Source organism: Lissotriton vulgaris, chromosome 2_2 (genome assembly GCF_964263255.1).
Source record: "Lissotriton vulgaris chromosome 2_2, aLisVul1.2, whole genome shotgun sequence".
In the NCBI taxonomy this organism is placed as follows: Eukaryota; Metazoa; Chordata; class Amphibia; order Caudata; family Salamandridae; genus Lissotriton; species Lissotriton vulgaris.
The window spans coordinates 130,802,368-130,874,456 of NC_141688.1; the positions used below are offsets into that span (position 1 = coordinate 130,802,368).

At 45.2% G+C, this 72,089-nt stretch overlaps 1 protein-coding gene and 2 pseudogenes across 16 annotated transcripts; 1 reads left to right on the forward strand and 2 right to left on the reverse strand.

Moving 5' to 3' along the window:
* The first annotated feature begins 7,973 nt into the window (after positions 1–7,973).
* Positions 7,974–8,678, forward strand: LOC147729148 (uncharacterized; annotated as a pseudogene).
* Positions 8,679–10,398: 1,720 nt separating this feature from the next.
* TPM1 (tropomyosin 1) lies at positions 10,399–54,390 on the reverse strand. 16 transcript variants are annotated; one of them, XM_086959463.1, is made up of 10 exons: positions 54,041–54,250; positions 49,247–49,372; positions 48,932–49,057; positions 37,453–37,586; positions 37,242–37,359; positions 36,746–36,816; positions 35,995–36,070; positions 35,417–35,479; positions 35,004–35,073; positions 10,408–11,310 (listed from the first exon to the last, which is right to left on the reverse strand). In XM_086959463.1, exons 1-10 carry the CDS (start codon positions 54,152–54,154, stop codon positions 11,228–11,230), a joined length of 981 nt encoding a protein of 326 aa, XP_086815589.1. In that variant the 5' UTR covers positions 54,155–54,250; the 3' UTR covers positions 10,408–11,227. The 16 variants fall into 16 exon arrangements, with proteins under 16 accessions (XP_086815580.1, XP_086815583.1, XP_086815581.1 ...); XM_086959449.1 differs by lacking the exons at positions 10,408–11,310; positions 49,247–49,372 and adding exons at positions 31,973–32,247; positions 33,618–33,696 and having other exon boundaries at positions 54,041–54,249; XM_086959465.1 differs by lacking the exon at positions 10,408–11,310 and adding an exon at positions 33,543–33,696.
* Positions 13,139–13,672, reverse strand: LOC147729150 (cytochrome c oxidase subunit 6B1 pseudogene; annotated as a pseudogene).
* Positions 54,391–72,089: the final 17,699 nt, after the last annotated feature.

Sequence of the window (72,089 nt, forward strand, 5' to 3'; positions counted from 1 at the left end):
GAAGCACAGCCCATTTTAAGACTGAAACTTCAAATCTCTCCAGGGAACCCGGACGAGTCATATTAAATAGTTAGGATGATTTTACCCAGCAAGAAATAGGTGACCTTTTAGCGAGGTTTAGACAGAAGCCTGGTAAGACGCTATTAGCTTGGATGGTGCGCCTTTATGATCACAGCGCTTCTGGGGTCATGTTAGATGAGGGGGATGCTGCTTAATTTTGTACTCTTAGTACTGATCACACTGTGCAGGGATACTTTCGGACTTTCCATGGTGATGATGAAACAACTGTTGGTTAGCTGCCCGGGGGTGTGGCCACAGGTACCCCACAGATTCAGATTGGCCTGGGAATAAAAAAACCATAGTTCACCCTAAGAGATGCACCCAAAAGAATTGAGGAGGGGATGAAGTTAGCTGTTCTGGAAGGTGAGGCATATAATTTGATGCGTCAGTTGATGACTGTCAATGTGGAACAAAATCATTTGTTTGGCGCCCCTTGCATACAAAGCAGTGATAACGACTTTAATTAATCAAACTGGCAATACCATAAGGGAAGTAGTCGAGGCAGTCCGTGAGCTGGGAGAGCTTGGGAATGGCCAAGCCAGACAGAGCTTCACGCTCAGAATCCCGTACTGATAACAACCGAGTGACCAGACGCGATGTGTTTTTGGCACTGTTAAAGGATGGGGTGTCAAGAAGTAAGATTGATGGCATTGTGAACAAAAGCATCTTTGAGATGTAATGTAAGCGAGGACTGGATAGGAAGGAGGGGAGTAGGCATGTGAATAGAAAAGATAAGAAAGTGAGTCACATGGAATCAGAGCCTGAGGAGAAGCCTGAAAAAGCAGGTCAGGAGAGAGAGAGGGAATCTCATGTGAGAGTGACAAAAGAGAAAGGTTTGAACAGAGATTGCACAGATTCAGATGGGACCGGGATGAGGAGGAGTTGTTCCCTGAGGGTTGCCCAACATTGTATTCAGATCTGCGCTGGGGAGATGCAGAGCGGCGCAGGAGAACATTAGATTAGGAAATTGGCCAAGCTCTGGTACAGGGATGGGCTCGCAAAGATAATAGACCACATGTGAGGGTTGAGATCTATTGGAAAAATAGAAATGTTCAGGAGGTGCGGGCCTTGGTAGACACCGGAGCGGAGGCCACATTGATAAATGGCAATCCACGGAAATTTCAAGGACAATTTTTTACTATCACAGGTTTGGGAGGACAGGAAACACCAGCAGTGCAAACAGTAATTCAAATGAAGAGCATACACTGTTTTGATTGTGCCTATTCCAGAGTACATTGACATTTTGAACGGTATGACCCTATACTTAGATGACTGATGCCATCAGTTTGGGTCAAAGCAGTACTTCTCAGTAGCTGCTGTGAGGGTGGGGCGCTTGATCCCCCCAGTGAAGGTGCCCCAAGCAACAAAAGTGGTTCACATAAAGCAGTACAGGATTCCAGGGGGGACATGAGATTACCGCAACCATTCGGGATTTGGTGGAGGCAGGGGTGGTGAGACCAATTACCACGATGTGGAATAATCCTGTGTGGCCCTTGCGCAAACCTGACGGAAGCTGGCGCATGACAGTTGATTACCGCAAGCTTAATAAGCATACACCCTCGTTGACAGCCGCGGTCCCAGACACCATCACCTTGATTGAGAAAATTCAGAAACACAATGGGACATGGTATGCGGCACTTGATATTGCCAATGCTTTTCACAATTCCACTTGCCCCGGAGTGCCAGAAACAATTCACGTTGGGGTGGTAGGCAGTACTCGTTTCAATCTCTTCCAATGGGGTATTTACATAGTCCCACGATCTGTCACCGGCTGGTGGCAGAGCATTTGGACGAGGTGTCAGTCATTTCTGGAGTCCAACTTTGTCATTACATTGATGTGTTGATTCAATGAGAGACCCAAGAACAGGTGCAGGCTCAACTAGACAGAGTGGTAGAGCACTTGCAAATGTTAAATGTTACAGGATTTCTAAAGCACATGGCTGCCCGTGAGCGTCCCAGCACTGGATAAGTACAGACAGTCATAATGGGAGGCTCACGGGAACAGCCAGGTTCAGGGATTTTCGGAAGGCCAGGAGATTAGACTGCACGAATATCAGGAGGGAGTTCCATAATTTGGAAGCATTATAGGAGAAACTCCGACCTCCTGATCGTGCTCTCTTGATCTTAGGTGGCAGAGTTAAGTGGGCATTAGTAGATCGAAGAGGTCTAGAGGTGGTGTATGGAGTCACCAGGTCTCTGAAGATAGGGGGGGGCTTTACCGTTAAGGATTTTGTGCGTTAGACAGAGCGCCTTAAATTGCACTCTTTCTACCACGGGCAGCCAATGAAGTGATTTAATGGCTGGCTTGGCCGAGCACTGGCTCTTGGTGTTGGTGAGGATCCGTGCAGCCGCGTTCTGCACCACCTGGAGTTTGGTAGTGACTTTCCGCGGGGCACCCAGAAACAGTGCGTTGCCATAATCCAGGCATGACAGGATGAGGCATTGGATAAGGAGTTTCCTTGATGGAAAAGGGAGCAGTGGTAGAATTTTCCGGGCGGATCGCAGAAGCCCATAGCAGACCCTGGCCGTTTTCCTAGCTTGAGTGTGCATGGTGAGATTTGGGTCTAGCCATAGTCCGAGGCTTTTTATCTCGGATTTAGGGGTTGGGGCTTGCCCATGCATGGGGGCCATAGAGAATCTGGACGGAAATTAGCCTGATTTCCCATTACCAGTATCTCCGTCTTGTCGCTGTTGAGCTTCAAGTGAGAGCTATCCATCCAACTGACTATGTCTCTCAGACAGGAATAAAGATTGGTGATAGGGTTTTCCTGCTGAGAGAGGGAGACAACCAGCTGGGTGTCGTCAGCGTACGTTAGGAGTTTAATCCCGTGAGGGGTGACAATTTTTTCCAGCGGGGATATATACGTTGAAGAGCGTGGGGCTCAAGGAAAAGCCCTGTGGCACTCCGCAAAGTATAGGGGGTCTCTTTAGATGTACAACTACCCTCGATCACCTGGAATGAACGGTCATGGAGAAAGTATTTTATCCAGGTCAGGGCAACATCTGTAATCCCAAGATCACTAAGTCGTTGGACCAGGATTTGGTGGTTGACTGTGTCGAAGGCCGCGCTCAGATCCAGGAGGATCACTGCCACTGATCCTCCTGCATCCATGATCTTCCTGGCCTCCTCGACCACTGTCACCATTGCTGTTTCCGTGCCCTGGCCAGGGCAGAAACCCGTCTGAGATGGTTTAAGTAGTTCATTCGATTCTAGGTAGTGTTAAAGCTGGGCATTTATACATTTTTTAGTCATTTTACTGATGCCTGGGAGGCGCGATATAGGCCTGAAATTGGCTAGGTTGAGGGGGTCTAGGTTAGGTTTTTTTAGTAAGGCTCTAACCTTCGCCTTTTTCCAGCTAGGGTGAACCACTCCGTGTGACAGAGGCATTGATCTGGTGTACCATAGGTGCGAGGATGGTGGGTGTTGCTTGTTGTAGGATTTTAACTGGGGCAGGGTCAGAGGGTGAGCCACTTTTAAGAGATTGGAAGATGGGGGCCAGGGTTTCCTTATTTATGGGAGTGAACGTCTCAAGACGCGTGTTGAGGTTCTGGGGTTCTGTTAGGAAAATGAGTGGTAGGTCCAGAGGGATAGGCGGGAGTTGCTGCAGGATATTTTGGATTTTTTGATCGAAATACGTGGCCAACTTGTCACAGTGGTTGTCTGCGAGGACAGACGGACAAGTGGGCTCTGGGGTTTTCAAGAGTAGTTTCACAATCCGAAAAGTCTCCCTCGACAAGCATGATGCAGCATTAATTTTCTCTTGAAAAAGGATGTTTGGGCAATTTAAGGCTTTTTTATAATTAAGGATGGCCAACCTCTATTCCTTCTTGCTATTAGGGTCAAAGTCTTTCAGCCCTTTTGCATATTTTCTTCAGACGGCGGGTTTCCTGGGTGAACCATGGGGAGGAGGTTTTTTCCCAGGCTGTCCGATATGGTTTGTTGGGAAGAATGGTATAGAGGGAGTTTTCGATCCAAGATGAAAACTCTGTGTCCGCTGTTACGGGGTCGGTAGCAAGACTGGGTTTGGAGAGGTCAAGGATCTGTTCCCATTTTTTGGGATCTAATTTTGCCCAGGGACGAGCCAATCTGCCGGGAGGTTGAGTAGGAGGGGCATTGGTAGGAATCTCCCAACTGAAGGGGATAAGCCTGTGGTCTCACCAGGGCAGAGAGATCGGGGCACTGGTTTTCAAGGTGTTGATGTTGCAACAAAAAAAATGGGATCAAGTAAGTGCCCAAGGCTATGCGTGGGTTGGTCGTTCTGAAGATGGAGGTGATGGGTGGCAAGATCCAGGAGCAGCTCTGATGCGGTGTTGTCCTCCCCATTACCGAAGTGGATATTAAGATCCCCTAGGATAAGTAGGTTAGATAAGGTACTTGTCATGGTCATGGAGAATTCAACAAGGGAGCTGCAGAATTGACCCACGGGTCCTGGAGGGCAATAGATGAGGGCTCCCGAGAGTGAACTACAGGGGGACAGTTGGATGCTAAAGTGAACATTTTCACAGGTCAGTAGAGGACTGTCCCGGAATCTACATGGGAGTTCCTTGTGGATGATAGCTATCCCTCCTCCCTTTCCCTTCACTCGATCCAAATGTTGTATGAGGTAACCCTGCGGTAACGCCTGCACCACATCGAAGTCTGAGTCTGGCGTAAGCCATGTCTCAGTGAGAAATAGGATCTCAAGTTGTTATTCTTCTATAAGCATGAAAATTTCATGGCTATGTTTGGGCAGGGATCTGCAATTTAGCAGGGCCATCCTGATGATGGTCCGGGGTGCTTGGTTTTTCATCGTAGGGGTGAGTTTGAATGAGCAGTGCGGGCAGTGGGTAAGAGAGCTCTCACTGTAATGAATAGTCGTGCAGGGAGGCTGGAGGGGCCGATCTAGTTGAAGCAAGGAATCTCTGGTGTAAGATGTCATAGGTTGGGAGGAAGAGTCCAGGGTGGCTGGCCCTAGGCCCGTCGCGGACGGGCGCAGACGTGCTTACCTTAGGCGTGCCTTCGGCACGCTGACGGCGCGTCCGGCCCTGGCACATTTTATGGGGGGGGAGGAGAGGGGGCGTGGCCTCTGGCCGGTGGGCGTGTCCTCACAGCCCTGCTGATGGCAGCAAGAATTAGTTCGTTTGAACCCCGCAGCAGCGTTTTGCTCGGCTGCGCGGAGGTATCGGCGAATTTGAAGGAAGGGAGAGTGCACAAGAAGAGTGGTGCCACAAGTAAAACACAAGGATCAACGGAGTACAATTTTTTAAAACGAGTGATTTCACTCCCGGCTTTCCGCCTCAGGAGCTTCGGTCTGCCTTACGAGCAAAGCAGAAGGGTGGGTGATTAACACCAAGAAGTTGCAGGGACCCTCTCAGAGTGTGAAGTTTAGGCATTCAGTGGCATCAGGGACACAGGGAAGTGCTGCCACAAGTGAGGCAAAAGATCAAAGGGTTTGCAGTGCCAAAAAACAGGAAGGAAGCGCAGTGTTTCATTGGACTGTTTGGTTTTTGGAGGCAGCACATTCCCCATTTGAGTCAGATTTTGGCCCCTCTGTACAAGGTAACGCGGAAGAAGCATGAGTTTGAGTGGGGGGAGGCACAGCAACAGGCATTTGAGTCAGCAAAGGAGGCTATACAGCATGCCTTGGATTTATGGCCCATACTAGAGGGAAGCTTTGATTTAAATGTAACTGTCCAGGATCAATATGCAACCTGGAGCCTGTGGCAAAAGCAGGGGAGACAGAAAGTGCCCCTAGGGTTTTGGACAAAGAAATTACCTGATGCTGGAGAGCGGTATATGCCTTTTGAGAAGCAGTTGTTGGCATGTTATTGGGCTCTGGTGGATACCGAGCAGTTGACCCTAGGGGACAATGTGTTTTTGAGACCTGAGATACCTAGCATGCAATGGGTGATGAGCTTACCCAAGACACACAGGATTGGGCATGCACAGGAGGCTAGCGTCATAAAATGGAAGTGGTACATACAAGACAGAGCACGAGTTGGTCCTAAGGGGACCGCAGTGCTGCATGAGCAAGTGGCGCAGACTCCCATAGCAGATGCAGAAATGTTGCAAGATGTACCTAAAGTGCGAGAGTCCCCGGTGATATGGGGTGGGCGTTTTTGCAGAGTTGTCCGGAGGACAAAAAGCATGTGTGGTTTACAGATGGCTCAGCCAGATATGTGGGGTCCAAGAGACATTGGAAGGCAGTGTCATAGAATCCAGTGACCAAAAAGTTGTCATCAACTACTGGAGAGGGAATAAGTAGTCAGTTTGCAGAGTTGTATGCCGTTTACCAGGCATTAAAGCAAAAGCTCCCTGGTACATGTCACATTTACACTGATTCATGGTCTACCGCCAATGGGTTAGCCACCTGGCTTCCCACATGGCATGCTCACAATTGGATGATTCACAATAGGGAGGTTTGGGGAAACTAGTTGTGGCAGGAAATTTGAGAATTGTGGTCCCAGATTAGTTACTGTTTATCATGTTGATGCTCATTGCCCGACTGACTCAGAGCGTTGGTGCAATTCCTTTGCAGACCAAAAAGCGAAGATTCATGACGCTGAGGTGGAGACGCAAGATTCTGACTTGGCGGGCATGGCTAAATGGGCGCACCAGAAAAGTGGACATTTGGGCGAGCGAGCCACTAGCAGGTGGGCTGAAAGTAGAGGGATGTACATTCCCCTAGATTTGATCAAGACTGCAATCATTCACTGTCCTTTTTGTTAGCATACTCAGCAGAGACCAGTTCCACAGGTAGTGAGGCCAGTTAGGCAGAGGGAAGTTACCAGGGCAGATATGGCAAATTGATTTCATCAGGCCGATGCCAATCAGTTGAGGATGTCAGTATGCATGCACGGTGGTGGATATTCTGGCTACCACTTCGCCTTTCCATGCAAGAGAGCAACCCAGTCTAACACTCTGAAAACGTTGAATTTGTCGATCTTGTATTACGGAATTCCATTGCAGGTCAAAAGTGACAATGGGTCTCATTTTAAAGGAAAGATGGTGCAAGATTTGTGTGCAGCATAACATTGAATGGATCTATTACATACCCTATTACCCACAGGCAGCAGGTTTGATTGGGAGAATGAATGGTTTGCTGAAAGCAGTTGAAAGTCATCTGATGGGTCATTGAAGGGGTGGAGGGATCACTTGTCTGATGCATTGCAGATTTTAAACAACCGACCCCTTGCTGATGCGGAGACTCCTTTGATGCGCATGTTGACCCCAGCTTTGCAGATTAAGCCCCATGTGGCCACAAACCAGATTCTGTATTGGGAGACGGCTCCATATCGTGCCACACCAGAAGCTGCTGGTCTTGATTTACATGCTATGAAACTATTGATTGCAACCACAAGAAATTACCTTGATTGAGACAGGAATTGGAGTTCAAATCCCCCCAGAGCATTTCGGGCTAATCGCCCCTCGATCTGGGCTGGCTCTTAAAGGCATTCAGGTTCTGGGAGGGGTGGTCGATGCAGATTACCAGGGGGAGATTTAAGTTATCCTATTGAACAGTGGAAACAATGATCTGATTGTGCAACCTGGTGACCGTGTTGCCCAAATGGTCATCATGCCGGTGTATGGAGGAAATGTCATAAAGGGGGTGGCCCCAGCCCTTCTAACTGTGCAAGGAAAGGGCGGGTTCGGATCTACTTACAAGAACCCAGGGGCAAAATTGTGGGTGGAGTCCCCAAACAAACCTACTGAACCTGCAGAATTGATCGCTAAGGGCGGGGATAACATCCTAGTCATCATGAAACCCGGACAGGAAAAGTGGGAAAATGTACCTGCTAAAAAATGTTCTTTGCGAAAGTGATTATACCAGTTTGTTTTCTGTTTCTAGATCATAGTATGGCTTGCCGCTGCGATTCTTGCGCTGTGTGGTTGGTGTTTGGGCATGTCCGGAGGGGTCCGAGAGGGCCCGGGGATGCCGAAGGGGATCAACCGCCCGAGTCGGATGACAGCATTGTTGCAGCAACCGGATAACATCTGGACCTACTTGGCCGGGAATGTGCTGAACATTTCCCACTTCTGTATGAGAAATCTTCAGAGTACAGCTGATATGATATCAACGTGTCTTGCTGCCGTACCTACCCCTGCACAGGTGCTTCTGCACATTTTCAACCAAACTAACTTTGATGAGGTAGTGGAGGAAAGTGATGTTCAAACACATATGAGTCCGAGTACTGTCGCTTTTGCCCGGAGGTTTCAGATAGCCTCTGGAGGAACATGACAAGTATTGTTACCTACAATATCTCTACTGGAGAAGTTTGCTATCAATTAACTTGTGACCCTACCAAGATTGGCAAGTGTGGCCAATTAAAACTATAGAAAAGCAAACAATTGACCCCTGATCAACAAACTATGTCAGTCCCGACATGACAGTTTTTGTAATAATGTTACCAATTATATGGTTTGTAATCACACAGTATTAGCCGCTAGCCATGTTAAACATGTGAAATTAACTAAAGGATGGTTGTTCTCGTGTGGTAATATTTCATACACTTCCATACCAGCCAACATAACTGGAGGACCTTGTGCCTTATCACGATTAAGTCTTATGCTTTTTCCCATGCATTCTGTTACACGTATTCGCTCTTCTAGAGCCGCTATTCAATTACCTGAAGATTGAGACTCCAATATTGATTTGCTTTCTAGAACAGAATATACTAGTTTGGCCCTTTCCATTGTGGGAGTGCCAGGACTGTCCATTTATAATTCCAGAACAATTGCCAAGCTTGCCTGTTTAATTGTAAAGAATCTCAATCACACTTCTGCCGCTTTAGCTGAATTATTATTAGATGTTCAAGGAACAAGAAAAGCGTTTTTGCAAAATAGGGCAGCTGTGGACTATTTGTAGCTAAAACATAACCACTGTTGCGAGGACTTTGATGGGCTATGTTGTTTTAATTTATCTGACCATTTTAAGTCTATCCATGCACATATTAATGCTTTGAAAGATTTAGTGAAAGGGGTTACCCAAGACGTTGACCAAGGTTGGTGGGATTGGTTTGGGTGGCTGCCTAATTTTGGACAGCTTTGGTATATCTTGGGTGTTATTATAGTCACTATTTGTGTTTTTCTCATTATGTTGTTGCATTCAATGCATTCCTAATCTTTTCTCCCTTTTTCGTCCCAGATCCATGGTATTTAGACCAATGGGGTATGATGGGTGAATCGAAGGTCAAGGGGTGGAATGTACTGCATTTGCCATTTTACACGTGCTAAATCACCTGTAAACCTAGATTCCATGCAATGCTCTGATCTTCCATTTTGTTGCATCGCACTTCCATTTTGTGCTGCCTTGACCTGGAGTTACACTTCAGCAGTAACATAAACATGTTATTCACGTAAACCAGAACAAGCAGGTGCAAGGCATCTCGTGAGGATGCCTCATGAGGTTATGTTGTACCTTCAGAGTGTTTTCATGCATTCCATACTTATTGCTAGGACAGAGGGAGGATGGCCGTGCAAGTCTCCAAGGCCGGAGATTGGGATGTGCCGAGGCAAAAGACATTCCTTTCCCCAAACAGAATCTGGCCAGGTCTGTCTGGGTGGGTCTGATGCAGAGATGAGGCCAGCACCTGCGAATAGATGGGCGAGAGCGCCTGCTAGAGGCTTCTCGAACATTGATTTAAACTATAAAAAGCGGTGTCTGTGGGGTGGAGCTTAGAAACTCAGTCTTGGAGTGGACGCACTCGCGGGACAACTTTGGTGCCCGAAGAGATTACTCCCTGAGCCCTGGTCTGCAGGTTCCTGACTTGGTTTTCAGTGCTTGGCCCAGGGATGTTGAAGCCTCCGGTGCTGCAAATGAAGCTGGTGAGGTGCTTTGTACATTAACTGTTTATATACCTGTATTCAGTTTCATATTTATGTATATAGTGTGGTGTATTCATTGTTTATTGCCTTTCACTCGGTGCCTAAGAAATTATTAGCTTTAGTGACTTATTGCCTTTGCCTACAATATTAATAAAGCTCATTTTTACCTCCAGATGAGTGTTGGAGTTTGTGTGAGTAAGTGGTGTGCGTAAATTCAGATTACGCAAGTGGGCAAAGCAATACAAGTAAAAGGTTGTCGTTCGGGGCAGTAACAAATGCTGACAAGGCGGTACCAAAGAGGGAACAAGCCTATTTACAAATCAGAAGCCAGCTTTCAGGAAGAACGATGACACAAGCCAATGACAAACATGGGTGGAGCTTGGGCAGGGCTTAGAGTGCATACTCTAAAACAGCATGTCTAGCAGAGTGAGTAGTCTATGCGCGCTGCCGCTAGGCTCGACCTAAATAAACTTGTTCCGACTATAGGCTCTACTCTTTGGTTACAATACAGGGAAAACAAATATCAGCCAGAATTTAGAAAATTGCATAAGTGTGCATATTTATTCCATATCATTGTACAATGTATACATGTTTCTTCTAAAACAAGTGTCAATTAAAGTGATGTCATACCAATTTACTATCCCAAACACCAATAAAATACACTTTAATGGTCTCTCCAAATTCTAGACCCTCCCAAAATGTAACGGAACACTTCTTTTCACTGGTTAAAACACAATGGAATGCAAATTCATGCTCGAACATGGTCCTACAAATTTTAATGAGGTGCAGGTACACTTTGCAGGAATTTAGACATTTAAATATTTGGTGGCAACAAATTCCTTTTTTTGTACCTATAGGCACAGATCAAGTTCACAGCTGAATAAAACCCATAAAAACACATTACTCTGCTGAAGAAAACTATTTTATGAAGCTCTTGTCATTGTACAATATCAAAAGGTTTTATGACAATCTTGTCTACCGTCTGAAGTAGCACCAATCCATGATCTGGTTTCCTAAATCAACGCCGCCCCACATTTATCTGGTGATAGGAAAACGCTGGAGCCGGGGATTACAACCGTTGCCTCTTGATTCCTGAACGCTGTCTGCAAGGATTCCGTTGCAACACTCTAAACAAGCATTAGGCAACATCTCTCAAAAGGGCACATTCAATCTGGAGCGGCTGAACTCCGACTGCTTGCCTTTCATAGCTCGCCCAGCATCCCGCAAACTGGACGATTGGCAGATGCTCGTGAGAACTAACTTGCTTTTCTTTAATAAAAAAAAAAACAAAAACGTACTGGGACTTTTGGCAAGCAGGTGTAACAAAAAAAACAAGTGTGGCGGTAGTAAGGGCAGTTTTTTTCACAAGTTATTTAACTCCAGTAAAGTCTGGTCCAGCATCTGGTGCATGCCAAGGTTCTCTTCTTTGGCATGCGCCACTTTCTCTGTGAAGGAATTAAAAAAAAAAAAATCCATCCATGAATATTGCATTCTTTTACTTTCAAGAACGCCTATTCTGACGACCAAAAGCATGCAATGGTTCTTTCAAGTGCGTGCTCATGACATTTCAGTTCCACAGTCATGCATCTACTAAACCCACCATCATTAGTATTGGAACTGCTGTCCCCCCCCAAAAAAAATCTCACGTCGGAAAGTACACCAACTAGCAACTGAGAACGCTTTTGGCGAGATCCAATTTCAGGAATAAGTCAAACCTCCAGATAGCAATTCCTATATGAGGACACATCTTACAGATTCTACTTCAAGCTTTGAAAACTTTAAACAAACTTTCTGAAAAGTGAGATCTTTTTGGGAGAGTGCAGCTGTACCAAACCAACCCCCCCCCCCCCCCACCCCACCCCAAAAAAAGGACACAAAACAAACTGCATGCACAATTAATTTCAACAGCAACATTGGATTTAGTAATTACAAGCCCAATTCAGGCCTTTGTACACAGTAGCAGAAACACCGCTCAGACGTGCAAGTTTGCCTTACACTTCCCAATAATTTTTTTTTTTTTTTTAAAAAGGACCCCCACATCATAAACCACTATCATTCATATTCAGGAAGCAAGTATTTGGGAACCTTAAAGTCATTGTAAAAAGTAACTTCTAGGACGATGAGAAATAAGTTACACATCCAAATAGGACAACCTGTAGAATTTGTTTACCAGGACATAGCGCGTCATTTGGACAGACCAAAAAAAAAAAAAAAAAAACCTACCCTTATGGCAACTGCACTCCATTAACCTCCCACCCCCTTCATCATAGGGCCTGCATCCCAAGGTTCCAGCAAAGCACCGCACATGCCTTAGTACATCTCGCTAAGATGAACTCTAGGCAAGTCGAGCAGGTTATGCATTACAGTCGCAACTCATTGACACTGCAGTTTAATCCTCATTCAAGGCCAGTTTTAGTTCATTAGTCAGACTCCTGTTTTGCTCAAGTTGCTGGTAGAGTTGGTCTGTACAGTCAGCAAGCAGGTTAAAAGGAAAAAAAGAAAGAAAGGCAGGAGCAATGATTAGATAGCAGAAACCAGACCAACAGGAAGTGTAATAAAGACAGGGAATTCAGATTACAGAAAGATGCAGAAGACCACACAGCAGGAAAAAAAGTTTTTACCGTGGTTCCAATTTGGCCACCAGACTTCCCTGTACAGATGGAAAAACGCCTACAGAGCAGCTAAGAGTTTGCACAGTTAGAAGTTGTCAAGATACAAGTGGGAAGAAAGCGAAAAGGGTTACAGGAAAGTGAATAAATGTAAACATAAATACTTACCGCTAGTGCTCATTCACTATGCAGATTGCAAACCAATGACACCAGGCTCATGGGTAAGATGACCTCCAGAATAAGCTATTAACTGGTTTTACATTTAGCCTTCTCTGCCCATTCCCCATTGATCATCATTGTCAAGAATTACAAAGTTTGTGACCAAAATAGCAAAGCCTCTGCTAAAAAAAATGAAAAAAAAATGGGGCCATAATAGGTCGAATGTATAGGCTGCATGGACGGGCTTTGATTAAACACTCATGGCAAAGCTATAAAGCAATCGAACTTCTAATCAGACATGGAGAATTTACAGGATCAGGAAATCACGGAGGAACGGCCAACTAAAAAAAACACCTTCCAATGCACCAAGTACGCAACAACACTTTGCACTATTTGGTCTTCTTGTGTAATAGGACAAGTTCCATTGACACCAGAATAAACATGGATCAAGCAGATGTCAAAGGGTCTGATGGGCTTCCATAAAAAGTAAGCAGAATTACATCACTTTTTTTTTTTTTAGAGCAACACTTTTATTGATTTCGTTCTTTAGCTTTGTGTAATCGAGGGGTTCACCTTGGCTCAAATGCTCTATTTGCACATTTACTCGCGTTACGAATTCTTACATTTGATCCACCAGACTATCACAACCAATAAAGAGAACCATTAAACCCAAGTGTTCAGCATTGTCAGACATTGCTTAATAATCTTCGTAGCAATCTTTTGCTTAAATCTTCCCTGGAAATGTGCCAGCTGCTCTCTTCTCATCCCATTTCGTCACCCACGAGACAGGACACAAGCATTTGTACACTTTAAAATACCATTCACAAGGCTTGGTATCCACTCCTTTGGCACTCAGTGCATTATTGCATCGGTAGTAGTCACGATAATTTTGATAGCAGTTCCTTGACTGGTTAATATTTAGAAATCGGGCGTCAAACGGTGCTGTTTTGAAGTTCTCAATCTTTAAAAGATGAACGCAGACCAAGCCAGGGGCAAGACTCCGCTTCGATAGGGTTACACAAACAGTAGAAATACTGCAGGTTATTCATGAAGCAAGACTCGTTAAAACTATTAAACAAAATGATTTAGAGACGGAAAGCGGTTGTTCGCTATATTGAGCAATAGTCCGTTATTCCACTTCAGCTGAGGTGCAGATGGATTTCTACAAAAAGTAATTGGGCAACTTGTGTCCCCTTGCGGTCTTACATAGGTAGCAAAATGATGCATTTTTTGCACTGGTTTAAGGCGACAGATTCAGATCTTCCAAAAGGAAAATATACAAAAATAAAACTGTACTGCAGCAGGTACGGAAGGCACTGTCAGTTTGAGTATGAAATCTCATTAGAGTTCCAGACCAAAGTATTTTGCTGCAAAGTCAGTCTTGTGAAATAATTGCTGGCCTGTTCTATGCATTAGTTAACCGAGGAAGAACCATTTAAAGATCAAACATAAGGACAGAATGAGCAGCAAAAATACTCAAATTGTACATGCAGAGTAACCTCCCGCACTGAATAAGTCCGTGAGGAAGGGGGGCAGGGCGAAGAAGAAAAAAAAACACGGATTCCACCATGGTGGTCTGGAAACAAGAGACATTCGACAAGTAGGCTATACTCGAGATTCTGCAGCAGCACCCATCCTACGCTTCCCATGCATATTTTCTTGGGCATTTTTGTCCATCATTTGCGAGGATCGACTAATTTTCTTCAGGTCTGCAGAATGCATACTATTCTGCACTCTCAACAATAGTGCCGAGTGTCAATAGAAATAATGCACAGAACAAAAGATTATAAATCCGTAGGTGGGTGGGGAAGACACCAGAAATAACAACCTAAACTATGACAAGTGTGGCGCAATGGTTAGAGCGGTGCCTATTCTAATCATGGGTCCCACTCTGCAACTCTGGGCAACAGCTTGCTTAATCTCCACAACGGCCCCAACAGTGCTAGGATGCCTGGCTTCACCTTGGGGTGCACAGGAGTGGGCACTTTACAGGGAAAGGCCAGGAAGGGTTCCACAGCAGTATGTGTATAGCGCCCTGAGACCCCTTCGGGGGAGAGCCGTGCGCTATATAAGGACTATATTTATTTACGTATTATGTTTATTTATAACGCGAGGGCTTTTGTAGTTTAATAAAAAAAATAAAAAAATTTAAACCTGCATGAAAGAGGTCCCATTACGGACACCGAAATCTAGCTTAAATAGCCCACCCGTAACACATGCCTAGACACAGCACAACCCATTTACTAATAAGCATTGACAACCGGTGTGTGTTCAGTGCCAAGAGATTGAGGGCGGGGGGAGAGAAATGTAAAACCTTAAAAACAGAACTGTACGTTAGGAAAGGGCATACATACCAAGACTCCTAAAGCTGGACGTGAGAATCCAGATTTTATAAAAAGCTGCTTCGGTTTACTTTTATCCCATCAAAACGCCCTTCACATATATATTAATAAGAAATTAAAATCCACCGATTTTGAAACCCGTTAACAAATGTTGCGATAATGGAAAGCAACAGTAAAGTGTGTAAAGAGCATGACAAACATCTGATATACCTCACAGGTGTTATGAAGAGATAGTGGCGGACACAGATAGGGAAGAGGATTGGGACAATATAGCGTTGGGAGTGAGAATACCAACCAAGCGTAGTTTGAGAGATAATGCGGCAGAAGTAGGCATTAAAGGAATGTTCAATTGTAAATAGAAGTGATTTCTGCAACTGGTCGTATCACACAGGCGTGGCTTCATAAAGTTCCCCAAAAATACACCACCTTTGATATAGGTCATACAGTCTCACTCGCACCGTACAAAGGAAAGAGGCTCCCCTAGTGTGCCTGCAGACCTAGGCTCATATGAGCTTCTATGAGAAGTTTCCAAAAAGGTTTGTCATATGACTTTAGGTCACATGGCAGCAAGCTCAACATCCAATTACAACTGAAGACTGTCAACGAAAATTGGTCGAAGGCTGGGTCTTTGTTACGCAACAAAGCCACCATCTTGAAGTGGTGGATTATTTAACACCATACAAGGCAAACAAGTAGGGAAACCAAATTAGAATGTTTACTATACCTGTAATACATTAATTACAACAGTTTCAAAAACACGCTCGAATTTTAAGTTATTGAAATAGCACAAAACATGTTTGGGGATCAGAATCCCTTAACACCATGACTGCGTCGAACGTTCAGCTCCAGTGCTGAACGTTCGAAAAACGGGTGGGGCAGCGTCGGCCAACGGACGTTCGCAGCACTACCAAGGTAGTGCACGCGACGACCGTTGCCTGACGGCAGCAGCCAAGGGGTTAACTATCTAAAAGTTATTTTTTACTGCAACAGTTATATAGTGGCAGAAGAGTATATGCTCCAGTTAGATGAGCTTATTGGCACCATGAGCTGGCCCCCCTTCTTAGATCAATCTTTCCAAGAGTAAATAATAAAAAAATAATAAAAGTACAAAAGACTTGCTCCACAAAGAAGCATCAATGTAACAGAGTATTTCTCAGATTTCAACTGCTGGAAATAAAGAAAAGCATGAACAAAAAGTGGAGACAACCCCCCCCCCCCCAAAAACAAACCCCTGGTTGGAGTAGGTGGTAAGGGGGTGGGGCAGAGGGGAAAAGACTGGCACAAGCTTATTCCCATCTAGCCCTTGACTGGCTGAAACGAGACAGGCTGTTGAATAGCGACCACCATTGATAGCTGCAAACCAGGACCATGTAGTGAGCAATTAGCGGAGGTAAGGTTAGTAGGTGGGTGAGCCGCACAAAAGCAAGGTATTCAGCCTCCTGAAGCAGCCGCTAGGATTAAAGATTAAGTGTGTGAGAAGTTGGCCTGGTATATGCTATTCACTATTCTAGTGATCACCTTGCCCCAGTCCAAACGACCCCTATGGTGATTGGTTGCAAGTCAACCTTATAGACCAGCTATCCTAATGCTAGCATGGACAAAAGCAGTCTTAGCCTAAACTCAAGAGGGCATGTGAAGCCAGCTGTTTTACCATATTCAATCCCATTAACATCAAATGAAAGGACACCACACAAATTATATATTATAAAATATATGTATTTATTACTAGAATAATCCACTGTACTCTTATGAGGACAGAAGTACAAGCGTTACACAAAGAACTTCATATAACCTACAAAAGTTGCACAAATATGGATAGGCCCTGGTGGCCACTCAAACCATATACTAAAATAGTGGTATAAGAACCATAAGTACCACGTCTCAAACAATGGTAAGGCCTAGGGCCTTGAGACTCGCTGGGGCTACACTGGACTAACGAAGGTTAGGTCGGGGGGGGGGGGGGGGGGGGGGGGGGGGGGGGGGGGAGGCCCACAGGATGCGGGTGCAGTGTCTATAAGCACATGCATTTACCAATAGAAGTCAATGGTGCGTAAAAGTTAGAAAGTAACAGTTTTGGGAGTCTTCCAACTGGACTAAAACGTAACCACTTAAAACTAGGACACAAGGTGTAAACCACTACAGGAGCATCAGAGTACTCTAGTTACCTCACCCACAGGAAGTGGGTGCATAGGTGTCAAAGTGCGTCGGGTTTAGTCGCGGAATTCTATGGAGCCTGGAGGAAAAGGTGCTGCAGGCAACCAGGAGAGAAGAGCCCGGTTGGATCGAAGATTTGAGTACCTGAAAGCAGAGGGGACAGAGTCTGGGTCACTAGCAAGTGACCAGGAAGGAACCAGGCGATGTCGGTTTGCGATCAGGTGATGTCGTGAAGCTGGTATCCGCTGCCACGTGGACCAGGAGGTATCGACAACGACCAGGAGGTGGACACGGACTGTCCCACGAAGGCTCTCGCTGTCGGCGGTGCCGGTTCTCGAATCTAAGTCAACAGGCCTTGGCAAATGCAACTCACACAGGAATCGAAGATGGCTTCTGTATCAGACCGGCAAGGTCTGATGGGCTGCTCCTTTTCAGGGGAGCAGGGGCCAGTCTGGAGCAACCAGACCAGCAGTGAAAATGTGAAGGTTCGTCGTCACAGAGGCCACTAGCCAACGTGCAAGTGACTGGACAATGCGTCAAGCAGGAAAATTGCAAAAGGGCCCCACGCAGCACTGAGTATGGAGAGGTGATCTTCAGTGCAAAGGCTGCTCTGGGCTGGGGCTTCTCAATCCCCAATGCACAGCTTCGAGGGTGCATCTGGAGCTGCACAGGAAGCACTTCGCTGGCTTTCCAAGATAGCCGGTCCCACGTCGCCTCCAAGGTTCTCCGCTTTGCTGGGATTGTGGATCAGGCTATTGGAAGTCTGGGAGTCCAGGTCTTGTCTGTCTCAGTCGTTCGAGCTCTGGTGGGAGCAACAACAACGAAAACCTTTGATGGTACCTGCTTGTGCAGGGTGGTCACTCCTTGACCACAAGGGAGATTCTTCAGTCTTCTACGTCGAGTAAGATGTCGAAGGGTCCAGAGTTTCGTATCAAAGTTTCAGTCAGGATGATCTAATGTCTATGGGCACAGCTCCTACCTTAATTCCAAATCAAGGGGCTGGATCACCTGCTTAATTCCAAATCAAGGGGCTGGATCACCTGCTAGGTCCCTCCTATGGGTGGGACCCAGGAAGGGGGTGGTTACACCCCTTTCCCTATGTCCAGTTTCGCGCCAGAGCTGGGGCTGGAGTGCCCCAGCACCGGTTTGAACTGGACTTAGCATGGGACACCTTGTGTGCCCCAGGCAGTGTGTAGTTTCATTCAGCCCTCCCTGCCCCAATCCACTATCTCCCGTCTGGGTGGTGTGGTGCTAGCACCTCCCTGTGACTGGAAACCTTTTGTCCAGGCCTCCCCTGCCAGAGTTTCGGTCAGCCTCAGGGGTTCAGACTTGTGTCTGTGGCAGCAGCATCCATTTTGTGATGCCGAGGCTCTGGCTAGATTTAACCGCGTTTAAGGAGAGTAACATGTTTTCTTCCTCTAGAAGGGTGGAATGCTACCCCCGTCGCCAGGACTGGCGAGAGGGTAGTATTACAAAGCGTATACACAACATGTTTTGATAAAGCCAAATTAAAGTTAAAATTGAACCGCAAGGTTCATAATGCACTTGAGTACATGGTATGGCAATATAGAACAGCTATAAGGACATGGCTCAGAAAGCTGTGGACAGGCTCAGCTCATGCTAGAGCACCATCTCACATAAAACCAAGCACTCTGCCTCCAGGATTGTTAAGGCCTGCCATAGGAGTGACTTATAGGTGCATAGGTGTCCAGATATAGGTTTAGACATAGGTATACTATATCTAAGCAATGGGTGATTACACCACCTTGCCTCAGCTGAGTGATCAGCCAATTGTGTCAGTTTGGATGGACAGCCAGGGGTGGCAAAAGATATGCTGCCGCCCCTTGTAGGCCTTGGATGCACCTATGCCCTGGATACCTATAGTACACTGTACAGGGGCTGATAAGGTGACCCAATCCCAATTGGAGATGTAACTAGGGTACATGGAATCCTTAAAGCGAGCAGATAGTTGGCCTGGGATCTTGCCAATCGGGGCCCCAGGCTAAGTCGAAAACCAGCCAAACACTAGGCAAAAAAATCTGGGGTAACCATAGTCCGGTATCCACCTTCCTACAGTGCGGCATGCGGAGCAACCGAAACGTGCCAACGCTTATGATGTGCTAGTTTAGAATTTTTTTTGTTTATTTTTTAAGTGAGTCAGAAACTAAGTGAGACAAGTAAAGGTTACAAATAATGGGTGGCCTGCTCCATGGGAGGAAACAACGAAAAGGAGGGACAAAACCCCTTGGAAGACAGAATTTTTAAAGGACAAACAAATTTAAAATCAGTGAGCGGTTTGTAAGCCCACAAAGTATGAACATGTCTCGAAGAGATATAGGGGAGGAGGAGACAGGCCTATCAGAGCATTATTGAAGCTGCTTTTGAAAAAACTAAATGAAACGTTGCTTCTGCTCTTTTTCTAACTGTACAGTGACAAGCAGAAGAGATTCATAACATTTATTTCTTGCCTTCATTACTTAATTATAGAGATGGAATCAACGCATTCAGAGCTTTTTAAAAAAGACTTGTAAACTAATGCTCTCTTTTTTGCAACAAATATCCAACTGCTTTTTTGATGTGTAATTTTGCAGTAGAGTCTCCATTTTTATTTTTCATGTTTGCATACTGTTTCGCACAAAAGACCTAGGTACCTAGAATGTAAGTGGTTTGTGGAAAAGGCGATTGCGGGACCACGTATAATAAAGAAATAAAGTACTCTGCCACAGATTAGGATATTGCAAGTCACATCGGAGCGCATAACCTTAAAAGAAGTTGGTTTTAATCCTCATTCCTTTATATTAAAATGGTTCGCCTCAGTGACTTGCAATAGGCTTATAATGCACGATGGAGGAATGCTTAATACCATACATCTCTCCTCTGGTAGGTTCGGGTCATGTACAACCTAGTGGAACACAATGACATTCAGAGCAGGGTGGAAACCAAATGTTTCCAATTATGTTACGGTCGTGTTATAAGTTGGCCAGGCAACTGGATACCAGAGCTTAAGTACAAGTTGATATGCAAATCTACCAACCAAAGGCTATGAAGAGACCACAGACCCATGGCACAGTTTGTGGCCTCCTCGGACTGAAGTAATCATCTTCTACATAGAGAATAGATTGACACAAGGAACATCGAATGTGGTTCACATGACACCCTTCATAAAGCTCAATTAGTGTCACGTTGGCCCTCACAGATTTATTTCCTTACCAACTAGCTAAATACCTAGTACCTGCAACTAGGTCATGAGTTACCCAGTGAACAAACAAAATGTTCGACCAGAGATCACTGCATTATGTAAAATTTTAGCTGAAATTACAGCTTCTCTAAATAGTACGTGTCACGGCCATCAACTGACAAACAAATGGAACTATGGTGCAGGCGCTGCATAAATCAGTCTCTGCAAAGTTATCAAATAAAGAGAAATTAAACTTGGGGCAGTGCGAGTTGTAAAGAGGAAGCAAACTGAGTAATACAATCCCTTCCGCAAAACTCAATCAATTGGTGATTTCAAGTTAAACAAAACCAAAAACTGAAGCATATTCTTCAGAGGCATAGTTAAACTAAAAAATATCCATTGATCCGTATTCTCTTGCATAAATATTCGGTCCCCATCATTAACGTTTGGGATTTACAAGTGATGCGTCAGAATACTTTTAATGACTGCAAACGGTCTATTTTTCAGAGCACTTTATAAAGCAAAGAATTTTATTTGTACTATGTGAGGAATCTTCAATTGCATAATCGAGTCTTGCTTGAGCCCCTCAATTGCATAGCATTTTAGCACAGCCATCTCCTGGCAGAATGGTTTTCCAGCGATAGAACCGGCTTCAGACTCAAGATTCATGGGTTCCATGCCCCATCTGAGAGATTTGTGAAATATTCACGGATTAGTGAACCCTCAACTGCTATTAACACGTGCACAATCAGTTCTCATTTACATCCTTTCTGGAGGGACTTCAAAAAAGCTGAAACTAAGAAGAAAAAATAATTCCCATAAACACACTTTGTGGTAAAGACACTAGCAGTTACACTACACGTGTTAGGCTAGAGACTAGAGTGCCTCAATTTGGAGGGGGATTTAATGGCCCAAAAAGCCAGGATGTGGAGTTGCATCTCTGCAGGCATCACACCATCATGTAACAGTATACAAGAGCCTATTTGGGCACGAGCTAGAAGACAAACATTACATGGAAGCTACAACAGGGCCAAGATGCGATTGAGACTGGCCAAAGAGAAGCAGGATACATGTAGAAACAAGCCGGTTCAGAATTGTAGCAACCCTCAAGGCTTGCATGACCAGAACCGTTTGCTGTGAATAAGGAGGTCTTTGAATCTTGATTCAAGTAACTTCCACTCAAAAGACTTAATCTCCCTTTATTATGAAGTTCAGATCCTCCTAATAGGAATTTTGTAACAAGCTGCTAGAGGTCACCCTTCCTCAGATACAGCTTCTTTGAGCAACAGGGAGAACACAAAGACTACATAGGAGCCAAGCATTAAAAGGACAGCAGAGATATACTTTATCTAATCTTAAGTGAAAATATAACTTATTGGAACGTATGACAGTGTTATAAGATAGGAGTTAGTCCAGGTGCCTGGAAATATGCAATCAGTCCTAAAGTGACAGACTAGCCCAAGTCATCGGGTTTCAATCAACAAAATTGTATCCAAAGATCAATTGCATGCCTGGTCCTAGGCCTCAGATGGGTCATGGGAACATTGGAAGCATGGCCGGAGAATCATGAGTAAGATATGAAATTAGAGTGGTCTGCCCATCATATCCAGCAGGAGCTCGGTGCATATTTGGAAAAAAAATACTGGTAGGAGGGAGACAATCCCTCTTTGCCCCCCACCTCCCCCAAAATACATACATAAAGGCATTAATGACTAGGCCGACCTACGGTGCAAAGGCCGAAACAGGAATAGCAACTTTACAGCAGCATGGTTTTGACTAGGAAGAGTAATGTGTCGAAGTCTGACATGCTGCAGAACAGAGGAGAGCTGAAGATCTAAGAGGTGTGCGTGATTTGTATGTGAAAACCAATATTTGTTGTAGCAAATCATGAATCATGCACTGTAGGTAACAAAGACCGCTGCTGCAGAGAGAAGACTCCACTAGCCCAACGCACAACCATTTAGACCTTCAATAAAGTGAATTTTCCCCATGGGCACCTATTAACTGCAACACTGCCTGAAGTACATGGAACCAAGATCTGGCAAGATCAAAGCTCTCGGCTGATGCATTCAAAAAGGCTTAACAGATTGGATTCTAAAGGGCTTTGCATGAGCCAACATTTTCTAAAGCTGCATACATCTCCCAACCAAAAGCTTTGTTTGCCGTACAACTAATAATTTTTTTTTTTAAAAACGACCACACCCTCTCAAAGCTAACCTAAACCCCTTTTTAATTCAAACCCCGATATATACCACTCCAGTACCCCCCCCCTACCTCCCCCTCACTCACTCCCCCCATAGCCCTACTCCAGCATAGTACTGGAATTAAGTATTATCCAGCAACAGGGAAGGACTAGATCGCCATAAACAAAAACCTGATGTACACAATTGGTTTCCCTTGCAAACCAAGGAAAATAAAGGTTGGGGGATAAGCTAAAGACATCGATTGCTTTATCAGTTGGTGTCCTTTACGTTGAAGGAAATTTGCATCAGTAGAGCCATCAGGCAAAGATCAGATCAAGCATCTATAAACTCCAGCAACACATGTATACAAGTTGGACATGCAGACTTGCACCAGCAAACAAAGCAGGAACATTTAATCAGCCAAATCGCCTTGGTTCTTTTCAGATTAAGCAGTGCAAGGCTTCCGTCACAGCTCAGAACAGAAGTCTCTTGGATAGTTGTAAACTAAGCACTTCCTGGGAGGGAGATCTTCCATGGGCAGAAGAGCTGGAATTTTGAAGAAAGATCTAGAACTACCATGGTAGAACCTGAAGGCCTATGCAGCAGCCAAGTAAAACGTTCGAGGATAAGGATAGGAGTGACCCCACTCCTAGTTAATAAAAATCAGGGACAAGAGTTTGTGGCCACACAGAGGGTTGACTGGATGTAGAGATCAATTAGGCCAGCACGTGCTAAACAAATTGCTCTGATTACTTAGACGTTGTGGCCAAGGAAGAGAGGTTTGTACTTCTCATTTTCCAGCCTGCCCTTAAGAAAAGACTAGGCTGGGAGTTTTTAATCGAAGACGAAACATTGTGGTGTGTTACACAGCCATTGTTACGGCGTGCACAATCTAGTTTCCTACAAAATGTGCTACGTTTATCGAAAGACAATTTACTGAACGTGGATTTTAAAGGGCTTTATTCCGCAAAATCAGCAGGTGACTATACTAGTGTTCAAAAAGCCCAAAGTCTCCCTGCGGGCCTAAATGCGAACAAACTTATCTCCCCCAAAAAATAAAAGCTCCGACAACTTAATAGAAGTAAGCGAACCAATAAAAATCATCAGGAAGCTAAACTTGGAGGGCGCGCCAGGACCAAATTGCATTCCAAATGCCCTCTTCAAGGGAGAAGCTTCATATTGGGCTCATTATTTTTCCCCACTCTTTAATGAATTGTTTGAAACAAATGGAATCCCTGAATCCTGGAGGGGAAGTATCATACAGCCAATTTTCAAAGGGGTAAAGTCATCAATGCCGATCAATTATAGATTTATTGCCTTAATTTATGTCGAAGCGAAGCTATATGCAAGTTGCCGACTAACCAAACAAAAAAAATGGTCCGATGAAAATAACCGCATCCCGAGATCTCAAACAGGGTTTCGGGTGGGTGCAGGAACTTTAACAAATCTAATGGCATTAACATTGTTAGCCGAAAAAGCCAAATAAAAAAAACTGCCTGTTTGCCTGTTTTGTGGACCTCAAGCAACCCTTAGACAGCGTGCCCCGTGAAATTCTTTGGGAAAAACTCACCAGCTGGGGCATCCCTATAAATCTGTTAAAGGCCATCAGATAATTATATTAGTGTACATGGAGCCTGGTAAAGGTAGGAGATGGCCGGTGGGCAACTAAGAAAATAAACACCCAAAATGGCCTGAAACAGGGGTGCGTGTTAGCCCCTACTCTTTTTAACCTGTACATATCTGACCTTGAAGATGCCCTTTTGGAAATCAATAGTCACCCTCCATCGATTGGTAATGAGGAAATTAGGTGTCTTCAATACGCTGATGATTTAGTACTTCAAATTCAAACGCAAATTGGTCTCCAAAGAGGAATGAATGCCATAGTCAAATATTTAACAGCACAAGGGCTAGAACTGAATTTAACAAAAACAAAGGTTGTACGGCTAGTTGATGCCAAAAACAAGAAATTCACATGGTATATAGAGCAGAAGAAAGTAGAAATAGCTGCTTCATACAAATATCTCGGATTTATGGTAGAACGAAAATTAACCTACAAATCACAGCTCATTTCAATGTAGTCAAAATCTGATCCATGGCTTCAATGTATTAAAAAAGAAATTAAGCTGTCCATCACGTGGCAATTTATGAAAGGATGTGAAATTACAGTTTTAAACGAAATTCAAAACAAAAGTATATTAAAAAAAAAAAAGTCATCCATATCCAGCAAAGCGCATCGCCTGCTCAGGTGCGGCTAGAGTTTGGCTTATTAAACCAGGAATTTCGCAGCAAAGGAGATTTTATAAAAACTGTGCTGGAGGTTGCGTGCCTCTGCTAGTGGAACTATAGATCATCTATGCTGGAAAGAAATAGAAAGTCAAAAAGGAAAGAACACACAAGGTTCCTGGGGTAGTTACCTAAACCAGGTGATAACTGACCTCTCCGCTTTAGATATTTGGAATCTTAGCATAGGAAAAAAGGAATTCAACAAACTAATTAACATCACAATAAAAGGTTTGTCTCATTCAAAGGACGAGAATACCCTACTACAGAGACGGCATGCCTGGACAGTCATTAACTCATATGGGAAAAATAAGCCCCAGGAATATCTATCAGCATATTTCTCACGTACTCAAACATCAATTTATGAGGCTGCGGCTGGGCATGTGGAAAACCAGACTTAATCCCAGGATGGAAGCATAAAAGGGTAAATCGAGACGGCAGACTATGCGGTTATAAAGAGGGATCCATTCAACACATTTTGTGTATGCCCTGTCTTAATAAAAGAACGGAAAGCACTTTTAAAATCTCTACTGAAATATTTGAATATACGCTCATGCAGAGAAGCAGTAATCACCTGGCTAAGCGGAACCTCAATCCCACTAGCATGTAGAGGGGTGAATTTTTTTTTTTATGTGTATTTAAAGGAAATCGGTTGAAATTACAAAAAGATTTTCTAAAAATGAAATTTTAATCATTAGATGCATAAAAGTAACTTATGGTGTGCCGCTCGCAGCAGGACTGTGTGCTGGCGTTTTTCTTCCCTGCTTGCCGCCGATTTGATTCCCTGCTGTCTGGATATCGAGGGCTACTGGGTGGCTGTGAATTCCCCGGACTTGCCAGACCTTGAGGAGTAAGAGCGGGAGACCGGGACTGCGAGGACCAGCATTCCATCAACTACCCACAGCTGGTGCCTCTTCCAGAGCGTGCCCCGCCTCCTTTTTCTCGCTACATCGGACTGTCACCGCGCATCCCGGGGCTAGCCCAGGCCAAGGGCGGGCCCGTTATCGACCGTGTAAGGCCGGGCCGGGCTGGGCCACCCACCCCAACTCCTGATTTGCAACTGGTCCCACATGTAGGTGTTTGTTCAACATTAGTTTCATACATACTGGTTTGTACTAAGGAACATTCATTCTGTTGAGTCTTGTGGGTTAGTTATCTATCCTAATCATCTGCACAAGAGGGTCTAGAAGTAAAACCGCAGCGGGGGTCTGCCACAAACAGGCACATTAGACAACTTCCTTCTAAGGGCTAATTCCTTTATAGACCAGGAAATTACCTCTTTGGAAAGAATAGTATCCCAAGATCTAGTGCTTGCTAAAAGATCCTCTATGGGTCAGTTTGCCACAGCCAAAACTCCTGAACAACCTAAGGCTCGGGCTACCTTAGAAACCCCTACAACAACCAATGCAGATATTCACGCCCATAGACAGAGCCTACCAGCTACGGTAGACCTATCAGTATCCCATCTCTCATTAGACCCTCAATAAAGTGCGGATCTGAATAAAACCCTTAGACCTAGTTGACATTACCCTCCCTACTGATTTGAGTAACACCCAGCTGAAGGCCAGGAGGGAGGGAGCCATTCCCAAAAAACCTAACCCTAAAAATGAAGGGAGAGGGGTAAACAACTGAGAAAAGCCCCTCTGGCCTCTGCCCAAAACTGGTCTATAGCTACTGATCCTCCCGGTACCGCCCCTATAAACGAAGCAACCTTTAGTGTGAACGCAGAAGCTTCGGACATCTTAGACCCGATCAGCGTTAGGGGCGATGAGGTAAACATTTCACTCCTACCCAGGATTGCAGAACTTTTTAAACTTTACCTCACCCCCATCGAGACAAGATTAGCTCGCATTGAAAAACAGATAGGTAAATTCAAGGGGGTCTAATAAAGTAGGGGGAACTAACGCAAGTACAAACCCACTGCTCCAGTTACCAAAATACCATTAGCAACTGTGACTAACACAAAATCTAAGTCTGACTCCCTCACCACGAAGCTAACAAAGAGGGGCCCACTTTTTCCAGGGACCACACGATGCAGCCAAATAAGAACAGCAATGGCGGCGGCCCACATAGGAGACGACCGGTGAACTTGCCTCCTGAGGCAAGCCCCTATGTGGTGGTCATGGCGGGGGTCCCAGAACTGAGTGAGGCTGAGGAGGAACCTAATTGGTCTCTAAAAAATAAAGTCCAATATTGGCTAAATACAAACAGGCCCCTACCCCAGAACCTTAAGATCTTGACAGTGCGTAGGGTAGCATGGGTGGGCTATGAAAGAAAAACGGTACATGGCGATTGCATATTGGTTAACTTTGCGGACCCCCTCACTGTTGACTATATATGCACCTGGAACATTCAGGATAGATATGAGGGGATCGCAACACAACGTCTTTCCTTCTATCCCCCCAGGTGCGGATTAACACGCAACTGGAATAATGACAGTAATTGGCACACAGTAGGGCGTCCCTCCAGGAACGAAAATTGGGGTACTTGGGGTCCACAGGGTTTCAGGGAACAAGTACACAGGGGCAATTGGGGCGGCCTCCCGACCGCCACCAGGTATAGTTGCCCGACAGCCAAATTCTAGTAATCCTTTAGTGGGGAGGGGGGGGGGGGGAAGGTGGACCATGAAGCCATCAGGGAGGCAGCAGAAGGGCACTGTGAGCCCACTATTCCCAGGTTGAGCAAGAAACTTTGCCCCCATATCAATAAGAGAAGTCTCATCCCGCGCAACCAGAATAATCTGCAGCCTATGTCCTTCCTGGGCGATCTAGCAGTAAATGGGATGATTAATCGTCCTAATGCAGATCATTGCGATAGGGGTTCCATCTCCCTCCTTTCATGGAATTTGGCAGGTCTGGCTAATAAACTGGACTCCCTGATTGGGGGGCATTTAAAGATTTACAGGACGTAGGCCTCTTTCAAGAGACATGGGCAAGAGAGGACCATCGGCGTGCAGGATTCGATACATTCGCAATTGGGGCGAATTGGAAGGGGAAGGGTCGCCCGTCAGGTGGATCACTTATTTGGGTGGCCTCCCACCTGGGCTGTAAAGCAATGGCTCTACCAACTAATTCCCTAGATGTTTAATGTGTACTCTTGGAATGGTCTGATTTAACAAAATTGACATTGATAAAGGTCTATTCAAGACCAGTGGGCATAACAAAAGTTTCTAGTACTAGCGAGGAACTCGTGCTGTTTGAGCACATTCCCCAAGGGTATTCCGTATGTGGTTGGGGAGACTTCAATTGCCAATTTGAGCCCCTTCCATCATTCCTAGAAGGTACATCCAATGAGGAAGATGAACAATGGGGAATCCCAAAACTGGCTGGTCAATCAGTGAAGTCCTGGTCGCCACTAGCAATGCAAATTACCTGCCTAACCCTAACGAATTCCCTACGGGCCTGCAATGGTCGGGTGAGTGGCGATATTCCACCTAAACCAACTTTTAATAAATTGGGGCATAATTCCAGATTGGATTATATATTCGTGGAAAATTCCGAAATGGGCCAGAATTGTGGACTTTAATGTAACCCTTCGAGTCGACAGCGATCACAATGCGCCGATTCCAAAAATTTTACTCCCGGGTGTCACTACCCAAAAACAGGGTGGTAATGACTGTGCGGACCAGAGATTACAAACCGGCGTAGAGTTCGCTGGTCCAAAATTGTCGGAAATCCCCAGGACATCCAGAGGCTATACGCAAAGGTTGCTCCTGTCTTGCAAAAAGTTGACAACCTTATACACCATCCTCTCTCGCCTGAGGAGACTTACAGAGAACTAGGTGTACTCCACCTAGAGATGTGCACCACTTTAGCTGATGTTCTGAACCCGGAGCAGAGGCAAAGGAAGGGGGACTTGCGCCCCATGGTTTAATGCCACCTGTAGAAAGGCTAAAACTGATCTACTTGCGGCTATGAAGAGCAGCACAATATCTCCTTGGTAAGAACTAAGAAGGGAGTATAAATGCCTCATTGCTAATGCTAAGTCTGAATGGGACTGTGGTAATTGGGCAGATATGACTGATGTGCTCAAACTTCAAGACGCCAGGAAATTTTGGCAGATTGTCAAAAATGGCTCGGCTGACCCTACCCCGGCCGTAGAGGCCAATATCGCACCCAGTGTGTGGGAAGATCATTTCAGATCTCTATACACTGAGGCTGACATGGACCCTAATCAGGCTCAAGCTGATCCGATGATAGGCTCTCGACCCCTATGCCACTTCTGGACACAGACAAAATTAGTCTGGCAGAAGTAGGCGCAGCTATTGCCAGACTTGCCACTGAAAAAGCCCCCGGGTTGGACAAACTCCCTGGTGACCCATTTAAAAATGAACCTATGATCTGGGCTCCATATCTACAGGTTCTATTTAATGCAATCCTGGAGGGGATGCCGGTGCCTGCTACTTGGCTGGGGGCAGAGATTGTTCCCATCTTCAAGAAGGGCTCTTCTCTGCTCCCAGCCAACTACAGGCCTATTAGTTTAATAGACGTCCCCCAAAATATTTTTGCTAGGCTGATCTTGGACAGTTTATTAGAATGGACCCAAGATCACTCAGTCCTGAGCCCATATCAGGTGGGTTTCAGGAAGAAAGTGTCCACTGTAGACCAAGTCTTTCGACTTACCATGATATTTTGGAAAACTGTACAGCTGGAGGGTGGCAGCCTCTACACTGTATTCGTTGACCTAAGAGCGGCCTTCGGTCTGGTACCGCATAGGAAACTCTGGTCCGTGCTCTCTGGTTTGGGGGTGCCACAACACCTATTAACTAAGATTATCAGATCACACTGATAATTACGCCCAGGTAAGATGTGGCAGGGAGGGAATATTGTCCAACAAATTCCCCGTTGACAGGGGACTTAGGCAGGGCTGTGTGCTTGCACCGACTGTTCTGCCTTTCTGTCAACGGGGTAATAGCGCATCTGAACGGGGTTTGAGAATACTGATGCTCCCAAACTTGAAGGCAGCAGGGTGCCCGCAATTATGTTCGCCGATGACACCCTGCTGCTCTCCAAGTCCCCAATGGGGATTCAGCGAGTTCTCAATGGCCGGGGCATTTTGTAAAGGCCATGGCCTTGAGATCAATGATTTGAAGACCAAATATATGGTCTTCAACCCTCCATCTCGAGCTCGCTCTATTCCTTCCATTGGATCCAATATGCTAGAGAGGGTTCGAACATTTGACCACCTAGGGATCACCCTAAATGAAAAATTGTCATGGGTTTATCAACGGGAGAAAGCGCAATTAAAGCTGGCCCAAATAGCAGGCTGAATCAAATTAATTGCCAAGAATAAATTCACTTTCAAGCCGGTGGGTCCCGCCCTAGAGATTTATAGAGCACAAGCTAGGGGAGCAGTTATGTATGGAAGCGAACTCTGGGGCCACAAGTGCAACCGCGATCTGGTAGTAACCGAGAACAATTTTATCAGACAGGTCCCATCACTTCCCTCTAGCAACCCCTGCTGCCTATTAGACTCGACTTGGCCAGGGACCTCTTGATGAAGACATGGGCCTGCGGCCCCTGTTATTTTGGCGCAGGATCTGGTCAGTACCCGAGTTAGCGAATTATAGGTTAGAACTGCAAGAAATCCTTACTCTACCAAACATCGGGAAAATTCCCTGGCTAAATTTTATTAAGAAAGAATCAGGGAATTTGGGAATTCCTACCCTATGGTCTGACCCGCTTACATCTTGTCACGGGGTTACATGGAGGCAGCTTATTATCCAGTATCAGGAAAGTAAATTTGCTACCCATATGCAAGGAACTGCCCCAGGCACCCCAACGTCATCATTCTTAATAATTAAGGACAGCTATAGGTACGAAACTGTCCTAGACATCATATCCCCAACATCAATTAGGAAACTATCTCCAATGGAGGTATGGTAGTTTACCGTTACGGGCCCATACTAGCAAATGGGCCGAACCATCCCAGTCTCATTGCCCAGGATGCAAATCCGAACAAGAAACTGATTTGCACATATTGTTTTTCTGTAGTGCATATGTGCAGGCACGGAGAAAATTGATTATCACATTATGTAAAAACTTGGGCTTCTCCCATTGCCTGCAGGCATACAGGGTTCTTAAGACTGATCTGGGCACATTGTCTTTGCTTTAGCCAAATACTTGGGATCCGTCTGGCACAAGAGGCGACATCTTTTAAATGGGGACCTATGAAAAATCGTTAAATGATAAACCCCGAGTTAGATCTTCTGATAATGTCAAAAGGCTGGTCCTTCTACTTGTACATTGTTTTTACATGTTTTAATGCTTGTATATGTTAATATTTACTGTTTTATATTTATTGCTATCTGTACCTTTTATGGCACATGATGCCAAAATAAAGATGAGGATTATTTTTGTATGATTAAGCAAGCTATTCTATGTGTATATATGTAGTAGTATTATTTAATACTGTTATTTGGTGTAATGGTTTTTGTTTTTAAAAAGACCAATCACCCAAAATAAAAATCTTGAAAAATCTTGAATCTTTAAGTGTTCAAAACGTTACGTGTAGCATGACCGGTTTAGGGGACTGTCCAGGAGCCAGAGGAAAGGAGTCTTTAAGATGGGTAAAGACTGTAGATCAAATTGCAAACTGCACCAGATGTATCTTGGGCTACAGTACGATTAAGTGACAAAACAGATTAAATATTGCACTCCGAGAAGCTCCAGTGGGACTGCAACAGAAGAGAACATAACTGTCAATATGTGCAATGAGAACTTGCAGAACTATATAGGGATCAATTTAATGTCCCCCGGTGAGACTGTGGAACTATTCTATAAACATAAAACCTCTAGATTTAAATGACAGAGGAAGTACATCACACACCTCTTGGACATCTAAACAGGTGATCAGAGCACACAAAATGATAAAGTCACAAGTAGGCTTCACAAGATTGTACTTGCTTAAATGTGTTCAAGATTACCAGTAGGCTAATTACAGCAACAAACGTCAACATGTCCATGGAGGTTGGAATGCAGGGATGACAATGGGTGCAATGTGGCAGCACATGTACATTTTAAAAGTTGGGATTCTCACCACTCAGAAAAATAAAAGTATAGGCTAACTCCTAGTCATTGCGAGCTGTACCAACATGTGCATGGACTACTACTGAATAGCAACCGTTCAACACCTGCAGTCATTAAGACAATACTACTTGGCTTAAGAGAAAAAACAAAGAAAAATAAACTTGCAGCAGGAGATCAAGCTTTTGGTTTATTAAATGTGAATCATTTAGTAATAAATAATGATCAATAAATAGCAAACCGATACAGTTTATACAAGAGGTGGTTTATTTTACAGTGAATGATATTGTGCTACTGTACAATGGAAGACACAGCAAGGCCCCTGGTGTGAGCCAATGCTGCAAAGTAAGATAACCCAGAGGACAGGCTAGTAGAAGAGAGCAGGAGAGCAGCAGAGAGCCCATAAAAGATGCTTCTCCAATCCAGGGGAGGAGGCCTTTGAAGGAGTTTATCTGGATGAAGATAAAGGTGGAAAAATATTTCATGATCCAGAGACCATTTAGCTAGGGAAAAAGCTAAATTTCAAGGGAAAAGCATGCCAGAGGGGGTTCAGATTAGTGAGCATCACAGCACACCTGTAGATGTGAAATACTGTCACAACAGGAAACTGGGAAACTCTGGGGTGGGCTGCAGGGGTGAAGTAATACGCTTGGGTGCAAAGTCATATGTGAGTTCAAAAAGCCACAGGATGACTGTCCAGGTGTGAAGCGGAGACCATTCATCTTGCCAGCGCAAGACCAGAGTAGCAAGATTCAGTAGTGTTCCATATCAATAGGAAAAGTCCACTTCCAGGTCAGCAGCGTGTTAGTGCAATAATTACAATGCAAGTGTACTCTTCGGCTCAAACCGACACAGTTTGAAGGAATAGAAAGGAAAGGTTAGAACTGAAGGCAACAAAAAGTTTGTGGATTAGTCAGATTTTAATTTCGGCTAAAAAGAAAAATGGAAGTGGAAAAATGAAATGCAAAACCTTCACACCACGTACACACAGGCTCCAACCAAATTCTTAATACCAATATTTATCCATCCAAATATGTTGGATTACAAAAATAAACATCAACATTTGGTGAGAGCCACATGTTTAGGTTTTCGCATTTTATTGTTTTCTTTTTTACAAAATTAGTGCATGTGAGAAAAATCAGTTTTGCATAGGTTGACTGTTTGCATATAAAGAACGTTTAGTTGACTTCTGTTCAGCATTTGACAACGGCAGTATGAAATAAAATCAAAGTGCCACCTAATTCACAGTCAAGACATTCCCCCTCTAACAAGAAATACCAGGAATTTCTGCCCATCTCATCCTGCGTTCCCCAGACGAGCTTCCTACTCGGCCTGCCACTGCAGACATTAACCCACACGTTACATTACAAATTGCTTTCTGCTCCCTCTTAACTTTCTTGGACACAGTCGTCAAAAACTTGGAAAATCCCAGTTTACTTTGGGGATAACCACCTGAACAGATACTAAGAAAAACTGAAAGGGTAGTTCTGTTTCTCATCCGGAACAGAGCACAGTTCGCTCAACCTTAGCATCCGACATTAAGGGAAGTTAAGGCCAGGTTCTCATTCCTTCAGACTTTACTCTGAGGCCATCTCTCAAACCCAGCTGACTAGGTCAGATTTTGGGTAAAAAAAAAAAATAAGGGCACTTGCACATTTCACATTTGCCAAAACAGAAGTGAACTAAACTGATAAAATAGTGTGAAAAAAGGAGAACAAGGAGGATTTATATGGAAACACATTAGAGGTAAAAGGATAGAAGTGAGTTTATTAGGCAAGTATGAGGGTACAGAAGCAGGCAAGCACAGTAGGAAAACATTTACATTGAAGTCATATCGTTGAGAGCATGGTCCAGCTCCTCGCTGATTGCTTTGTACTTCAGTTTCTGAGCATACAACTCGTCTACAAAGACGCACGGAGGATGGAGGAAAGCAGGAGGATGCAGAGGGGAGGCCAGGTGATGATGGAAGGAGGTGGCAGTGAGGGACGCCATCGAGAGAGCGAGGCAGCAGAAAGGGAAAGTGCACAGAATGGAATGGTGAGGCAGTCAGCCAGAACAACAAGGTGAAAAACAGAAGTAAAGAAAAAATAAAATTAGCAAAAAGGAGAAAATATTGCATGAACAAGCAGAATGAAACAGAAAAACACTCTTTAGAAACTGAAACCATGGAATAGAAAATAAAACAAGCTCCTTAGAAAAAGCGTACAAGACCTAAGCCACTGTCCTAGGGAGAGCGGTTCGTGCAACCAAAGTGCTGCTTTCCAGCGGTTTTATCCCTGTACAGGCCTCTTGCACTCCTACATATTTGGCTGACAAATAAAGTGTCATTAAGCTTAAAGGCCTTGGGCCTACCAGGTGCTTAAAAGACTTTCCAGGGTACCATCTTCCTGGGAGCTATCCGTCGGTATAAATGACCACTCCAACCAGGTAATGATGTTCACTGCAACTAACCATTAGGCGACTGAATATTCAATTTAGCATCAGTGGCTAAAAAATAGATTTTTATAGGGAAGAAACAAAGTGCCATCGAGTAATCTGGCATAAACAGGGCTAGATTATATATGCAGCGTCCTTCTCTACAGGGGCAGCAAAGGCCCTATGCAGGACCGTGGCAATTAACCAGACTCATTCGTTATTGGAGTTTTCACTTGTATCAAGAATGGGCAACATTTGTTTAATGTATTAGACATAATTGCAACGGATCTGAACCCTTCTGCAGAACACTGCAGCTCTAAACTGACAAACGCTCAGGGAAATGATGTAACTACAGTATCTGTACCACTTGATGGTCGACCTTTGCACAACCGGGAGGTAGACAGCCGTGGTCCTTTCTGGAGTAAATTCAGTGCATACCATAAGTGACACCACCACCTATGGCTAAAGGTCTTTAAACGGCTATAAGCATCAGATACATGAAGGACGACCCATTTTAATGATGCAACAAGTTAGCAATGCAGAACATTTAATGGTTGTAGTCCTGCCCAGTCATTGTACCCGTTTAATTCAAAAGAGCCCTTCCTTGTTCCTATGGTCAGCTCTCACTTAAAGTAGTCTGACTTCTAGGGGCAGGGGAGCTGGAAACTAGCCAAAGAAGGAGCCCAAATTAAAAAACATATGAAATTGTAAACACAAACCGAGGCATGGAGGATCAGCAAACAGTTTAACCAATGAAGACCCGAACCACAGAATATAAGTTGAGAAAACATACCTTCCAAGTCATCAATGCTCTTTTCCAGTTTGGCTACCGTCCTTTCTGCAAACTCTGCGCGGGTCTCAGCCTTGGAAGAGAATGCCAGACCAAACATTAAAAAGGTTTGGAGCGAGGATGCGGACGCACACAAACAGATTCACTGCTAACATTCTACAGGACTGCATGTACAGTCAAACTCTCCCTACCACAAGAATAAGAACCCAATAACATGATCTGGGTGGAGAGAGCAGGAACCAATCCAGGGGACCATTAATCGGAGTACTTGGCAACTGTCGCGAGGCACTTGCATCAGTGCAGATTAATGAATGGGCAGATTTAGATTTTACTGAAATAAGCACCTACTTTATACCCCCGCACCTCCAAATATATGATGTTCCCTTGACTGCAGGGCATCAAGACAGGTCACTCACCTCCTTCAGCTTGTCGGTCAGGACCTTGATCTCCTCCTCATATTTGTCTTCCTTCTGGGAGTACTGCAGGCACATAAGATTAAAGTTAGAAAAACTTGAATCCCAGTGGCCGATCACACATTGAGGACCATATTATAATTAGGGGCACCCTACAGGGGCACAGGGACAACCCAACTAGAGCACACTATGGAGTTAAAAAGCAACTGAACTAGGAGTAATACAAAACTTGAGCACAAGACGGATCATAAAACCTAAAGGCCAAGCTCGGGTGAACTCTGGTCACGCTCTAGAGTCATTCCTCGTGCACTGGATCTATTAAAAATGTGACACCCACCCTTCGGATCTCAAGAGTTAACACTGTACATAGGAACCCAGACATCACTAAATGTGCATAGGGCCTGCTCAGGAGAATTAGTCCCAAGGGCCTGCATGTGCCAATAAAGCACCAGACTCGCTTTACTAAGGAGGCTGGTGAGCGGAAGGGCTCACTCAAAAGCCATCTCATGGCTGCGAGTCAACAGCATCAGGTACATGAAATGTTATTCCTGCACTGCAAGCGGAAGACACCTCCGACCTACCTTCTCAGCCTGAGCCTCCAGTGACTTCAGGTTGTTGGTCACAGTTTTCAACTCTTCTTCAAGCTCAGCACATTTGCTGTAAATTTGCCCCAAAGAGAACGCAGAAATGGGAGGGTGGAAGATACAATCAAGGACAGGAAAAAAAATAGAGAAAAGATAGGGAGAATGAAAACCATTCACAGAGCAAAAGGAGCCAACACCGTTGCAAGGAAAACCAAAACGTAAACCAGAGCCTGCAGGAAATGCAGGCGCCAAAAGTCTGACGTTTTGCCTTCGAATGCAATGCTGCAGCTACAGTATGAATGCACAAGATTATCGTACAGGTATTAAAAAGAAGCAAGCAGCCAAAAAGCCAGATGCGAGGAAAGCAAACAGATGCAGTGAGGCCACTGGATTGAGTTTAAGTGAATAAACACCAGATTGTGAAGAGAGTAAGAGGTGCAGGCTTGCTGCTCGGTACCAGTACCTTATTTTCAGAAGCCATTAAGGTTTTCAACGTTTGATCCATTATTCTTAACTGTTCATCCAGCTTTCTGCATTCGCTGTTAGTGAACACATGAAATGCACAAGGCCATTCATAAAATCAGTGTGGGGTACGGCATGCAGTGGAAAACAAGACATTTACTTTGGTGACTAATTACTACAAAAGGGAGTAAACTATGTGGTGTGGGTCCAAAACATAGGCTGCGACATTGCCATGCAGAATGTTACCTTTCTGCTGCATAAGGCGGCAAGACAACAGATTACTTACCCTTCAGACAGTTCTGCCCGTTCCTCTGCACGCTCCAGGTCACCTTCAATAATGACCAGTTTACGGGCAACCTATGGGGAACAGCCAATCAGAACATTTTAGGATGCAAAACCACAAAGGGAACAGACAAAAAAACCGTGGCTTGAGAATAGACAAGAAACCAATGCAAATAGAAGTCAAGGCTGCTGGCCTCCACAGAATGTCTGGGGTGCACTGGTGTCAATATCCCCGATTCAAGGAAATCCTTGACAAGAAAGAACTAGCCAGTGACCCTTCCAGGTGGGATATGTAAATGGTGGAAGATATTGGCAGAGATCAAGGACGTGTCTGGTGGGGAACTAATTTAAAGTGAAATTGTGATGCAAACAAGGACAGAATGTCAAACGTAAGTGATTTAAGGGGAGAGGTAGGAGTAAGAATCAGAAACACAGTACTCCAGCATGACGAGGCTGCAGGAGGCCCACCCTGGACAAGCTACTTTTGCAGGCTCACTCACCTCTTCATATTTGCGGTCAGCCTCTTCAGCAATGTGTTTTGCCTCTTTGAGTTGGATTTCTTGCAGCTCCATCTTTTCTTCATCTTTTAAGGCTCTGTTCTCAATGACCTTCATGCCTCTGAGAGTTAACAAGAAGCAGTAGAGTTATCCTTTGCACCGTGCCCAGATAGACACTCCACCACATCCCCTCTAATCCGACAGAAATCCTTACCTTTCGCTCTCATCAGCTGCCTTCTCAGCCTCCTCCAGCTTCTGCAGGGCTGTGGCCAGACGTTCCTGGGCCCTGTCCAACTCTTCCTCAACCAGCTGGATACGCCTGTTAAGGGAGGCGACATCAGCCTCAGCCTAGTGAAGGACCAGAGGAGCGGTTAGAAACAAGCACTCAGCACTGTGCATAAAGAAAGTTTGGTGCAACAACGAGCATGTGTCACAACAGTTCATACAGGTTCCCTTAATGCTTCCTGGAAACAACCGTTTTAAGGTCATGAATGGTAACAGACAAATATAGAAAAATTGAAGCAGTGAAAATAAAGACCGGCCCACAGAAGTGTGGCTGCTAATCAAGGTACAACCGGTCAAAACTAACAATACATTCGGGCATACATCCTGAGGCTGGCTATTCCTATGCCTATCATGCAAACACTAGCTCGCATTCAAGACTGCATATAAACAGGCCTGCTGCGGCACTACAACTGAGAGAACAATTTAAGGTTAGTACCTTCTGGCACGCTCACCTAACGCACTGAAGTTAAACGTCCTCTGAACCAGAAGCATCATATCTGCTCTGTTATATTAATGGCTGCTAAATCTTGCTACACAGAAGGGTGCATCAGGGAATCGCCTACAGTGGCTTCCATACACAAGTGGATTGCCACGGGCAACCCTCAGAAGTCCACCTGCTTCATACAAGGATGTTCTGTCATTTGGAATTCAGGCAATGGGTTCCTCAAAAACAAGTGTCTTTATGAAAAAAGGGAGTGATGGACAATGTATGAAACGTCAATAGGCCATTATAGATTGAATAGTAAAGTTATTTGAAATAATACCTAAATGATCCCTCCATGTGTCCTCAATCTATTACAACAATCTTAGTACCCTAGGGGTGTGTGAACACACTGCATGGAAAATACTTTGACGAGGCACTAGGGTACCCTAGGCTCCCCAATATGCATTTAGCTGCAGTGTTCTCCACATGGATCCTCCCCTTAGCCCCGCCACTGTAGTCACATGTTATCTGTACCCCATTAAGAGCCTGCAGAGAACTGAAGTCTGCGGTTACTCCTATAGTGTACAGCTTATTACCTGAATTACTGGCTACTGAGTGAATTTGAAGAGCAATTCACTCAATACCTCCCAACTCAGAACCTACCGAAGAGTAAGACAGATGTGCTGAGTCAACTGACCTATAAAGAAATACTGATTAGTTTATGTGGAAAGAAAAATCAGTAAACTTAGGAGCACGTGTAGCAAAGTTATAACAAAGTTATAACAATAAAAACCTGGAGGCCCCACTACATCTCGGGCATTATTAACATCACAAGCTGTATGGCATTCTCGCCGTTCAGCCACATTTCTTTATAAAGGGCTGGGGTGGAATTTAAGGGTTCTGAAGCTTGATTGAGGCCAGATGTTTAGCAGAAGAGCAAAACTGTGCCTCGGGGAAAAGAAACTTCATTTTAATCGCAGCGTGCTGCCTTTTAGGAAAAAAAAATCTCAGCAAAACCAATCCCGACACGCTAGTTCTAAAGGAATAAAATGTTAGCTGGAGCGGCCCAATAGGACTTGAGCTGAGAAATGCCTTTTGCAGGAGACGCATACCTAAAAACCAGAAGGACGGCCTGTCAAGTTATAATTTCCTGTTTTATGACCAGGAACTTACTCAGCTGCCCCAGACACAGGAGTCGGCAGCAGGGCTTCAGCCCTTATAAGGCAAGGAGAAGGAAGAGTGTTGACATTGAATGGCACTGCCAGGCCCTTAACAGGCTTCTCATGAAGGCCCATTCATAATGCGGCTTCCAGGGCTCTGTGTTAACACCGTGTGCTTAGTTAGTGCATGGGGTATCGCTAGGCGCTATACAAGGACTTCACCTCATTGACGAAGGCGTACTTGACAAAATAAGCACATAGGGCAAAACTAGGCATTTAACTGTGTGGTGGTGGGCAGGGGAGAGAACGGGGTGCAGTTTGCCCCAAACTGCAACAATAAAAGCACAGCCGAATCAAAGAAAAAAATAGGCTTTTTATTTATACAACTCTGCAAACAGACCGAGAAACATCGCTGAGCAGTAGACGTTTCAGTGTGCACTATTTCAGCACAAAAACCCGACAGCAGAATAGCAACATGCTCCTGTGAGGTAAAATCAGAAGGTACTCCACCACACTAGCACAAAGAACCTGACAGGTTGCTTTCCTACCTGGACTGTAGAATAATTTATTGTGCAGAGCGGAAGTCTGCGCTAGCTTTGCGACATGGAAAATCGGGCTCCATAAAGTTCTAAAGGAGTCCAAAGCATCAGCAAACAACCCACTTCATATCACTTTTAACGTGACATTCATTTGCTCCTTGGTGGAAAACTTTCACTGAAAATTATTCTCTCCCAGAATACGTACAAGAAAGTAAATGCTTTGCTTATAAGAACGAACACTATGAAATAGTGTGACGAATCTAAAGGATGTTTTAGCCTAGCTTCAGTGAATCTGTTTAGCTTACATTCTTCCAATACAGAACCTTCAAATAAACTAAGCAACGCACGTTCATTGTAATGGTCCCATGTTTTTTCGCTGCATGAATAAGCAGCTTATTTCCCCTCATTCTAGGTAAAACTGTGGCATGCCCAACTTTTAACTCCTACACTGCTGCTTGCGCACAACCAGGCTAAATGGGTAACATTTATTGCTGCATTAAACCAGAAACGCCCAATGGTTATTATGGAATGGACGTCCAATAATCCGAGTACACGCAGGGCGTGAGAGAAAGTGGGTCAAAGCGATTATGAAGCAAACTGGGCAGGTACTCGACGGTGACTGCATGTTAGGAGCCAGAACCAGACGTGTGCCACCAACGCAGTGGGTGCCTGCCTCAAAAATATTACAAAAGTATTCAAAAGCGAAGAAGTAGTTAAAAAAAAAAAGTAAAGAGCTCAGGTCACATGTAACATTCATTCCATGACGGCCAGCACGTAAACCAATTCGAGGTTTCTAGACTGCTGGGAGACTCGGGGCGGAAGGTCACGCCCGCTACCCAAGTGCCGGCAACTTACCCAAGTGCATGCAACCAGGAATTTTACGTTCATGCGAGACTTTCCTGCTGTGGAACTCGACGGCTACCGTCGCGCATATTTAAGCATCAACTATACTATGGTGTCTGCCTCAAGTTGTTTGCTGTGTTAAACGAAACAAGCTAGCAGTGCAAACCTGCTTCTGGTACTAAGTATCAAAAGCGAGTCAGACCATGAACGTATCAAGTAGATACACTATGCTACAGCTTCGGTTTATGAGGAACGTGCTGGCTGTCCACTCTGAAGCGTATCAATGTTGCTTTTGGTTCAGTCTAGTCATCTAAGTAGTTCAAGCCAGAGGCACTGCCCACAAAAACTCTCCACAAATAACTGAAATGGGTACACAAAAAAAGGTCAGTACAACTGCTAGGTAAACGCAATTTAAAAGAGAAAAAAACACAAAACATAACCCAACGTGAAGGCATACACTGCAACGGATAAAAAGGTGGCCAAAAGGCACGACCATAAACATCTGACACCGATTAGTGAGCTTAAACAGTGGAGGCATGAATAGGCAAACTGGTGACAGTACTCCTAACCCTCGCCCCACCATGAACCGGGTCGCTACAACACGCACAAACTAGGTATAATCCCGTGAGTAAACCCACAACAGCTTCACTCTAGTGTGCACCCCCTAACCACACCCCTTGGTGAAATCTAGTGAAAACGCCCACCACTGCATGGTCACCAGATAGAATTTACAAGAAGTAGTTACTACGAATAAGCTCATTACTGACAGCCAAAGAAATGTACTATAATACATAACCCATGTGTAAACTATACAAGGCCCCCAAACGAATTAAAATACACTTTGGGGGTCGGGGGGGCGGATCGAGTCACCCTCGGATCCTCCCTACCCAGTGTCCACGACTAGAGTACGCAATTTCGAGTAAGCACCAGGTCCAGCAGTCCAAGGGACACTGGGCAGCGGATACAGTCACGATCCAATATTATATATGGGCTCACTGCCCCCCCCCCCTTTAATGACTTGCAGCACCCCAAAACAAGCAGTGCTTGCCTACATCTATGTTGTTTTAGACCCGGTCTTTTACTAGATTACTGTAGGTCTATCATGAAGCGGTGTCTCTGAATGGCACTCCGTTCCCACCCCCGCAGCATCCTCTGCCCCTCCCCCATGTCCTCTGTCAGCTGCATACAGTAACGCACGCACCTCTGGGGCCCTTCTTTACCCCCCCCCCCCCCCCCCCCGCGCACTATAGCGCCTTACCGCCTCCCGCTGCTGCCTCTCGGTGTCCCGCTCCCGCTGCAGGCACCCGGCCCGCGCCTCGGCGTTGTCCGCCTGCTCCTGCAGGGCGCGGATCTTCCGGCGCACCGCGTCCAGGGAGGTGCCCCCCCCAGACATGTTGCAGGTCGGGGAGCAGGGGGGCCTCAGCTGGGCGGGTGAAGGGGCTGCCCCGGCTGCTGCTGCGTCTACACCGGAAGAGGCGAAAGAGGCAAAGTCCTGGACAGGTCCGCACGGAGGACGGCAACCCAACCTTTGAGCTGGCAGAGTCCGCGCGAGAGCCGCGCTTCACGGCGGAGGAGGCAGGGACGGTGCGGTTCCGGGTAGCTCGTCTCGCCCCCGCACCTGTAACCGCGCTGCCCTCTGACCCCACGGACGCTCGCACCGGCAACCCAGAGAAACTCAGCTGCGGGCACTTTATGGGGGCGCCACGCCTAGCTGCCCAGAGCGACGCGGATGTGCATTCCTGGAGGGGGCGGAGTCGCAGGAGCGACAGAGAAGAAAGACTAGTGCGCCCCTCATCCCTTCCGCCTCAAGGCCCGCGTCTCAATGCCGCGTACCTCTAAGAAGGCTTGCGATACCTAGATAGAGGTGTACATGAAACTCCTAAAAAATGTCTCTAAAAATATCCAAATACAATCATGTTTGTACTAAGCGGGCATACCATACCAAACCTGTATTAAAGATGGTTTAAAATATCTTGCGAATAGTGAACTAAGTAATACTATGTTGATTCCTCCACATTAAAGTATGCTTTGTGAAAGTTAACATTTTAACTGAATGGGGATGCCTCGCTTCATGGTTTAGCAACCAAGAAACAATAAGCCCACTTGAACATGGCTTGCTTGTTGGCAAAGTGGAGAAGCCACATTGGCCACGCATTTTCCCCTGTGAGCTCAATGTAAACTTGTCAGGCGATTATTGATTAAAATACCAGCGACCAGCTGGCTAAGGGGAAGGTACCATTCACTCATATTAAGTGGATAGAATTGTTTCCCTTGAAATGAATATCTCCCGTTCCAAGATGGCCACCACTCCTACTCATGGGCTGGGATTAGTGAGGACTTTTTAGACGTGGGACTAGAACGTCCTTGGCCCCAGGTGAGTCACCTGTCTGATCTGCCACATCTCCAGGAACTTCACTGAGTCTCAACGCCCCATGAACCCAGTTAATACCCAGTTAATTCTGACTAGAATATTTAAGACACCATTTCCTTGTGTAGAATCATTAGCCACTTTCTTTAAAAAAAATTCCCTTCTATTTATTTAGCTTTTAAGCATGATCTGCAGTGCCTGGAATCCACTGAACCGCATTATTGAAGAACATACATAATTTTCAAATAACGTGAGCAGTATATTTTCACGTTCTCGTTAAAAGTGAGACATTGCTCTTTCAAAGACCTGATCCTGAGATACTCCTCCTATCATGACATTATCATTGCGAAGTGAAGACACCCGCCTAAACAAACACTTAAGGTCTCACTTAGTGTGCGGTGTATCACAGCTGTGGTTGTTGTCTCACTCGCTGAGCGAGACACATACTTTGGGACGCAGACAAAGGTAATAAGTTTCCTTTTCACTTGGTGCAGAGTCTCATGAGAATGAGCTTCCCGTATCGGATTCTCGTTCATTGCATGCGTGTCTCATATCTAGGAACAAACCAAATATGCTCAAACCTATAACATTGAATACATAAGTACATTAGAGCACAGGCAGCCTCACTCATTGGCGTAGGTCTTGCATTCTGTAGCAGCAGAGTGGGCATAATGCAAATTCCTGAAGCTGCAATGAAGGAGTTGCAGCGCCACCTGCTGACCGTGCGTGTTTGAGTAAATGTCATTGAAGGCTTATTGCAATCCGTTTGGCATTTAGGACTGAGGGAGTGAAACTGAGTGATTATGCAAGCCTGAATGGAATGCATTCTCGCCGTCGGGTTTTGTAAGGTGATGCTTCACGAACGTGCTTGTCATTGAAGCTACACTTCTGGGTAACACGCCGGCTTCCTGCTGAGATCCGGGAGTACAAAAGGCATCACTTTTCTTTTACCCAACAATACCCGTAGCGTCCCCTAAATACTGCAGCGTTGCTATGAGGAGTCGGCGCTGTCCCAGTAGAGTATAACGCCTTTACTACAAAGCCCCAGCTCTGCCACACTGAAGTGTAAAGCCGCCGCTGAGAACGGCGGGTACAGTTCTAACAAATTCGGCTGCTCTGTTCGGGAGTACTGGCGGGTACCGTCACAACCAGGGGCGTAACGTAGCGCCCTGCAGCCTCTGCGGTGCAGGGGGCCCCACGGCCCTTCAAGGGGGCCCCATCCAGCCTAAGGTCAATGAATTACTGTGTGGTATGGGAGAGTAAGGGGGCCCCAGTCACATTCTGCTGGCGGGGGTGGGGGGCATCAGTTTGAGTTACTCTATTGGTCACAACGAAGAATAGAACATTGCCTAACCGCGCCATCTTGCCTCTACTAATACTATCCCATTTCACGCGTAGAAACGCAGACGAAAGATGCTCGCACTGTCATATGGGAATTCTACCAGCTATACTGAAAATAGCCTGCACTGTCCTATTGCATATAGCTCCTGAGAAGAGCTGCTTATGCCCATTCACTATACAGCAGTTCTGCTAACATCTGCAAGTGCAGCTTGCTCCATTAACATCACAGCAACCGTGCTGAGAAGTAATGGCACTATGCCCCCTATACATCATTACAGCACCACTGAGAAGTGCCAGTACTGCTTCCTAGAACTGTAACCGTTCTGGTGAGCCGAGAAATGCTGTCTCTGTTCCTTAAAACGATCACGACCCTGCTTAAAATGACATATACCAACTACCACAACCCTGATGAAAAAGTGCCGGTATCTTCACATGCAACGGTACCAACTCTGATGAGAAGTGCTTGCATTGTCCCCTACAAATGATCACAACCCTGATCAAAAGTGCCGGGGCTGTCACATACAACGATCCTTCCTCGCATGAGAGGTACTAGTATTATCACTTACACATTATCGCAACCATAGTGAAAAGTGCCGGTGCTGTCACATACACCGATCGTCGGTCTTATGAGAAGGGCTGGTATTGTCACCTAAAGTGCCAGTACTTTCACATGCACCGATCCTCGCTCTAATGAGAAGTGCTGGAGTTGTCACCTAAAGTGCCTGTACTGTCACATACACCGATCTTCGCTCTGAGAAGTGCTGGTGTTGTCACCTAAAGTGCCGGTGCTGTCACATACACCGATCTTCGATCTAATGAGAAGTGCTGGTATCGTCACCTAAGTGCCAGTACTGTCACATACACCGATCCTCGCTCTAATGAGAAGTGCTGGTATTTTCACCTAAAGTGCCAGTACTGTCACATACACCGATTCTCGCTCTAATGAGCAGTGCTGGAGTTATCACCTAAAGTGCCTGTACTGTCACATACACCGATCTTTGCTCTGAGAAGTGCTGGTGTTGTCACCTAAAGTGCCTATACTGTCACATACACCGATCCTTGCTCCAATGAGAAGTGCTGTCACGTACACATTATCACAACCATGGTGAAAAGTACCAGTACTGTCACATACACCGATCCTAACTGATGAGAAGTGCTGGTATTGTCACTTACACATTATTTTTATTAATTTATAACGTTTTATATAGCGCGAACTAGGCCCTGGAAAGGTATCAGAGCGCTTTACAAATGTTACATTATCACAACGGTGATAACAAGTGCCAGTATCACTTAAAACGATCGTCACCCTAATGGGAAGTGCTGCCACAACCATGGGGGGGAAGTGGCAGTACTATCACCCAAAAAGTATCACAGCCCTGGCGAGAAGTACCAGAGCAGCCCTGAAGATATTCCAACAGCAGACACTCTAGGAACCTCATGATATAGCTAAGTGCAACAAGGACACACACACTTTATGACTTGAAAGGTAGTTCATGTAGTCTAGGGTTTATTTGAGGGATTAAAAACGACCTGCAGTTGAAAAAGCCGTACAATGTTTAATGGCCCTGCGTCAGACTGCAGTATAGCGTAAAGATTTTGAAGGACGTTGCTTAAAATAATATGATTGCTTGGGGAATGCAGAATACAACTATATCAGTTTGTAATACTTGTTTTTTATTTCTTGTCTTTCATTCTACTAGGGTCGATAACATCGAAGTCAATTTGGATTGGCCTACAACCGAATCTAAATCTTATCAATTAAAGGCATTTGGGTGAAAGTGCAACTCTAAGGACATACAGCATTAATTATCTTTGTTCACACGAGGCACCAGAGCCCCCCCCCCCCCCCTCGACCCCCCACCCCTCGGTCGGGATGCCTCGCTCTTTCCAGCTGGAAAGGAAGTCGGCTCTGGCCAGGTTTCACCGTCCAGGAGGGGGTGTAATGTGATCCTGGCTGAAAGGGGGAGAGCTCCTGGCATGGGTGGCCCTGCATTCCTCCATCCTACAAATATTCCCCCCAGCAGAACAAACTCTGCGTAGGGACAATACAATGGCCCATTCATGCCCCCTCCCCTTCAGGGCAGAGTCAGGCACAATGGCGGAACAGGAACGGCAAGAAAGCCATGGAGAGCCTCAAAAAGGCAAACGATTTTATGGGAGAAAATGGCTCTGGAACAATCTCCTCCTTTTATTGGCGCATACAAGCCGCCAATCCCGCTGTCTCTTCCCTTAAACCACGGGCATGCTGCAAAGAGCCCGCACGGCACTGAAGGGCGTGCGTGCCCCGGCCGGGCCGCCTGCCTTCCACCGGGAGGCCTGTCCAAGGAGGCCGCATACATTTCCTTATAAGGACTATCTAGGCCGGGATCTATATGCAGCGTCTTAATCAAGTTAAACAAACCGCCTCCGAGGGCAGCCTGCCCACAGCACACACAGGGGCCGGGCATTCCAAGAAGCCGGTGTTTTTTTAGGCCAGCCATGCGCTCACGAATTCCATTTCGACAGAATACCGCCGCTGCCCTTTCAAGCTCACATGTATTCAGGTTGGGAATACATTTTTCCACTATGTCTTTTAGCAGGTCAATTGGGGCTCCGTCAAGAGATGCCCTCCACCCCAAGCGTGGCTGATGGCAGCTGAAACTGCAAAGTATGGGCTAGCATGTTTATTCGTTAATGGTCCTTGATTTTACTCCTGGCTCAGCTAATCTAACTGACAACGTTGATCTTGGGCATGTTTTAATTTATCCAATTTTGTTTACCATGCTTTCTATAGTTGCCAACATTATGAGAACGTATACATTTGATACGTGTTAAAATTCAGGGCTAAATAAAATAACTCGAAATGTCATTTAATTTTATTTCAGGTCTTAGTAGCCTGTGTTTCTCACTGAGGTCTAGATATTTTAATTTGAGAACTATTCTGCGTAAAATGAAATAACGTTCCTACTTAAGGCATTCTGGGGGGCGAGCAGGTGGGGAAGGAGCTCTAGACTAGACCATATAAAGCTAAAGACTATATATATCCCCGGCCTCCTTGCCTGTCTCCTCAGACTGCAGAGCCAGCAGGTGTCATCTTCCGCCTTGCTGACTCTCACTCTATTTTTTCTCCTTGGCAGATGCCAGGGCCGAGCTCTCATCTCAAGATACACAATGGAATGACAGCTGCCACCCCCCGTCTACCGGGACCTGTTGGGTGCGTCCGAGCCTCCATGTGTCCCAGAAGCCTCAGCTGCTGTGCACGGAGGGGCACCGTGGTGGCCAGACCCAAGCCCAGCACTCCATGAGCGCCTCCGGTGTTTGAAGAAACAGGACTGCAAGTGCTCCCTTAAGAACGAAGAGGCGCCCTCGCTTGTTGGAAGCAGGGAACTGCAGGTCAGGCCCTCAGCAGTGAGATCAAGGTCTCCATTGATGTGTGTAAAATCACAAGATGTTCCAATGTAAACCAGGCATGATTCAATGTGAAAACAGACTATAAGACACATTATGCAAATATATAAATAAAAACAAAACAGACACTGCCGAAGTACTGAGTTTACACAATTCTAATTTTGTATTTTAACTCCTGCTCTAATATATTTTTGGCAAATGCTTGATGGTGGGACTAAGCACAGGTGAACATTTTTGTGGTGCGATGTTTGGATATGGTCGACATTTTAGTAATCTATGTTTTGAATTCTATATTTTCCCAGTATGTTTTTGCACTCTGTTTTCAGATGCCACCCCTGAGATTGCTCTGAATTATGCTAGGAGCTTTCATCAGCTGTCCACCCTCGTGTCCTTCTGATGTGCCAATCATTGTGTTAACTACACTTTTTCGCGTCATTAACCCTTGGACAGCCAGTTGGTTGGCACATGGGCACTGGGGATGGCAGCAGCACAGGGAGTGCTATATTGATGACTAGAAGTGAAAATTATGCAAATTAATTGGGCATAAAGTGACCAATGGTATTAATCGACGATTATGATACATTATGTGCACTAATATAGCTCTGCGAGGCCTAGGAGGCAAGCATACACTCTATGGCCAGGGACATCTGGACTGCAAGAGGCCACATCACAAAGAAAGGGTCTGCAACCTCATATTTAGGTGCAACACAACAGACATGTATATCGCCTGACAACTACTGGCCTCACTAAGCCACCGTAGTTTGCACCACCAGATGCATAGTTGTATGGGTGTGTTATCACCTGACAAGTATTGTCGTGACTAAGCCACTGTACTCTGCACCATTAGATGCAGAGCTGTATGCGTTATCTCCTGACACGTATTGTCTACACTAAGCCAACGTAGTTTGCACCACCAGATGCCTAGCTGTATGCGTTATCTCCTGACAAGTATTGTCTTCACTAAGCCACCGTAGTTTGCACCACCAGATGCCTTGCTGTATGTGTTATCTCCTGACAAGTATTGTCTTCACTAAGCCACCGTAGTTTGCACCACCAGATGCCTAGCTGTATGTGTTATCTCCTGACAAGTATTGTCTTCACTAAGCCACCGTAGTTTGCACCACCAGATGCATAGCTGTGTGTGTGGATTTGATTGAGGGGGTATCAGATGCCCAAACCTCGGGCATTCTTTGCAAGTACCTGAAACAGAGATTGGTTATCAATGCATGTAAAAGGTTCTATCTTGGTGCCATGTGACGCATGCACGGGTGCCTAGTCCCCCTCGAGGGGGTCCAGCGGTAGCGGTGCTCGCAGGGGGTGTCGGGGGGAGGGAGTGCTCTACTTACGTCTGTGGCTTTCTTGTCGGCCAGTTCCAGCTTCTCCTGGGCGTCCTTCAGGGCTTCGGAGTACTTGTCCAGCTCATCCTCGGTACCCTTCAGCTTCTTCTGCAGGGCTACCAGCTCGTCCTCCAGCTGGGGGCGGGTGAGGTGTGCGGGGGGAGGGGTGCAGCGGAGGCAGCGTGGGTGAAGAGACAGAAGAGGCAGGCGGACAGACAGACAGGGAGAGGGCGGACAGGAAGAGAGAGAGAGAGAGAGAGAGAGAGAGAGAGAGAGAGAGAGAGAGAAAGAAGAGCATTAGAGAGTGGCACTGCGGAAGGATACCTTAGTCGCCGTCTCCTCGGCGGCGAGCAGTCTCTCCTCGGATTTGTGCAGCTCTTCCAGCACCCTGTCCCGCTCGTCCTCCGCGACCCGCAGCTGCTTCTCCAGCTGCACAATCTCCTCCTCTAACTACAACCACACAGAATCACAGGCACAGGAGAGCTCAGCATGAGATACAGGCTAAGGTGCACAGACAAAACCCAGACCCGACACACTGCATAACACATGGGCCATGCTCAAGGGGAGAACTACAGGCGCACTGTGCGCAGGGATACCCCGATATCACACCCTGCACGTCATTCAGACAGGGCCCAGGCCTGATACAGTGCATAACACGGCCCTTGCTCAAGGGGAGGACCACAGGCGCACTGTGCGCAGGGATACCCCGATGTCACACCCTGCACGTCATCACAGGGGAATGACGCACAGACAAGGCCCATGCATGACACAGTGCATAACACCATGGGCCATGCTCAAGGGGAGAACTACAGGCGCACTGTGCACTGGGGTACCCCAATCTAACACCCTACACGTTATCACAGGCGAATAATGCACAGACAGGGCCCAGACCTAACACTGCATAACAACACAGACCCCAAACTCACACACTAAACGTCATCACAGGGGAGAACTAAAGGCTGCCATGCACGAATAGATCATATTTCACATTCTGCTACATTCAAACACTGCAGAGACACACCCCACAATTCACTAGGTAACATCACAGGCCTGGTGAATGTGCGGATAGCTACAGGCACACGCTGCACAGGAAGGCCCCAAACTCACACACTACACGTCATCACAAGTGAAGGAAGGGATAACTACAGGCTGCAATGCGTGGAAAGAACACAATTTCACACACTACATAACAGCCCTGAACGGCGAATGTGGAGACAACCAAACGTAAGATCTACAGCCTCACACACTACATAACTTCAGTCAAAACATGACAACTACAGGCAAACACAAGTCATCCAGACGACCAATTCACATGCCACATATCATAAATGGCAAAGGAGGGGTGCCCAGCAGGCACACAGTGACCAGGGAGACCCCCCTAACTCTCAAAATACATAGTACCAGAAGACAAGGAGGGGTGAGCTGCAGGAAACCCCTGCCAAAGGGACCACTCACAATCTACCAAAAAATGATGCTACAGGAGTGAGGATACAGCCATCTCTCTGACGCACAACTTCACTCAAACACATCAGCTTTCTGCAGACTCCGCCTCATGGAATGCGTCTATTAATGGGGCTATCATAGTCACGCCCTGTGGCTTTACTGTCCTCAATGGAGAATTTATCCCCAGAGCCCGCGGACTCGCTGTCCTCGATTGAGCTTTCGTCTACAGGACCTGCTGACTCACCGTCTCAATGGAGTTTGCATATAATGAATTTATAGACTCTTTGTCCTCAATGGGGTTATTCTACACTGTAGGCTCAGATGGTGAGTGGTGCTATGGACCGGCTGTCCTCAATGGCGATGCCCCTAAACAGAGCCTACAGCTAGTTCACTCACTGATCAGTTCCTATAGAATCACTCTACTCTAGATTGTTCCTTTACATGTGCCCCATAGCCAGTATACCCTATATTGTTTCCCTATACCTACACTATAGTGTTTCCCGTGTGTACCCTCCACATTTTCTTTACTCTATGACTATTCCCTCTACGAGGCCCATAGCGTCTGCACAGTGTATGATTTCCCTATACCTACCCCCATAGAGTTTCTGTGCTCTATAGTGATATATTATTGATATCACAAAGAGTCCATTAACTCTATATTCATCTGCTATGTACAGCTCCCCTCATAGTTACTGCACTTTATGGTAACCATTACCGCACTATAGCTACTGCACTCTTTGGTGATCACTACGCCGCCATAGCTACTGCACTGCACTCTATGGTAATTACTACCCCTCTATGGTCATTACTACCCCACCTTAGTTACTGCACTCTATGGTAATCACTACCCCTCCATGGTCATTACGACCCCACCTTAGTTACTGCACTCTATGGTAATCACTACCCCTCTATGGTCATTACTACCCCACCTTAGTTTCTGCACTCTATGGTAATCACTACCCCTCTATGGTAATTACTACCCCACCTTAGTTCCTGCACTCTATGGTAATCACTACCCCTCTATGGTACTTGCTACCCCACCTTAGTTACTGCACTCTATGGTAATCACTACCCCTCTATGGTACTCACTACTCCACCTTAGTTCCTGCACTCTATGGTAATCACTACCCCTCTATGGTACTTACTACCGCACCTTAGTTTCTGCACTCTATGGTAATCACTACCCCTCTATGGTAATTACTACCCCACCTTAGTTCCTGCACTCTATGGTAATCACTACCCCTCTATGGTACTTGCTACCCCACCTTAGTTACTGCACTCTATGGTAATCACTACCCCTCTATGGTACTTGCTACCCCACCTTAGTTACTGCACTCTATGGTAATCACTACCCCTCTATGGTACTTGCTACCCCACCTTAGTTACTACACTCTATGGTAATCACTACCCCTCTATGGTACTCACTACTCCACCTTAGTTCCTGCACTCTATGGTAATCACTACCCCTCTATGGTACTTACTACCCCACCTTAGGTACTGCACTCTATGGTAATCACTACCCCTCTACGGTACTTACTACCCCACCTTAGGTACTGCACTCTATGGTAATCACTACCCCTCTATGGTACTTACTACTCCACCTTAGGTACTGCACTCTATGGTAATCACTACCCCTCTATGGTACTTACTACCCCACCTTAGGTACTGCACTCTATGGTAATCACTACCCCTCTATGGTACTTACTACCCCACCTTAGTTACTGCACTCTATGGTAATTACTACCCTGCCATAGGTACTGCATTTACTCTACATATCTCGTGGTTAATGTACTTTGTTAGGATGTCATATACACTCTTCTCTTTTCCTCGCACGGGGCTGCTTCCCCCCACAGAAGGCCCCTCTCTTCTCAGACACTTCACCCCAAGCACAGAACCATATAGTAATTCACCACTAATCCTTTTAGGTTCAGGAGTAGCGTGCTACTCGCCGAAAAGCGCCTTGATGCGTTCTCAGGGGCAGACAGCCATATATAAATGCAATTACAAATGCTCCCCTTCCTCGCAGGCACAGGTCCCACCGGTTCCACGCAGCGCCTCCCCCCCCCCCCCCAATCCATCCGGGAGTTCCCACCTAGGGCTATCCTCCCCTCACACACAGGGCCCCCTTCAGACACAATCACAGACCCCCCTCTTCCACACATATGGCTCCTCTTTCTTACTAAAACTCTCCTGGAACACACTGACAGGGCTACCCTTCTTCGCACATACGACCCCTCCGCCCTCCCCACATTTCACTTCCCACACAACCCCCACCCACGTCCTCCCACCTGGGACTTCCCGCACAGGGATGGCGCTCGCCCGCCGCCCTTTCAAGCCTCACATCTGGTTCGTGGGAATTCCTGTGCCCCCGTCTATACTGGAGTTTGCTGCTGAACAACGACCCCCTGAGGGCCACAAAGGGTTAAGCTGAAATGACAAACGAGGGGGCGGACCCCCCAACAAACACCCAACTTTCTAGAACGGATGTCTCTTTTCAGGAACTTTCTCTTCTTCATGCCGCTTCGAGTTACAGCAATGTCAAGTCCTTGCAAAACAGATGGACTTCTAGATAGAGTGCCCTCTGTTGAGGCGGTGGGAGGGGGTGACCCTGTTACACACCGGTCACGCGTGGTCAGGGGTGGTAGGCGCTATATATGTTACAGGATCACCCCATCCCACCCCCTCCTCAACAGAGGGCACTCTATCTAAAAGTACGGCTATTTTGCAAGGACTTGACATTGCAACTCTCGGAATAACACCTTTTATGGGAAATACATAATTTTCAACCCTGGCGCTCACTCCGGAGCTGTGGAGGGCGGGGCGCATCCATGTACGGGGCACCCTCAACCCTGAGAGGGAGAGCCGGTGGGGGGCTGCTGGACAATGAATGTCTGCATCATCTTCAGAGACCTGAAAGGGAGACTACACCCAAGGTAAAATATATTTCAGCAAAATAGGTTTCCACAGACAGGATAAGATGAGTCCATCCCACAGCCCGGTCTGCAACCCTATACCCACGGGGTGAATCACATACATTCCAGCAGATCGAATTCATCTGCCACAGCTAACCACAGGCACTTAAAGCGCACAGCTAACCACAGGCACATACAAAAAGTGTACGAATCCCCAATCCGCACGGTCCACTGCCATAGTTACTCGCAGACGGGATGACATCAATATATAATTGTATTTTTCTCCATTTCTGGAGCTAAGCACAGCCCAAACTGGTGCAATCTATCTCAGAATATACACTTTCACACTCTTGAATCACAAATTGAAGACTTTTAGAGTATCCCAATATTCTGCCAGAAACACACCACGTGGAAACAATCCCAAAACGTATTCTAGGTGCCTGGATCCATTTATAAAAAGCAAGAAGAAGAAATAGAACCAGTAAAGTGATAAAAATCCACTATTTAGACTAGGTGCTGGGCTCCATCCAGACCTCAGAAGCAGCCAGTAAAGACGTCTTTGGGACCTGACCATGGTGCTAGGGCGCTTAACTGCAGTGAGGATGCTTGCTGACTGGATCGCGCCGGTGGAGGCTGTGAGCCCCCTAACTTTTCCTTAAGTGGCTTGTCAGCCCGGCCTGGGTCCCCAGCGACCCCCCTGCCCGGCGCACTATTTCTCCTTGGGCCCTTGGAGCCGGCGGCGGAGGGATACTTGGGTGCAGACCTGCTTGCTCTTGTCCTCGGCCCCCTTCTTGTCGGCCTCCGCCTGCTCTGCCCGGTCCATGGCATTCTCCTTGTCCAGCTTGAGCATCTGCATCTTCTTCTTGATGGCGTCCATGGCGGCGGCGGGAGTGGTGGGCCGGGCGGCGGTGAGCGGAACGGAGCGCGGTGCGGCTGGTGCTGCGGCGGAGGCGGGAGCGGAGTGCGGGGCCAGGCGGGCCTCCCGCACTATAAGTACGGCGGCAGGGGGGGGCGGCGCATTCCGAGGGCGCTAGACTTTTTTGGAAGCGCCGGCCTGGCCCCGGCCCCCGCCGCCCCCCGCCCGCCGGGACCCGACGCCCATTCGCTGCCGTCAAACATTTGACCGAGGATGTGACTATATATGGGGCCGAGGGCTGGTGGAGGGGGTCGGGGCCGCTATTTCTAAACTTCGGCCAGGACGGGATGAGGGGGAGGGGGTGTGGCGCTTCGCCTCGAGCTGCCCCGGAGGGTGGGGCTTGAGGGAAGCCCAGGGTGTCACACAGACCCGCAGGGTGGGACTTTCAGACCCGGAGGGTGGGACTTTCAGACCCGGAGGGTGCCTGCCTTTGGGTGGGGGAGTGCGTCTTATAATAATGCTATAACTATGGGACTTTGGACACACTGAGAATAACTGGATTCTTAGCATGGGATTTCCACCCCCCGGGATGCGGGTTACACCGCCACGAGCGTGGCATTGACGTCACTGTGGAAATGGAGATGAAGCACCCCGAGAACCGGAGTGTCATGCCCCTGGGGGTGGGTCTCATCTTACAGGGTGGCAAGGGGATGTAAGGCACCCCGAGGGGCGGGGGTAGGAAGGTTACGCGCCTCGAGGGTGCAAGTCTCGCAGTGAGAGCCCTGACAACGCGACTGGCAGGGCCCTTAGAGTGACACCTCTGACAGTCCGTGACGTTTGTGGGGTGCACGCCTCGAATAGAGAGGGGGCGTTCAGCCCTGAAGTCTTTAGATTTTAAACACAATGCGTCCGGGAGCCTTGAAGGGTACCCTGTGAACATGTCGTGCAGCACCCTGAGGACGGAGCTATATGAGAGGTGGGGGGCGCTGTATGAATTAACAGCTCCTTATGGGTGGACTCGGCCAAATAGTAATGATGTGAATTGTAAAACATACCCAGTGCTTGGATGGGAAAATAGAAGTGCAGTGACCCCATACCAGGGTACCTATTTGCTTCTGAGAAGTGCCATACTCCTCAGGTGCTCAGATGGGCACCTATTCTCCCTCTCAAAATAAAGAAGTGCAGGTACTCAGCACCCGAGAGCTCTGGCCCATTTAAAGCACAGTGCCTGAGAATGAGCTGTGCCACTACTGTAATCCCCAAGCACAGAGGTCCAACCCATACCCTGAATGTGGTCCATACATCACCACCCTAAAGGGGGAGAGCTTGCAGCACCCTCAGGGTGGGTCTCGCCGGACAGTGCTTGATTTGTAAAAAAACATAAGGTCCAGGGCTCTCGTCAGGAGGCCTTTGCAGCTTGTACAACAAATTGTCCTTGCCACGCTGCCAGTGATAGTAACAACTCAACTACTGACCATCACACTCTTAAAAGTGTGACAATTCAGAGTATTCCAGGCCCCCACAGCTACAAGATTGACTTGGGTGGGAGGTAATAGTCATTTTTAATTTATATTCAATCAATTATTATCAGTTGTTGTGGTCATCTATAAATTAGCCAGACATCACTATCTTGTGGCAGACTGTCACAAGCACCAGTGTTGATAAATAAGCACTGGTGCCAAGCACCAGAAACCACGGGGTCAAATTAAGCCCTGGTTTTGGAATAATATCAAGACCAGAGACCTTGCATAATCAAAAAGAGGGTTCTACAACACCCTGAAAATCGAGTGTTTTAGCACCCTGATAGTGAGAGGTCCTACTACACAACAAGGACCAGTGTTACAGAAGCATGACAATGAAACCTATAGCAATCCCAGAATGGAGGGCTTACAGCACCCTGAGGCAAGGTCTTGGAGTACCCAAAGGCAGGGATTTGCAGCCCTGATGTTACATTCAACATACCCAAGGATAGGGATCACAGCAACCGGAAAGATGTCCTTACAACTCTCTCAGGCTAATGGAGAAGATCTTTAACCTACTCGTGCCAACGTTTGTGCACTTGAATTGACAAGGATGGAGTATTTCAATAGAGTGGTAATGCCATTCTTTAAATTATACCCTGCTAACAGGGTCACAATGCCCAGAGTGGAGGGAACATTTGGTCATGGAGTCTTACACCACTCTGAGGGGGTAAAGACAGTCTGATGGGTCCAGGTAGGATGGAAAACTCAAAGGATGGAGTATTTCATTACAATTATACCAGAGTTCTCTAAATAAGGCCCTGAGAATTAGTCTTCCAACACCCTGAGTTACATCACTTGGAGCGTGAGGGACCTTACAGTGTTCTGAAATTGTGCTGTACAAACAACCGGAAAACAGTACTCATTTTATTATAGCCTGAAATTAAGGATCTTACCTCTATATCCTGCTCGGGCTGTTAAACAATGCCCAGAAAACTAGATTCTTGAAATAGTAATAGAAAAATGAAGGATTTTATCCCAATACCCTCAAAATGGGAGCATTATATTAACATCTTCTAACATGAGTCTTACACCTGGATGGACCCTTCTAATGGAAGTCGTACAGCAGTGCACAACCTTAATATTGATTGGAAAATATCATTAGTCATTAATATCATTGCAGTATCAGCATGTTGTCTATTTTATTGTGGTATCTACTATCGCATGCAAACATATCGTTTTTAAACAGATTTTTAAATATCATAATTTATATATTTTTAAAAAATACCATTATATGTAATATTGGTTATTTTACTTTATTTATTACGTTATTAGTGTATTTTTGTAAAAATGTTTTCATAATATATATTATTTATTTCATTTGTTAAGGAGCTGTAAGTTAGTAGGAGAATTGGGTAGAAAGCATCTTTAAATATGATTTTTGTATTATTTTTTTATAAATGTAAAACAATGCATTTGATTTTGGTTTGTTACATTTTTTATAAGAATTTGATTTTTTAAAAATAATTACGACTTGGATGTGGACAAATATAGTAATTAATTTAACATTTTAAATTTCTTTTGTAATGATGTAAAAACACATTAATCTTTTATTTTTTTCTTAAATAATTTGCAATTTTTTTATATTCATTTGGTTTTTAAATACTTTTTTATTATTAGGTATAAGTGTTTTTTGGATTTTTAATTTTAAGAAATTGGGTTTGTTTTAGCATTTTTCAAATCTACTTTATTTCTTGAGTAGGTTGTGGTAAAGATTGTAATTTGATTGTTCAGGGGAATCACTCTCCCCCCAAAGTCCATTATTTTCCATATTGTGGTAAAGTTTGGAGTGGGTTAGTAAATATGACCATCCCCACCAACAGCAACATTTTCTCCAATGTGGTTAAGTTTGGAGAGCGGAATGGTAAATCTGCATCCCCCTCACTCAAAGGCTAACGTTTTCCCAATGTTAAGTTTGGAGTGGAAAAACTAAATTTGCACCCTGAAGCTCCAACGCTTTCCAAAATTGTATTAAGTTTGAAATGGGCCTCTAAATCTAACTTCTCGAGTTCCCAACATTTTCTTCAATGTGGTTAAGTTTGGAGAGGGAATAGTAAATCTGGCCCTCCCAAAGTCCAACACTTTCCCTAGTGTTAAGTTAAGAGTGTCAATAGTTATTCGGGCCTTCCAACAGTCCAACAAATTCCCCAATATGGTTACATTTGGAGTGTGAATAGTAAATCTGATCCCATCTAAGGTCAACATTTTCAACAATGCGCTTCAATTTGGTGTGGGAATAATATACCTGACACCCCAAAGTCCAGGTTATTCAACAATTTACCTCAGGTTGGAATGGAAATTGTAACTCTGACTCTGCCAAAGTAAAATCCTTTATTTAAAGTGAACACTCCCCTCTCCCCACCAAGCCCAACGTTCACCGCTTTCCCCAGTGTGGTTAAGTTTGGAAAGGTGTTAGTAAATGTGAATCCCACCCCCTAAAAGTCCTACTTTTCCCCCAATAGGTTAAAAGCTCATCTATAAGGGGCTATGATCCAAGAAAGAGTGGCCTAGATACTCACACATTGGTTCAGGCGGTTCGAGCACATGTTTTGATCAAGGCGAGATGCACTCTCGCCTTGATCATACCAACTGCACATTGGTGTGCATGCATGTAGTAGGAGTAGAGTCTCGTATCACCATATCGGGTCCTCCAGACATCTTCGAGCCTTCAAGCCTGCAATCAAACCCTGAGTCTTACCGCCAGCTTATCGGCCACCGCTCAAGGCAAAGGCAGAGTTGAGCGATTAAAGTTTGTATCAAGTGCATAATTAAAGCACCACACTAAAATCAATGCACCAGCTTCCAGGTGGCCAAGAGGCGGCATGGAGATTGAATGGAGGAATGTGACCTGGTCATGTTAGGTGCATATGCACTTCTCAGAGTAACATGTGTACCATAAAGTCTGCTTGTAACCAACACATATCATCATTCCTTATCTATTGTGGTTGTCACCTCAAAAGGCACCCAAGCCTGCACCCACAGGAGAGCCCCCCCATAGGTTGCGTACTCTGTCACAAATATCTTCCCCCTCCAGTGGTGCTGAAATTGCATGATCGCAACCCCCATAAGGTTTGTTTCTTGTTTGATTGCAATGTGCATCCCCCTACGTCTAAGGTATCTGTGTATGTTGTGGTGCTTAGCTGCAGACCCTATTCCCCGAATGTTCCATGTCAGGAGTATGAGACCTCGCCGTATGTGAGCCAATAGGTGCGTCTACCAGTGCTCACCCCATCAAAGCCTCCAGGGTGAACCCCTCCCTGCAACCATAGCTTCCAACTCAGTATGCCTGTCAACCCCTGATACAGAAAACAAACACAATCTCCAAACATCCAGTCCCAAGGGCAGTTCAACAATGACTGTCCATCCAAACTGTAAAAAGAACAACTGCAGTACAATCATGGCTTTACTCAGCCCCCTAAATTGCCTAGTAAAGTGGGGCAAGTAGGTAGACCGGAATCAGCGTGGCATCGGCCCCAGTGTATTTTGCTAGCCCATGGGGACATCGTGCCAGCAGGAGCAGTTCAAGGCTCCCACAACACACAAAGTCATTTAAAAAGGGGGGGGGGAAGGGTTGGCCTCCAACAGGTCCAGGAGGTTGGGCGTTCCATGTCTCTCCTTTGCATGGTGCTCCCTAGGTCCATCCCTCTAGCCAGACAGCACATAGTAACAGGTCCCCTCCCGCCTACACGTGTAAGGGGCAAATAACAACAAAGGATACTGGCAGGCTGAGTCAGGCAGTAGGCTGCAGCTGTTTCAGCAGCGCAGTGCCCTCCATGTGGCTCTGCGGTGCTGCAAGCCACATGGGGCTTGCAGCACCCATTATCAGTATTTTCAGTATTCAGAGGAGTTCCACAGGTGTGGGTGGCATGACGACCGGAAGGCCAGCATTGTCCAGAGTTGAGCTATCCGAATCCGATTGCTCAGAGCGTTGTACTGAGTACTCACTTCTGACTGAGTCTGCCGCAATGTGTACAGTGATCACCGCCACTGCCAGGAACACTGCAGCCCTGTCCATCTCCGTGTGGGACCTTGTTGGTTTATTTAACACCCGTTGCTGGGATGCGTAGTAGGTAACCTTTCCAAACCTGCATTAGTGTCGATGCCCCCAGTCTGGTCCTCTTCCGGGCGATTTCTGGGCCTGTAAGCTTCTCTAAGCCTTCCCTGGATTAGTGCAATAGTGGGCATTGACATCTAACATTATTTTGAGCAATGCCCCGAACAGCAAAGAGTACTGTAGCCCTTCATTGCGCAATGCCCACTTCACTTCCAAGAAGGAGGCTCTCTTGGACTGCACCACTGCAGTGAATCTGTGAAGCATGACACTTTACTGTTCCTCGCTTATAGAGAGCCATCTGAGCATGCCTTCTGCAGCAATACATCTTTGTCCTTATAATGGAGTAGCTTGGCCACCACTGGTCTAGGTGGCTTCCATGGGGCACGTAGGAGGGCTGGCACTTGGTACTCCATCTCCAATGCAAAGAAAGAAGTCATCTGCTTTGGGGCCCCCTCTGTCTTCAATCAATGCTCCAGGTAGGCCACCATATCACCTCCCTCAGTGCCCTCGGGGAGGCCCATTAAATGAATATTATTGCAGCAGTTGCACCCCTCTGCATCGTAAGCATGGTTCTCCAATACTTGCACTCTCTCAGCCAGTTCTGTTACTTGTGAAGGCAGCGCTTTCTGACTCCCCCAAAGCTCCTCAATGTGTGCAATTCAATGCAGATAAGACAGAGGTGCTTTACTGTCCGAGGGACAGAATTCCCTCTGTATTGCCATGTAACTTCTGGCCTGCTACTACCTCGTCCATGGTTCAACCTGTAAAGAAGATCCGTAATCTTGGCATCTTGTTTGTTTTCAAACTTACTCTGGAATCTAAGGTCATGAAAACTATGGCCTGCTGTCTGGCTATTATCAGGTCTCTACGGAAGATCCTTCCTCTGCTTCCATCTCATGCCCGGGCTTTGATAGCACGTAGTACTATTCTTAGTAGACTTGATTATTGTAATGCTCTGTTTCTCGAGTCTCCTAAATTCTTGTTGTACAGGTTGCAGAGGATTCAGTCTATAGCCGCCAAATTGGCTTTGGGTTGGCCCAGAAGATCTGTCTCTTCAGTGGCTATGGCAGAACTGCACTGGCTTCCGCTTAGACAAAAAGTCCAGTTCAAGTCTCTCTGCATAGTGTTTTAAGCCTTGCATAGGCTGGGGCCTGTGTCTATGCAGAGAAAGTTTGAGTGGTATGCTCCTGCGAAATGCCTTCGCTCTTCTTTAGCAAGACATGTGATAATTCCCAGATTTAGGAAAGTCAGGGCAGGTGGTCAAACCTTTGGATACGCTGCTGCAAAACTTTGGAATCAACTCCCTCTGGAGCTAAGACAAGTTAGTGATCTGTGTGTCTTGAGAAGGAGACTCAAAACTTGGTTGTTTCCTAAAACCTACTCGGATGTCGGCTCCGGTTCATCTTCTTGTCCTTTCTTATCTTGAGTCAACAGCGCCAGGATGCCTTTTAGGTGATAGTGTGCTTTATAAGTTAAATAAATAAATAAATAATTCAGTCCCTTTGACCCTGTCGGGCAGTTTATGATGGTCCGCACGCAGCAGCCCCAATTCCGCGGACACTGTAGTGATGTGACTTTGGAGGGTATCCTTGGTATAGAGACAAAATATCGACTTTTAATTATCGACTAGACATAATATTGAGTAAAAAATGTAGAATAGACAAAATATCGACTAGACATAATATAGATTACCAAAATATCGACTAGAAAATTTTAATATCGAATAGAATGGACATAATATCGAATCAAAAATATAGAATGGACATAATATTGACTAGACATAATATAGACAACAAAAATATCGAATTTAAGGTAAGTTAATAATAATTTTTAATTTTTGTGTAATATAATTCTGTAGCGGGTTGTGGGTTTATAGGGGAATAGGGTGGGAAGTAATTTAATTATAATTAATTAAATATGTTAATTTATTTATTAGTATATATTTAGAATTAATTGTTAATTAATTAATTGGTAATTAATTAAAATATAATTGGTAACTAATTTTAATTGATTAATTGATAAATATGTTAATTTTAGTAATTTCTTTTCTGTAGCGGGTTATGGGTTTATAGGGGAATAGGGTGGGAAGTAATTTAATTATAATTATTTAAATATGTTAATTTATTATGGATATTTATTTAGAATTAATTATTAATTGTTAATTAATTAAAATATAATTGGTAATTTATTGTAATTGATTAATTGATAGATATGTTACTTTTATTACATTATTTTCTGTAGTGGGTTGTGTGTTTATAGGGGAATAGCTTGGGAAGTAATTTAATTGTAAGTAATAACATTTTTTAAATATTTTTTTGTGTCTAATTTTTCTTTATTTTTATATTGTAAATTAATTTATTGGTAATTGGTAAATAATTAGTATTAGTAGGTAATTTTTATTATTAATTAATTTTTATTTGTAATTGTAATTGATTATTTAATATGTTTTATAAAATTGTAAAATATTTTAATTATTTTGTAATTGGTATTAATATTTAAGTTATTTATATTTTTATATGACGTATTTACTTTCCCTACTATTGCAATCACTGGAGTGGGAATAGTAATTTTTACCCCTACGCTATCCAACACTTTCCCTACTGTTGCACTCACTGGAGTGGGAATAGTAATTTTTACCCCTTCGCTATCCAACGCCTTCCCTAGTGTTGCACTCTTTGGAGTTCGAATAGTAATTTTTACCCCTACGCTATCCAACGCTTTCCCTACTGTTGCACTCTCTGGAGTAGGAATAGTAATTTTTACCCCTACGCTATCCAACGCTTTCCCTACTGTTGCACTCACTGGAGTGGGAATAGTAATTTTTACTCCTACGCTATCCAACGCTTTTCCTACTGTTGCAATCTCTGGAGTGCGAATAGTTATTTTTACCCCTACACTATCCAATGCTTTCCCTAGTGTTGTGCTCTCTGGAGTGGGAATAGTAATTTTTACCCCTACGCTATCCAGCGCTGTCCCTACTGTTGCTCTCTCTGGAGTGGTAATAGTAATTTTTACCCTCTCACTATCCAACGCTTGCCCTACTGTTGCACTCTCTGGAGTTGGAATAGTAATTTTTACCCCTACGCTATCCAACGCTTTCCCTACTGTTGCATTCACTGGAGTGGGAATAGTAATTTTTACCCCTACGCTATCCAACGCTTTCGCTACTGTTGCACTCTCTGGAGTAGGAATAGTAATTTTTACCCCTACGCTATCCGACGCTTTCCCTTCTGTTGCACTCACTGGAGTGGGAATAGTAATTTTTACCCCTACGCTATCCAACGCTTTCCCTACTGTTGCACTCACTGGAGTGGGAATAGTAATTTTTACCCCTACGCTATCCAACGCTTTCCCTACTGTTGCACTCTCTGGAGTGGGAATAGTTATTTTTACCCCTACGCTATCCAATGCTTTCCCTACTGTTGCGCTCTCTGGAGTGGGAATAGTAATTTTTACCCCTAGGCTATCCAACGCTTTCCCTACTGTTGCGCTCTCTGGAGTGGGAATAGTAATTTTTACCCCTACGCTATCCAATGCTTTCCCTACTGTTGCGCTCTCTGGAGTGGGAATAGTAATTTTTACCCCTACGCTATCCAGCGCTTTCCCCACTGTTGCTCTCTCTGGAGTGGTAATAGTAATTTTTACCCTCTCACTATCCAACGCTTGCCCTACTGTTGCACTCTCTGGAGTTGGAATAGTAATTTTTAACCCTACGCTATCCAACGCTTTCCCTACTGTTGCACTCACTGGAGTGGGAATAGTTATTTTTACCCCTACGCTATCCAATGCTTTCCCTACTGTTGCGCTCTCTGGAGTGGGAATAGTAATTTTTACCCCTACGCTATCCAACGCTTTTCCTACTGTTGCACTCTCTGGAGTGTGAATAGTAAATTTAACCCTCTTGCTATCCTACGGAAAAAATATTGTATATGTTTTGTTAATAATATGTATATATATATATATATATATATATATATATATATATATATATATATATATATATATATATATATATATATATATTCTCCAAAAGCTATCAGCCGATAGCGCAAGTCAGCACTCAACACAGGATATGTTTCCCAAATTATCACGATTTATTTTCAGAAAGCAGCATTCATCGCACAACACCAACGCGTTTCGCAACCCACTGTTGCTTGATCACGGTAGGGATACAATGTTACGGTTCTCTTTTGTATTTTTAGAAAAAACCGCCTCAACAACACATGATGCTGATCTCACTTCCTGTCCCACGACAGGAAGTAACCTGGGAATTGTAGTTTTTATAAAAAACAAAGTGTATTGGTTGGGAACAGCGATGTTATTGTATAGCAATTGCTTTGTTACAATGTATATAGCATTTCAGATGTGTAATCATAACTTGGCGATCCATACGTATAGTTCAAATTTTATAAACCTTGAAGGGTAATGCCTACACTTTGAGTGTGTTTATCGATTAAACACACGAAACACACCAGGAAGGGGGGTTTTAATGCCCTCTGGTGGGCAAAGTAATTTTAACATAGGATGTGAAATAGAGCTCTCTGGTGAGCATATATGCTGAATTGCACACTGATCAAGGCCCTCTAGTGGGCTAATGGTCATCATATAGATACCCCTTCAGTTGTATTCATTGTTAACTCATTTGGTTATAGGTTGTTTTGTTACCCCAACATCAATCCATATATTCTCGTATTCTCAACCAGTTATTATATCATTATTAATTCATAATGCACACAAGAGGGTACGCTGTTCCACGATGTTCCAACCCATTCCCACTCACACACATATTTTCATTAAACTTGTCTTCTATTAGTCTCTATTTCTCATTGCAAAGAAATTATTCCGGTACACAAACAGTTCTCAAATTGTCAACTTAATCATAAATGTACATAGAGTTCCTCACTCTGATTTAAACCCCAGGGGCTCATCGTTCGGAAGTTTAGAATTTGTCTAGATTCTCTACATTTAAGTTGTTTCTCCTGATCTCCGCCCCTTTCGTGTGGCAAGACACATTCCAGTGCATATGTTTTCAAGAGTTTCCAATCACTATTGTGCATCAACTCCATATGTTTCGCGACAGCATTGTTTTAGTCTTTATTTACTGTGGCTCTAATATGTTCCAGGATGCGTAATTTGAATTGTTTCTTCGTACTTCCAATATATTTCAGTGCGCACGGGCATTCGATTACATATACCACGTGCGTGCTTGTACAGTCTATCAATTGGTTGATCTTCCACAATTTTTTGTTGGGTAAAATTGCTTCTTTTTTATTGATGGCAATTTGGCAGACCTTACACCGTTGGCATTTGATGAATCCTTTCGTATTCATCCATTGGATTCCCTTTTTCTTTTTGGTTCTGTCCTGGAAGTGGCTCTGTATCAATCTGTCTCTAAGGTTTTTAGCTCGGCGATATGTAACTAGCGGATGATTGCCCATTATCTTACCCATTGTTTGGTCTAATTGCAATAATTTCCAGTTCTTTCTCAGAGCATTAACAATTTGTTTTGATTCTCTCGTATAGTCCAGTATCAATCTCACTTTTCTTTCATTTGGCGCTTTATTTTGGGTGGTGTTTAATGCTGTTTTTTTAGTTATCAGAGCATCTTTTCGTTCCTTTTGGTTTGCTCTTTGCCATCCTTTTTCGATAATAGCTTTATGGTATCCTCTGGTTTTGAACCTTTGAGCCATGTTCTTACTTTTTGATTCCCATTCTTTTTCTTCTGAGCATATTCTTCTTACCCTCAAAAACTCCCCATACGGTATATTTTCCTTGACAGAGGGTTTATGGAAGCTGTCGAAGTGTAAAATTGAGTTGGTTGCCGTATTTTTTCTATGGAGTGTTGTCTCCACTTTGTTGTTTTGAATATAGATTTCTGTGTCAAGAAAAATTGCTCTGTCTTTACTGATATGATATGTAAAGCAAATGTTTGAAGTAGAGGAATTAAGAATCTGAAAATAGTTCTCAAATTCCAAGGCTGTTCCTTCCCAAATTATCAGAAGATCGTCTATGTATCTGATCCATTTGGCTATTTTTTCCACATAAACATCATTATCAGCATGCCAAGCAATCTGTTGTTCCCACCACCCCATTGTGAGACATGCATACGCTGGGCTGAATGAGAAACCCATGGCACAGCCATGGATTTGTTGGTAAATTTCATCTCCGAATAGAAATACATTTTGGGTTAGGCACATCTCCACCATGTCAATCAGCATCTGGTTATGTTGATTAAATTGAATATTCCGTTCTTTCAAAAAGAAAGCACAGGCTTTCAAACCAATGTCGTTGTCAATATTTGTGTACAGAGACACAACATCCATTGTGACCAATAGATAGTTAGTTTGCCATGGTAGGTCCTCTAGATGTTTAAGCAGGTCTGTTGTGTCACGTAAGTAAGAGCTTAAGCTGGTAACAAACGGCATAAGGAAAAAATCAATATAGTTTGCAATTGGCTCCATTAGGGACCCTTTCAATGACACAATGGGTCTCCCTGGTGGTTTTAGTGGGTTCTTGTGCACTTTCGGTAGAAAGTAAATTGTAGCCATTTTGGGATGATCCGTGCACAAAAATTTCTTTTCATCTGTGTCAATTAGATTTTGATTGTTCCACATTTGAAGTTTTTGATCCAATTTTTCTTTGAATATTTTCGTTGGGTTTGTTTTTAGTTTTCTGTAATATTTTTTGTTGTCCAACTGTAAATGTGCCTCAGCCACATAGTCAATGGTATTTAGGATGACAATGTTTCCGCCTTTATCGGCGGACTTTATAGTTATTGTTTTGTCGTCTTTTAAGTTATTCAAAGCGGTTCTTTCATCTTTAGATAGGTTGTCTTTGTACTTTTGTCCCTTAATTTTGTAGTTGTCTTTGACAATAGCCTCTTGAAATAGGTCAATCTTGTTCCCTTGAGGTAATTGGGGGTAGAATTTTGAGGGTGCTTTCATCCCACTTAGGCCTGCGCCTTTTTGATGTACTGTTTGAGATTCTGAGATATTTTCCCCCTCATTGTCTGTGTCTAAATTTGTGAGTAATGTCAATGTCGGTAAATCCGCTGAGGTTAAACTTTGTTCTGTGATAGATTCATCTGATCTTTTCTGGTTTATATTTTTTACATATGTTGCCATTTTTTCATTTTCCTCAAAGGTTTTCATAAGTTTGATTTTCCTGATATATTTGTATATATCAATTCTCGTCTGTGCTATGTCCATTGATTCGGATGGACAAAACGTTATTCCTCTTTTTAGTAAAGATGTTTCATATTCATTAATATTTCTGTGAGATAAATTCAAAACCACTAATTCATCTTGCATTGTGTTATTTATTTGCCCCTCTTCTGACGCATCGATCTCGTTTCCGTGCCTATAGTTTCTGATCCATTTTTTTCTTTGTGCCCTTCTGGTTGTTTTTTTTGTGATGTTCCTGATCTGGGTACCCATCTGCGTCCTCGACCTCTTCCTCTGGTGCTTTGTTTTTGATTGAACTCCCATGTCCTTTGTTCTAATACCAGTCTCATATCTCCTAAAAAATCCTTATTGGTTGGATCTAGGTTTTGTACTCCATCTTCACTTGTTCCAGTAGAGGTCAATGATGTCGCACTTGATGAGCTTTGTTTGTTGAGACCTTTGCTTTGTTTTTTGAAAATATCAAACTTTCTGGCATATGTGAAGATGCATCCATTGGTGTAATCCTCCTCATCTCTTTGGAATTTGGATTGCTTGCGGTTTCTTACCACTTCTTCATGTTTGCTCACATATTTTTCCAACTCTTCTTTGAACTTGATTTGTTCTGGGGTAAATTCCAAAGGCGCTAGTTCTTTTTCTAACTCTGCCAATTCCTCTTTTATTTTAGCCAGCGCAACCTCCAGATGTGACTGGGGCAGAATTGTACAATATGTATCTTCTTCCGAAAGGACAGTCAAAATGTCAAATTAAGCCTTGAGTTTCATGCCCACTAGGGCAGAATTGTACCAAATGTATATATTTTTTTCAGAATTGACATTTAATTTAAGCCTCGAGCACTATGCCCACTAGGGCTAGAGGTGTCACAAAAGTCTCTGTTATTAAATAGAGTTTTGAAGTTTTGAAATCTTTCAAATCTCAAACGAGGAGACTTTAAGTAAAAACATTGATGAAAAATGAAACAATCATGTTTATATACAAAGCGGCTAGTTGTGTAAACAATATATTTTATGACTGTGGATGTTTTTGTTATTTGAAAACACTGTTCCAACATGGCGATTCAGTATTGCATGAAAGAAATGGGAAAAGTAAAAACCGTAGTCCTCTTTCTATTGCCTTGCACTATATCACGTAAACATTGTGCACTAACAGCTGACCCGTGACCAAGGAACCGGCTGGTTCCGAAACGTGTCGGGTGATGTTTGCCAATGCTGTTTAAGAAATAAATTTGCTTCACGAAAAATTGGGGCTCGGCGTTCTTTCTTACGAAAACGTGAGGATATTGTGCTGGAATATATATATCTATATATGTTAAAAACATTTTTTTTTTTTTAAAGTTACATTAATTATTTCTTAATTTTAAGTTTATTTAAGTATTTTAAGTATGTTTAAATTAATTATATTTATTATTATATTACTTTTAAATTACTTTTAAGATATTTAAAAAATTAGATATTTTGACTGTCTATATTTGTTCCTATCGATATTTTGGAGTCGATATTTTTGTACTTACGTGTTTGTAGATAGGAAGTCGATATTCTGGCATTCTATATTTTTACCTCGATATTTTTGACAGTCGATATTTTGACTGTCGATATTATGTCAGTGATCCGGTATCCTTAGTATCCACTATGTCTTCCAAGATCCTGTACAATTGAGCCTGGACAGGGGCGATAGAGAGTCTAAGTCCTCCACATGGAGTTGTCGCTCCAGGAGTGCTCAGCAGCACTTACATTTGCACGTCTTTGCCGGTAGAAGAAGCGAGAGCTGAGCCCCTCATCAGCTTAACTCCGTCCAACTCGTCTTGTGCACCTATGCTAGTGCTCCTTTGCTGGGCCATGCCGTGACGACTGACTATCTCCTGGCGCCGCATACCTTAATGCCCACCAGGGGTAGTCATGGCCTGCATCTTCCTCAATAGGGCCCACTCTGCCATTCTCCCCCCAGCACCAGGTAGGATAGTCAATGCCCATCAGGGGCTGTCTGGGGCTAGGCGGGGAAACAATCAAGGTACTTCCCCGTGGGCCGTCAGTGCAGCATCCCCTGCAACGTGGTTTGCATCCCCACTCTGCTTTACCTCAGGGTGGTCGGGCCATCTAGTGCATTATACAGTTCTATCCCTGGGCCACAGGGCCCCCAGGGTCAGCTCTCTGCTTTACTACAGGCCCCACTGTCTGCACTCTCATGCGCCATGTTGCAGAAAGAATCCCTATGCTACATTCGGCCTCGGGCCCTCACTCCATCTCAGGGGCACTGCAGGGGTCTACAGGCCCCCGGGGTCACGCCACAGCTTACCACTGTCCTCCTTTTGTCATGCCTGCAGAATGCCACTACACCCAGGCCTCGCCCCCAAGGCCCAAACCTCCTTCTATTATGGTTACCCCCACTTTTTACCAGGTGTCAGTGTGCTTTTGACTAGCCTGACTGGGACCCTGTTAATCAGGACCCCAGTCACTGTGTTTCTTCCCTAAATTTGATCATGGTAAATACTTCTGTACCTACACAATTGGCTACTGGTGTACCCTTATAAGTCCCTAGTATGTGATACTGAGGTACACAGGGCATAGGTAAACCAGGGGTCTCAAAAGGCTGAAGCATGTATTGTGCCACCCAAGATAGAGTACTCAAACTGTGACTATAGGCCTGGGATTGCAGCTAGTGTAAGCCGGTGCTAGCACCACTTACAACAGATATAAGTTTTCTTATATCTGAGGTCACTAGACTTAAAACCTATAAGTCACCACTAAGCCAGGTCTTTCAACCCTGAAAGCGGGGTGCTGGGTTATAAGTCTGTGGGTGCCCCTGCATGAGCAGGACACCCCTACAAACCCGGCAGTCGATTCTAAAGGCTTTGTAAGTATGGCCAGCCATTGTAATACATATAGTGGCCATCCATCATTATGCACTGGCTAACTAGTGGCTTTGCCGAACCTTGGCATGTTTGGTATCAAACATGTTGGAATCATACCCCAACACATTTACCGGTGTTGGAGGTATGATTCCATTCACTGGGGGGCTCCTCCGGGAAGCCCCCAGTGCTCCTTGTAACCAACTTCCAGGGTCTGCCGGCAAGCTAGTGCTGCTGCCGACCCCAGACACGATTCTGTCCTCCTGCTGCTGAGCTGAGCTCGAGCGGGGGAACGTAGAGCAATAGGTTTCCTGTCACAGGGAGGTGTGACCACCTCCCAGACAGGACGTAGTGTATTTGGCTGGGGTGGGAGTTCTTGCCAGCAACACCAGACTGCTTTGAAGAACACATTTGGTGCCCTTCTTACATACTCCAGGTTGAGCCAGTTCAGGGAGCTTTTGGCTTCTGCTGTGACACGAAACTGGAGAAACGACATGGGGAGTATCCTGCGCCCTGTCCAGCCCATCCTCTGGTAGGGATCCCTGAACCATCCTAACCCCTTTCCTAGGGTATTTAAGGGCTTACCTATAGGTGGGTCCTTAGATTCGTCGTGGGTCGAGACTCAAAACTGAAACCATGTCACTCTCCGACCGTCTAGACACTTGGACTTCGCTAGACTTTGCCTGGAACGGAGATTGCATCACAGAAGACTCCTGCTGCTCCTGGTCTCACTGTTCTGCAAGTCTTCTTCGGCATCTGGGTCTGTGCTTCTTCCAAGATCTTAAACAGATCTGTGGGCATCAAGGACACCCAAAGTAATCTCCCTTGAAGTGAAGGAGTCACTCCCCTGCATCTGTAGGCACCGCAACAAAGCTGACTGGTCTGCTGCTCATGACTCCCACAGACTTCAAAAGGCTCAGCAACACAGGTGGGGGTCTGCAACTCCCTCGAGGGCTGACCTGTCCTCTCTGCAATTCTGAGGCCAGTATCCCTCGTCGGAACCACTGGGACAAACCCCCTGCGCACCATGTCGACTTGTCGTTGCCAAGGCTTGTTGGCTCTGCACTCAAGAGAACTTCAGGCTACAAGAAGCTCTAGCTTCCAGCATCTCTTCCTGCCAAGAGCAGCATCCTCACTACATCCACTGCACTGTTGGCCTTGATCCTTGGTGAGCTGCTCAAGGTTTTCTTGCGATTCCTGTGCCATCGGCCTTTTGGTTCTTCTTGAGGGGCTTTTCCTGCTCTAGTGGGCTCCCCTGCTTGCTTGGGGTCTGCTCTGACTCTCCTGCTTGTGGTGAGCCCCTTGGACGTTGCTGGTCCCAACATTGCTCCCTCTTCACTTTCCATGCCTGTTGCAGCTGCCAAGGCTTGTTGGTGCTCCCGCCGGACACTGACCTCCAGATTCTCGACTTCCAACGCGGGACAGCTTGTGCACTGCTCCTCAGCGTCACCTGGCCCTCACAGCTGCAGCAACACCTTCAGAAATCAGTGGGCATTGCTTTCCCGTGCTTCATAGTCACCTCCGAGTGGCACAGAATCTGTCCCCTCTGCTTGCAGGTTCTCCTCTTCAAGAACCAACCCTTGTATTCCACCAGACTGTTTCACCATCTTCGCAGCTGCATCTTTTTTTAAGTCCTCTATTGTGGTCTACGGCGGATTTCTGACGTAATTTCGCACCTATGCTCCCGGTTTCCCTGGTGTAGGTATCCTGGTTCCTGGGGTATCCACTGGTGGGGTGACTCTCCAACCTTCTGTCTTCCACGGCGTTTCTTCAGGGTCCACTGGGAATGGTCCTTCTTCATCACAACTGAAGCACCAACTTACCCGTTGACTTCTTTTGGACACACAGCTGTGTTTCCCCTCTGCACCCAGCTTCCGTAGGATTCCTGGGTATTTACCTTGGGTGGTCCTTGTGTCCCAAGTTCCTCTGAGTCTCCTGGTCCAAGTCGAGACTTTGGTCTCAGTTCGCATTCCACTTTTTTAGTATATGGTTTGGTCTCTCCCTGGAGACGACTGTATTTTGTGTTTACTTACCTATTGCAATTGAAGTATTATTGCATATTTGTGTTTATATCTCTGAGTAGGCGATATACCAATGTGTTGAGGTTCCGTGACAATTGTAAGTGGTGTTTTCGACTCGCACGAATATGGTCGAGTCTGGTATCTATGAACCGCAAATGACGAGTTTAGTAAGTGTGCGCAGTTTCGCTGTGCTAACTCAAACCATTCGTTTGTTATGTGGGCTTTTCATCTGTACCCACGGGTTCCATCTTAGATACGGCATCCATTTTGTCTCTTGCCCTCAAGTAGCCAGCGAACGGACGCTGTCCGCTTCGCGACCCTGGGACTCCCAAGAT

Bases quoted from the DNA above. Each gene is read 5' to 3' on its own strand.
- TPM1 (XM_086959463.1), bottom strand. From the start codon at position 54,154: ATGGACGCCATCAAGAAGAAGATGCAGATGCTCAAGCTGGACAAGGAG. The intron at 36,817-37,241 runs GTGAGTGAGCCT...TGTTCCCCATAG, and splicing joins CTGACCGCAAATATGAAGAG to GTTGCCCGTAAACTGGTCAT. The intron at 35,480-35,994 runs GTAGGTCGGAGG...ATGTGCCTGCAG, and splicing joins TGGAGGCTCAGGCTGAGAAG to TACTCCCAGAAGGAAGACAA.